The sequence below is a fragment of the Oncorhynchus keta genome, chromosome 23, assembly GCF_023373465.1.
Source record: "Oncorhynchus keta strain PuntledgeMale-10-30-2019 chromosome 23, Oket_V2, whole genome shotgun sequence".
Classification (NCBI taxonomy): Eukaryota; Metazoa; Chordata; class Actinopteri; order Salmoniformes; family Salmonidae; genus Oncorhynchus; species Oncorhynchus keta.
In genome coordinates, this window is record NC_068443.1 from 41,467,016 (window position 1) to 41,539,104 (window position 72,089).

The 72,089-nt window shown below is 42.1% G+C and overlaps 1 protein-coding gene and 1 long non-coding RNA gene across 6 annotated transcripts; one reads left to right on the forward strand and one right to left on the reverse strand.

Moving 5' to 3' along the window:
• The first annotated feature begins 1,045 nt into the window (after positions 1 to 1,045).
• On the forward strand, positions 1,046 to 47,597 carry LOC118402345 (F-box-like/WD repeat-containing protein TBL1XR1). Of its 5 annotated transcripts, XM_052477234.1 has the most exons (17): positions 1,345 to 1,558; positions 2,653 to 2,731; positions 2,812 to 2,873; positions 13,757 to 13,849; positions 14,252 to 14,440; positions 18,156 to 18,301; positions 30,019 to 30,253; positions 31,183 to 31,315; positions 32,733 to 32,874; positions 33,385 to 33,448; positions 33,782 to 33,879; positions 37,197 to 37,379; positions 37,799 to 37,873; positions 38,089 to 38,216; positions 38,643 to 38,808; positions 39,162 to 39,263; positions 43,435 to 47,597. In XM_052477234.1, exons 4-17 carry the CDS (start codon positions 13,792 to 13,794, stop codon positions 43,459 to 43,461), a joined length of 1,746 nt encoding a protein of 581 aa, XP_052333194.1. In that variant the 5' UTR covers positions 1,345 to 1,558; positions 2,653 to 2,731; positions 2,812 to 2,873; positions 13,757 to 13,791; the 3' UTR covers positions 43,462 to 47,597. The 5 variants fall into 5 exon arrangements, with proteins under 5 accessions (XP_052333195.1, XP_052333194.1, XP_052333192.1 ...); XM_052477235.1 differs by lacking the exons at positions 1,345 to 1,558; positions 2,653 to 2,731 and adding an exon at positions 1,046 to 1,064; XM_052477232.1 differs by lacking the exon at positions 2,653 to 2,731 and having other exon boundaries at positions 1,345 to 1,721.
• A 23,262-nt stretch (positions 47,598 to 70,859) lies between these two features.
• LOC118401719 (uncharacterized) lies at positions 70,860 to 72,066 on the reverse strand. The gene is made up of 5 exons (XR_004829339.2): positions 71,957 to 72,066; positions 71,706 to 71,818; positions 71,470 to 71,524; positions 71,219 to 71,269; positions 70,860 to 71,086 (listed from the first exon to the last, which is right to left on the reverse strand). It is a non-coding gene; the product is annotated as an uncharacterized LOC118401719 (long non-coding RNA).
• Between the last annotated feature and the right edge of the window lie 23 nt (positions 72,067 to 72,089).

The window sequence follows — 72,089 nt, forward strand, 5'->3', positions numbered from 1 at the left end:
CCGTTACCGTAAGCAGCTAGCAACCATTATCACCGGGAACTGAGAAGGCCCTGCGACTAGGTGGTGGGGAATAGTGAATCAAATCATTCTTTATGGACGCAGTGTAACATGCTGTCCATTCCACGAGACACAACATGGATCACATTTCCATCTATTTGAATTTGCATCATGTGTGTGCATGTGTAGGGGAGAGAGAGAGCGAGAGAGAGAGACCCGCTGAGACTCCCTGCTGAGCCTGTACTCCATAGTGGCGGGAAAAGGAAGAAAAACATGGAATGAAGGATGTGCTGTATATTGGCTACTCACTACCTATTCCTCTTGTTGTTATTATTGTGTGTTTCTGCTGGCCACGTTCACCATTTCATGATGTGTCATCATCTCGCACAGGGAAGTCTGGAGCGATGAAGCAGAATCTTCACTTGGGGATAGTTTGAGAAAAACAGTCATATGTTAGCACTTGAATCAGTACTATTCAGTCTAGTTTTTTAATTATGGCAGGAAAAGCTTGTGCTATCGTCATCCTATCTTTGATACAGCTATAGTAGATCTAAAATGTACTGAGGAATCATGGAATGATCCCATCTCAACGTCTCATCCCAGGGTGATATACAACTTCCGTGACACTTTTCACAGCCTTGTCAAGTGCTTCTCAGAAGATCTTACTCCCGTGTATCTTTTGATCAGCATGTCCAGCTAAAACAGTGCAATGCACATAGGAAAATGTATGCAAATAAAAAACAGTTATATATGTAGACATCAATAATGTCAGCTTGTTATTGACTTTCTCAATATGAATGACCAGCAAAGGATAGAGGGTGGGGAGTAATTTATCTATGGCTAGTGGTGCCCAGCCAGGCAAAAATTTGCAATAGTGGGGGATGGGGGAAACACTGTTTTGACTGGTGGCTGGCTGTTAGCTTGAAGCCTCTATACTTTTTCCTTTTCATCTGATTGGTGGAACCAAGTGAAGGCTCTTAAACCCAATTTGGGAGGAGGGGGAGGGATGGTTATTATGTGATGGAGCCATTGTGTGCTGGCTCTAAGTACTGTATATGATTGTGAAAGTGAGTTGCCTATTTCTTCATAATTCTATTCTGAGTAGTTGAACTCTCCCATTTCTTTATGGACAATATTAATACATTCAAAGAGACTGGTTGTATAAAATATACATTCACAGAACTGTATGGCATCTAATTATCTAAATTAATACAATATTGGTTTACCATACGTTTTAATCGTTTTGCAGGAAATAACATTTCCTGTACACTTTTTCTACATGTGACTATGCTTTCTGTGCCTCGCTTCAATGAGTGATGTTTGGAAATACTGTAGCAAGCTGCCTGGACTGCCCATTTTTGTAGGGAAAGTCGCGTCACTGTGTTGAGTGTCTGAAGCCGTTGGCTTCGAACCGCCTGGCTTTGTATCTTATCTATTAGCGTTAAAATGTTAATTAATTTCCTTGTTATATCAATTTTGTAATCTTTGGAAAGAGATAACATGGTTTAGCTTTAACACGTGGATTACAGCGGAAGCCATCTATCAAAAGATTTCAGACAAAGTAGGTAGCTAGCTACTGGATTATGGGGACACATTTTGAAAGAGCAGCTAGCTAGCCTTGCTAGTTAACCAGCACCGTTCATATAAAGAACGAATCTTGTTTTTTTTGGTTTTGTTGTTGGAACACAGGAATAAATGCAAAATATTGCCACCCCTTTCTAAAGGTATGCCCTATAATATGTTTTTTTTTTGACTAACTAGTTAGCTACCGCTAAATCCTTGTTTAGCAATGCCTCATGGTCGCGGGAGAGTGGCGACCGAAAAACCACGTCGCGGTGCCCAGGCTAGTTAGCTAATCACTACGTTAGCTTAGTCTCTTTGCGTACAACCGTGTGGGGGATGGGCTTTGTGCTCTTCGCGCTAGCTAGTTAGCAATGCGAGCTACGTTAGCTTAGGCTAGCCGGTGACATAACGCCAACTAACGGTAGCTAGCTAACGTTAGACGAAATCGTTTTTTAATATTACTGTTGCTAGCTAACGTTTATAAATGAGGTAAAACCTAAATTGCGCAGTTAGGTAGTTAACGTTAAGTTACGGATAGTAAATTGTGCCGACTGGTGTAGTGTGCCAATGTTATAACGTTGACTATGATAGCGTTTTCTATCACAGCTGTACACGAAGGTACTGTACATGTTAACATTACAGTAGTAACTAGGTAATTCTTCTTCCCCGTCTGCTTCTTGCGTACTCCTACCAGGGCACTTGTAGCACAAAGGTCCATTGCCTGTATGGATTCATCACTGACCCAGTCTGATAGTATAGCGACACACCCCTCTTGGCCAGTCAGTTTTTAACTCTTTCCTCAATCTGCCTGCGTAGGCACTGCAACATTTCCCTTACAATTTCCATACAATATTGGCAGGTAATATATCAATGTACTGGGATTGTTAAGTCCCAGTTGCCGTGCATAATTATTGAGCTCTGAAGTTGCTATGAAAGCATCATCCTCTTGCCATGATAGCTATATACTTCTAAACAGTATACTCAAGGTTTCACTCTTATGTACTTACTCAGAGAGTCAACATGAACAGTGTATAAACTGGAATTAAAAAGAAATGCCTTTCGTTAACTAACACTCACGCTTGACTTTTCCAGCACTGACGTTATTGAGGAAACTTACTATGACCGAGATGTGGTTGTCTCACCTAGCTATCTTGAGATGAATGCACTAACTGTAAGTCACTCTGGATAAGAGTGTCTGCTAAATGACTCAAGTGTAAATGTAATTATTCTGTTCACTGTCTTCGTTCCTAGATTGCTGAGTTCCTCCTCTGGACGGTGGAGCAATGAGCTTCTGAAAGACACTTGATCACATGGTGAGTAGTCTGGGGCTGACATAATCGTATGTAATCGCATGCATAGTGATAGCTGAGAAGTGTTTCCGAAGCAACACACAAGTTGTGCTTTTTGTCTTATATAGTATAATAGAAAGCACAGTGGTTATCACAGAATCACACAGACATGCCTGACGATTGCATTGTAAGGATGACTTTCTCCATACTTTGGTTCAAACCTGGACTACCAGAATGTGGAGTTGTTTTGGATATCCCACAGGAGCACATCTCCCATGATGTGTGTCACTTTTCATCAACATAGTCCTTTCTCATCCACTCTGTGCACTTTGGGTTTTCAAATCCCCAAACAGACCGTCAACTTTCGTGAAGGAGCAGGAGAGGAGTCTACAGATGCAGTCAAACCCTCGGCAAGGTGTCAGGACACTGGGGTTGAGGCCTGTACTTCAGTGCATGTCAGAGGGACAACTAATTCACACCGATGAGCCATATTCGCCCTCCTTGACCCGACTGAATTGTCATCACCCCAAAGAGGCGTGAGGGAAACTAGGGCTGGGCGATATATTGAATTAATTCAAAATAATGTTTTAGCGCAATGTTCAAAATGCCTGTATTGCAAAAGACAAGTATTATTTAATTGTTTTTGTTTCTTTGAGTGTTTTGTCTTTTTGGTCTCATCTCCTTCGCTCTTTCTGTACTGTGTACTTTCGCACACAGACACAAAGCCCCTCCCCCTGCCACTTCCTCTCTGACAACAAGCAGTTTCAACTCGCTATTTGCATTTGAGGTTTGGTCTAACATAATCGGTCATATGGACACCCAAACACATTGAGACATTATTGTAATGGAGGAGAACTTAACCTTCATAATGATACCCTTATGTCTCCACTCCCAAAATGTAGAGCAGACCATACTAAAATGGCAGTATCAATGAATGTGGAAAATTAATACTCAGTTTGTCGCAGGTGGCATTGCAGTACCATGTACCGTTAGCAGCTTTTTAGCCAGACGGTTATGCGCTAGCTGTCTAGTCTGTGTTTTGTAAATGTGCAAAGAGTATAAAAATACTAATTTATTTAAGGAATTGTCAACTCATTCTGAGAAATGAGCGTCTTCTTGTCCAGTTAGGCCTCTTGATTTCCACATCTAAAGACAGTGAACAGGCTATTTTGTTCAAACAGTTGGAGACAGACAGGAAGGTGTGTCCATTAGCAAACAAATACAGTGCATTTGGAAAGTGTTCAGACCACTTGACTTTTTCCATATTTTGTTACGTTACAGCCTTATTCCTAAATTGATTTTGGTTTAAAAAAAAAATCTCATCATTCTACACACACAATACCCCATAATGACAAAGCAAAAACAGTTTTTTAGAACATTTTGCACATGTATTAACTGAAATATCACATTTACATAAGTATTCAGACCCTTTACTTAGTACTTTGTTGAATCACCTTTGGCAGCGATTACATTCTCGAATCGTCTTGGGTATGAAGCTACAATCTCAAATCAAATTTTATTTGTCACATACACATGGTTAGCAGATGTTAATGCGAGTGTAGCGAAATGCTTGTGCTTCTAGTTCCGACAATGCAGTAATAACCAACAAGTAATCTAACTAACAATTCCAAAACTACTGTCTTATACACACAAGTGTAAGGGGATAAAGAATATGTACATATCGATATATGAATGAGTGATGGTACAGAGTGGCACAGCCAAGATACAGTAGATGGTATCGAGTACAGTATATACATATGAGATGAGTATGTAAACAAAGTGGCATAGTTAAAGTGGCTAGTGATACATGTATTACATAAAGATGCAGTAGATGATATAGATTACAGTATATACGTATACATATGAGACAAATAATGTAGGTTCTGTAAACATTATATTAGGTAGCATTGTTTAAAGTGGCTAGTGATATATTTTACATTTCCCATCAGTTCCCATTATTAAAGTGGCTGGAGTTGAGTCAGTGTGTTGGCAGCGGCCACTCAATGTTAGTGGTTGCTGTTTAACAGTCTGATGGCCTTGAGATTGAAAAACAGCTTCTGTCTCTCGGTCCCAGCTTTGATGCACCTGTACTGACCTCGCCTTCTGGATGATAGCGGGGTGAACAGGCAGTGGCTCGGGTGGTTGTTGTCCTTGATGATCTTTATGGCCTTCCTGTAACATCGGGTGGTGTAGGTGTCCTGGAGGGCAGGTAGTTTGCCCCCGGTGATGCGTTGTGCAGACCTCACTACCCTCTGGAGAGCCTTACGGTTGTGGGCGGAGTAGTTGCCGTACCAGGCGGTGATACAGCCCGCCAGGATGCTCTCGATTGTGCATCTGTAGAAGTTTGTGAGTGCTTTTGGTGACAAGCCAAATTTCTTCAGCCTCCTGAGGTTGAAGAGGCGCTACTGCGCCTTCTTCACGACGCTGTCTGTGTGAGTGGACCAATTCAGTTTGTCTGTGATGTGTATGCCGAGGAACTTAAAACTTACTACCCTCTCCACTACTGTTCCAGCGATATGGATAGGGGGGGGGGGGTGTTCCCTCTGCTGTTTCCTGAAGTCCACAATCATCTCCTTAGTTTTGTTGACATTGAGTATGAGGTTATTTTCCTGACACCACACTCCGAGGGCCCTCACCTCCTCCCTGTAGGCCGCCTCGTCGTTGTTGGTAATCAAGCCTACCACTGTTGTGTCGTCCGCAAACTTGATGATTGAGTTGGAGGCGTGCGTGGCCACGCAGTCGTGGGTGAACAGGGAGTACAGGAGAGGGCTCAGAGCGCACCCTTGTGGGGCCCCAGTGTTGAGGATCAGCGGGGTGGAGATGTTGTTGCCTACCCTCACCACCTGGGGGTGGCCCGTCAGCAAGTCCAGTACCCAATTGCACAGGGCGGGGTCGAGACCCAGGGTCTCGAGCTTGATGATGAGCTTGGAGGGTACTATGGTGTTAAATGCCGAGCTGTAGTCTATGAACAGCATTCTCACATAGGTATTCCTCTTGTCCAAATGGGTTAGGGCAGTGTGAAGTGTGGTTGAGATTGCATCGTCTGTGGACCTATTTGGGCGGTAAGCAAATTGGAGTGGGTCTAGGGTGTCAGGTTGGGTGGAGGTGATATGGTCCTTGACTAGTCTCTCAAAGCACTTCATGATGACGGAAGTGAGTGCTACGGGGCAGTAGTCGTTTAGACATTTACATTTAAGTCATTTAGCAGACGCTCTTATCCAGAGCGACTTACAAATTGGTGCATTCACCTTATGACATCCAGTAGAATAGTCACTTTACAATAGTGCATCTAAATCTTAAAGGGGGGGGGGGTGAGAAGGATTACTTATCCTAGGTATTCCTTAAAGAGGTGGGGTTTCAGGTGGGCTCAGTTACCTTAGCTTTCTTGGGAACAGGAACAATGGTGGCCCTCTTGAAGCATGTGGGAACAGCAGAATGGTATAGGGATTGATTTAATATGTCCGTAAACACACCAGCCAGCTGGTCTGCGCATGCTCTGAGGGCGCGGCTGGGGATGCCGTCTGGGCCTTGCAGCCTTGCGAGGGTTAACACGTTTAAATGTTTTACTCACCTCTGCTGCAGTGAAGGAGAGGCCGCATGTTTTCGTTGCAGGCCGTGTCAGTGGCACTGTATTGTCCTCAAAGCGGGCAAAAAAGTTATTTAGTCTGCCTGGGAGCAAGACATCCTGGTCCGTGACTGGGCTGGTTTTCTTCTTGTAGTCTGTAATTGACTGTAGACCCTGCCACATACCTCTTGTGTCTGAGCCGTTGAATTGAGATTCTACTTTGTCTCTATAATATAATAATAATAATATATGCCATTTAGCAGACGCTTTTATCCAAAGCGACTTTTATCCAAAGCGATGTGTGCATACACGTATCTACGTATGGGTGGTCCCGGGAATCGAACCCACTACCCTGGCGTTACAAGCGCCATGCTCTACCAACTGTGCCACAGAAGGACCACAGGTGCCTTTTACTGAGGAGTGGCTTCCGTCTGGCCATTCTACAATAAAGGCCTGATTTGGTGAAGTTCTACAGATATGGTTGTCCTTCTAGAAAGTTTTCCCATCTCCACTGAAGATCTCTAGAGCCATCGGGTTCTAGAGCCAAGGGTCTTCTTCCCTGATTTCTCAGTTTGCCCAGGCGGCCAGCTCTAGGAAGAGTCTTGATGGTTCCAAACTTGTTCTATTTACCCTTCTCCAGATCTGTGCCTCGACACAATCCTGTCTTGGAGCTCTAAGGACAAGTCCTTCGACCTCATGGCTTGGTTTTTACTCTGACATGCACTGTCAATTGTGGGACCTTTTTATATAGACAGTTGTGTGTCTTTCCAAATTATTCTTTAAAATGTTTTTTTTTTTTACTAGGCAATTCGGTTAAGAACAAATTCTTATTTACAATGACTGCCTAGGAACAGTGGGTTAACTGCCTTGTTCAGGGGCAGAATGACAGATTTTTACCTTGTCAGCTTGGGGACTCGATCTAGCACCCTTTCGGTTACTGGCCCAACTCTAACCACTAGGCTACCTGCCGCCCCAATCATGTCCAGTCAATTGAATTTACCAAGTTGTAGAAACATCTTAAGGATGATCAATGGAAACAGGATACACCTGAGGTCAATTTCAAGTCTCATTAAAAGGTCTGAATATTTATGTAAATTAGGTATGCCTGTTTTTTTTATATAATACATTTGCAAATATTTCTAAACCCCCTGTTTTCACCTTGTAATTATGGGGTATTGTGTGTAGAATGATGAGGATATATAAAAAGACATTTTTAGAATAGGGCTGTAACGTAACAAAATGTGTAAAAAGTCAAGGGGTCTGAATACTTTCCGAATGCACTGTAGATCCAAGTTTGCTAAACTTTAAATATAAAGATTAGCTGGCTACTCACTACCAGGTGGGCTTGTGCTTGAGAGATGGTTTGAAACCTGTGTTAATGTTCTATAATGCCTGGTAAGAAGTTGGCCATTATCAGTGGTTCTGGTTAAATTTGTAACAAAAAGGGAATTTTTTTAGACTTGAAAGTCAGATCAGTGATTATTGCAACAAAGCAGGTTATAGTATTTTCATTTGTAGTGGATCTTATATTTAGCCTAGGTATAATTTTACAAGGCCAGAATTCATTACATTATTCCTGACTGTTTGAAATAGTGTCTTGACCCTTAACATTTTTATATATATATATATTGTGAATCACTAAGTTTGAAAAGGCCATATCCCCCAGCCCTAGAAAAAAAATGTAAAAAAATACTTTCCGTCCCCCAAACGCTGTAAATATTTGCGTGGGGAAGTTGGAATACACAGCCAAGACCATTAATAAACGCCTCAACCCATTTTGGCTTGTCTTCTCGAGCTGTATCTGACATGCATTCCTGCACATAAACTCTCATACAAACTGTGCTGTTTTAATGCATTCATACTTATAGCCCTGGGCCTCGTGTTCAGAGAGAGAGTGCTGTCCTTGGGCAAAGTGCAAAGGGTGAGCTACAGTAGAAGCTACAGTATAGCCCACAGAGAGGCTTGTATACAAACAGACTACAATCCTTTCCACTGAAATGTGTGGAGGGAAAGAAATGGTCCAAAGCTATAATGGCTGGCATTTCATTGTTATTTTGTTGATGTTTTGAACAACAATGCCATAGTTAGCATCTCCGATATAAAGTCGAACTGGGGATCGATGGTTCCAGGGACATTCTCTTCATATCAGAGGTTTAATTAAGGCCCACTCTCTGTGTGTCTAACCCCAAGGAGATCTGGAAAAGGGTTAAAGGCCCGGAGAATAAACCCTCCTCACAGCTGCCCATGTCCCTTAAAGTTGATGATGTGGTTGTTACTGACAAGAAGCACATGGCTGAGCTCTTTAATCACCACTTCATTAAGTCAGGATTTCTATTGGACTCAGACATGCCTCCTTGCCCATCCAACATTTCCTCATCTCCCACCCCTTCTAATGTGACTATCACCAATGCTTCTCCCTCTGTTTCCCCTGCCCCGCTACAAAGTTTCTCCCTGCAAGCAGTCACAGTTCAGGTGCTAAAGGAGCCCCTGAAACTTGACCCCCAAAAACCATCTGGGTCCAATGGTTTAGACCCTTCTTTAAAGTTGCTGCCCCTATGATTGCCAAGCCTATCTCCGACCTTTTTAACCTGTCTCTCCTTTCTGGGGAGGTTCCCATTGCCTGGAAGGCAGCCACAGTTCGTCCTTTATTCAAAGGGGGAGATCAAGGTGATTCTAACTGTTATAGGCCTATTTCTATTTTGCCCTGTTAATAAAAAGTGTTGGAAAAACGTAATAATCAACTGGCTGGATTTCTTGATGTCCATAGTATTCTCTCTGGTATGCAATCTGGTTTCCGCTCAGGTTAAAGATGTGTCAGTGCAACCTTAACGGTCCTCAATGTTGTCACCATTGCAATTGATTCAAAGCAATGTTGTGCTGCTATTTTTATTGACTTGGCCAAAGCTTTTGATTTTGGTAGACCATTCCATTCTTGTGGGCCGGCTAAGGAGTATTTGGCCTGGTTTGCGAACTACCTCAAAGAGCGCAGTGTATAAAGTCAGAAAATCTGCTGTCTCAGCCACTGCCTGTCCCCAAGGGAGTACCCCAAGGCTCAAACCTAGGCCCCACACTCTTCTCAATTTACATCAACAACAACAGCTCAGGCAGTAGGCAGCTCTCTCATCCATTTATATGCAGATGATAGTCTTATACTCAGCTGGCCCCTTCCCAGATGTTGTGTTAAATGCTCAACAACGAAGCTTTCTTGGTGTCCAACAAGCTTTCTCTGACCTTAACCTTGTTCTGAACACCTTTTTAAATCAAAGGTCATGTGGTTTGGTAAGAATAATGCCTCTTTCACCACAGGTGTGACTACTACCTCTGAGGGTTTGATTCCTTGTGGAATCAAGGAAAGGGACCCTGCCTGTTATTGGTATGGGACACGAGAAGAGCAGTGTACTTGGCATATAACGTGTGTGTGTGTGTGTGTGAAAATAAAATAAACTTTTCAGATTTAATTCTCAGGATCTACAGTTTAAGTTCGGAAGTTTACGTACACTTAGGATGGAGTCATTAAAACTCGTTTTTCAACCACTCTACATTTCTTGTTAGCAAACTGTAGTTTTGACAAGTCGGTTAGGACATATACTTTGTGCATGACACAAGTAATCCAACAACTGTTTACAGACGGATTATTTCCTTTATAATTCACTTTATCACAATTTCAGTGGGTCAGAAGATGACTGCCTTTAAACAGCTTGTAAAATTCCAGAAAATTATGTCATGGCTTTAGAAACTTCTGATAGGCTAATTGACATAATTTGAGTCAGTTGGAGGTGTACCTGTGGATGTATTTCAAGGCCTACCTTCAATCTCAGTGCCTCTTTGCTTGACATCATTGGAAAATGTAAAAAAAATCAGACAAGGCTGCAGAAAAAAATTGTAGGCCTCCACAAGTCTGGTTCATCTTTGGGAGCAATTTCCAAACATCTGAAGGTACCACGTTCATCTGTACAAACAATAGTACGCGAGTATGAACACCATGGGACCACGCAGCTGTCATACCGATCAGGAAGGAGACTCGTTCTGTCTCCTACAGATGAATGTACTTTGTTGTGAAAAGTGCAAATCAATCCCAGAGCAACATCAAAGGACCTTGTGAAGATGCTGGAGGAAACTGGTACAAAAGTTTCAATATCCACAGTAAAAGGAGTCCTATATCGACATAACCTAAGAGGCCACTGCTCCAAAACCGCCATTAAAAAAAGCCAGACTACGGTTTGCAACTGCACAAGGGGACAAAGGTTGTACTTTTTGGAGAAATGTCCTCTGGTCTGATGAAACACAAATGGAACTGTTTGGCTGTAATGACCATCGTTATGTTTGGAGGAAAAGGGGGATGCTTGCAAGCCAAAGAACAACATCCCAACCGTGAAGCACGGGGGTGGCAGCATCATGTTGTGGGGGTGCTTTGCTGCAGGAGGGACTGGTGCACTTCACAAAATAGATGTCATCATGAGGTAGGAAAATGATGTGGATATATTAAAGCAACATATCAAGACATCTGTCAGGAAGTTAAAGCTTGGTCACAAATGGGTCTTCCAAATGGACAATGACCTCAACCGTACTTAAGTATTTGAGTGTCCATCACAAAGTCCTCACCTCAATCCTATAGAACATTTGTGGGCAGAACTGAAAAAGCATTTGTGAGCAAGGAGGCCTACAAACCTGACTCAGTTACACCAGCTCTGTCAGGAGGAATGGGCCAAAATTCACCCAACTCATTGTGGGAAGCTTGTGGAAGGCTACCCAAAACGTTTGACCCAAGATAAACAATTTAAGGCAATGCTACCAAATACTAATTGAGTGTATGTAAACTTCTGACCGACTGGGAATGTGATGAAAGAAATAAAAGCTGAAATAAAGCATTCTCGCTACTATTATTCTCACATTTCACATTCTTAAAATAAAGAGGTGATCCTAACTGACCTACGACAGGAAATTTTTACTAGGATTAAATGTCAGGAATTGTGAAACTGAGTTTAAATGTATGTAAACTTCTGACTACAACTGTATATCTTGAAATGTAGACCCACTGCTTGTCAGCAACCTCACCCCTCATAGTCAATGTGAATAGGACAAACTATGGGTGTCTCCTATGTGTTATCCTGAATGTACAACCAAACCCATCAGCTGTACCCGTGACTAACGCCACATATTGCAACACGATCCCATTCCTACCATTGTCATGATTCTGTCTGTGTCGTGAAGTGCATCGCATTCTCCAGAGGCCAAGGCTCTCTTGATTTGTTTACCATTAGCTATCATTTCTGGTCTCTGTGTGTACTTTTCAGTGGGCTAGCATGATGAAGTGCTATAAATTCCAATCCAGCCATCCTACACGTCCCTGTTTCTTTCCACGGTCCTGTTTAAACAGTGTGTGGCTCACTTGAATAAATACGCATCTCAGGAATACGAACTATGCGGGATGTTTTTCCTTTCCCCCAGTGGTTTTGTCCACATGAGTCAGCCTGCCCTCTTAAGGAGGGCTCAGTAATTATTTCCAGTTGTGGGGGTAATGAATGGAAACTGGTGCCTTGCCTAAGGGCAAGGATGGAATTTAACTCCATGATTGTACTGCCAATTGATAATGATAAGTTTGGCCGTAACCACAGAGTGTTATGAATTTTCCCCAAAGTAGGTCAGGCAAGGTAAGGGATCAAAAGGCTTGCCCATTTTGATATGATGTTACATAGTGGAGTTATGTCATCTTTTGGCAGGGCTACAGACTGAGACCATTTAGTCACATTTTGTGACCCTTTGACTTAGCTGTGCAAGTAAACATTTTTAAATTGGTCGCACTGGTGCAAGCTGCACATTCTACTTGGACACCTCAATCAAAAGGTTCAAATTTTGGGGCAGATAAAACCATTAATTTGTTAAACAGTAAAGTGTCTGCCCTGCTGCCTGTTTAGCTGGGGCTTGCTGTTGTAATGTGCAAGCCTCACACACTCTGCCCCCCCTCATGATTGTATAATAGTGATGGGGGACTATTTTTGGACACTATTATATTGGTACTTGGAGGAGTCAAAGTGTCTGTTTTTAGATATTAGCCAACTCTAGTCAGCTGTACTAGTGCCAAAATGCTGGTATTTTACACCCTATAGCGTGTTCACCGTCTTTTTAAATAGTGAGCCTAGTTTTCAGCACTTATTTCCATGACAGAAACTAATTTTCTCATGCTCTCTCGTCTGCAGCAGACATAATGAGCAGTATGTTTGGAGCATCAGATCGCAGTATTGAATCACAATACATATAGAATTGTGAGAATCGTAATACATATCGTATCGGCACCTAGGTATCGTGACAATATCTTCAGGTCAATGGCAATTCCCAGCCCTATTGTATAATATTTCAAAATACAATGGGGGAAAAGCACAACTTTGGATGCAACTAGTGTCGCTATTAAAGAGAGACTGCTCCTAAAAAGTTATTTCTCATTTTCAAAATGGCCTGTGTGTCCTCTAATATTCTCGAGTCAAACTTTGTTTCCAACTTTGTGGCAACAGTTTGCGGAAGGCCCTTTCCAGTTTCAGCATGACATTGCCCCGTGCGAAATGCGATTTCCATACAGAAATGGTTTGTCGAGATCGGTGTAGAAGAATTTGACTGGCCTGCACAGAGCCCTGACCTCAACCCCTTCGAACACTGTTGGGATGAATTGGAAGGCAGACTGCGAGCCAGGTCTAAGCAATCAACATCGGTGCCCAACCTCTCTAATGCTCTTGAGGCTGAATGGAAGCAAGTCCCTGCAGCAATGTTCCAACATCTAGTGGAAAGCCTTCCCAGAAGAGTGGAGGCTGTTATAGCAGCAAAGGGGAGACCAACTCCATATTGATGTCCCTGATTTTGGGATGAGATATTCGACAAGCAGGCATGTTTGACACTGCAAATATGTTTAGGGGGTGCCACCAGATCACGGGCTGGTGCCACTAACTGAAACAGGCACCAGTGCCAGCAGGGGAAAATGTTAGTGTGGAACTCTGCGTTGTGAGTTCGTGTCATTTTTACACCTTATTTTATTGACTCAGGGTATTTGCATGGATCTACTATCCATTGACTTTCAACATGTCGTCTAGACTGTAAATGTTGCCACTCTCCAAGACTCCCAAGTTCAAAAGCAAGCTCAGTTCCAACTAGATGCCTCGTCACTAATCAGTGTAGTGGTAAACTGAAGTCCATCGGCAAGTGTTCAAATGTTCAACCATGACGAAGGCACTGGGTTTGTTTGAAGTGTCTGTTTTAATCTGTTAATAAGTATCTGAGTATAACACAAGCTGTACAGCATTCATGTTTTGTCAGGCTGTGTTGTAACTGTGTGGGTGTGTCTCTCTCTTCCTAGGCTCCCATTCCCTTCGTTGACCACCAGGATTAAAAATGAGCATTAGCAGTGATGAGGTCAACTTCCTGGTGTACAGATACCTGCAAGAGTCAGGTAAGACCCACATCTGATCTACAGTGCCTTCGGAAAGTATTCAGACCCCTTGACTTTTTATAACATTTTGTTAAGTTATATAGCCTTATTCCAAAATGGATTAAAAAAAATCCTTATCAATTTACAAACTATCCCATAATGACAAAGCAAAAAACGTTTTTTGGAAATGTTTGCAAAAATAAAAATGGAAATATCACATTTACATAAGTATTCAGGCCCTTTACGCATTACTTTGTCGAAGCACCTTTGGCAGCAATTACAGCTTTGAGTCTTCTTTGGTATGACGCTACAAGCTTGGCACACTGGCCCAGCCAGAGTCCGGGCTCTGGCTGGGCCACTCAAGGACATTCAGAGACTCGTCCCAGCTGTTTGCTTATTAGTTCCTCCCATTCTTCTCTGCAGATCCTCTCAAGCTCTTTCAGGTTGGATCGGGAGCATCGCTGCACAGCTATTTTCAATTCTCTCCAGAGATGTTAGATTGGGTTCAAGTCCGGGCTCAGGCGGAACCACTCAAAGACATTCAGAGACATGTCCCGAAGCCACTCCTGCATTGGCTTGGCTGTGTGCTTAGGGTCGTTGTCCTGTTGAAAGGTGAACCTTGGCTCCAGTCTGAGGTCCTGAGCACTCTGGCACAGGTTTTTTTTCAAGGATCTTTCTGTACTTCGCTCTGTTCATGTTTCCCTCGATCCTGACTAGTCTCCCTGTCCCTGCTGCTGAAAATCATCCCCACGGCATGATGCTTCACAGTATGGATGGTGCCAGGTTTGCCTTTTACTGAGTAGCTTCCGTCTGGCCACTCTACCATAAAGGCCTGATTGGTGGAGGGCTGCAGAGATGGTTGTCCTTCTGGAAGGTTCTCCCATCTCCACAGAGTTGCTCTGTCAGGGAAGTTTGGTCAGGAAGATGACCAAAGCCATTCTCCCCCAATTGCTTAGTTTGGCTGGGCGGCCAGCAGTTCCTTCTTCCATTTAGGAATGATTTTGAGGCCAGCGTGTTCTTGGGGTTCTTCAATGCTGCAGAATCTTTTTGGTACCCTTCCCCAGATCTGTGCCTTGACACAATCCTGTTTTTGAGCTCTATGGACAATTCCTTTGGTTTTTGCTCTGACAGGTGTGTACTAGAGGTCGGCCGATTAATCGGAATGGCCGATTTAATGAGGGCCGATTTAAAGTTTTCATAACAATCAGAAATCGGTATTTTTGGGCACAGATTTCCAACGATTTTTTTTTATTTTTTAAATAAGTTTTATTTAACTAGGCAAGTCAGTTAAGAACACATTCTTATTTTCAATGACTGCCTAGGAACTGTGGGTTAACTGCCTTGTTCAGTGGAAAAACGACAGATTTTCACCTTGTCAGCTCAGGGGTTCCAATCTTGCAACCGCACAGTTAACTAGTCCAACGCTCTAACCATTGCACTCCACGGGTAGCCTGCCTGTTACACGAATGTAGTAGAAGCCAAGGTAAATTGCTAGCTAGCATTAAACTTATCTTAAAAAAAACAATCAATCATAATTACTAGTTATAACTACTGATCCAGTTTAGCAGGCAATATTAACCAGGTAAAATTGTAATTTCTCTTGCTGTCATTGCACGCAGAGTCAGGGTATATGCAACCGTTTGGGCTGCCTGGCTCATTGCGAACTAATTTGCCAGAATTTTACGTAATTATGACATACATTGAAGGTTGTGCAATGTAACAGGAATATTTAGACTTAGGGATGCCACCCGCTAGATAAAATACGGAACGGTTCCGTATTTCACTGAAAGAATAAATGTTTTGTTTTCGAAATGATAGTTTCCGGATTCGATCATATTAATGACCAAAGGCTCGTATTTCTGTGTGTTATTATGTTATAATTAAGTCTGATTTGATAGAGCAGTCTGACTGAGCAGCAGAAGGCCCATAATCATTCATTCAAACAGCACTTTCGTGCGTTTTGCCAGCAGCTCTTCGCAAGCACACCGCTGTTTATGACTTCAAGCCTATCAGCCTAATGGCTGGTGTAACCAATGTGAAATGGCTAGCTAGTTAGCTGGGTGTGCGCTAATACTGTTTCAAACGTCACTCGCTTTTAGATTTGGAGTAGTTATTCCCCTTGTGCTGCAAGGGCCGCGGCTTTTGTGGAGCGATGGGTAACGATGCTTCGAGTGTGGCTGTTGTCTGTGTTCCTGGTTCGAGCCCAGGTAGGGGCAAGGAGAGGTACGGAAGCTGGCAATACTATAGTGCCTATAAGAACATCCAATAGTCAAAGGTATATGAAATACAAATGGTATAGAGAAAAATAGTCCTATAAATACTATATTAACTACAACCTAAAACCTCTTACCTTGGAATATTGAAGTCTCATGTTAAAAGGAATCACCAACTTTCATATGTTCTCACTTTCTGAGCAAGGAACTGAAACGCTTTTTTACATGGCACATATTTTACATGGCACATATTTTTACATGGCACATATTTTTACATGGCACATATTACTTTCTTCTCCAAAACTTTGTTTTTGCATTATTTAAACCAAATTGAACGTTTCATTATTTATTTGAGGCTAAATAGATTTTTATTGATGTATTATATTAAGTTAAAATAAGTGTTAATTCAGTATTGTTGTAATTGTCATTATTACAAATAAAACAAATTGGCAGATTAGTCTGTATCGGCTTTTTTGGTCCTCCAATAATCGGTATCGCCGTTGAAAAATCATAATCGGTCGACATCTAGTGTGTACCTTTCCAAATCATGTCCAATCAATTGAATTTACCTTCTTGTAAAAAGAAGTGATAGTCAGTCTCTCCTCAACTCTTAGCCAAGAGACTGGCATGCATAGTATCTATATCAGCCCTCTGATTACAATTAAGAGCAAAATGTGCCGCTCTGTTCTGGGCCAGCTGCAGCATAACTAGGTCTTTCCTTGCACCACTGGACCACACGACTGGACAATAATCAAGATTAGACAAAACTAGAGCCTGCAGAACTTGCTTTTTGGAGTGTGGTGTCAAAAGCAGAGCATGTCTTTATTACTGCCAGACCTCTCCCCGTCTTTGCAACCATTGAATCTATATGTTTGACCATGACAGTTTACAATGTAAGGTAACGCCAAGTAAGTTAGTCTCCTCAACCACACCATTCATTACCAGATTCAGCTGTGGTATAGCACACAAGGAATGATTTGTACCAAATACAATGCTCTTAGTTTTAGAGATGTTCAGGACTAGTTTATTATTGACCCCCCCCATTCCAAAACAGACTGCCACTCTTTGTTAAGGGTTTCAGTGACTTCATTAGCTGTGGTTGCTGATGCATATATGGTTGAATCATCAGCATACATGGGCACACATGCTTAGTTTAATGCCAGTGACAGGCATTGGTAAAAATAGAATAGAGGGCCTAGAGAGCTGCCCTGCAGTACACAACACTTCACATTAAAGAAAACCCTTTGAGTTCTATTAGATTGCCAACTTGTGGAATCAGAACTGAGGTTGAAAAGCCACAACACACACCTTTTTTCAACAACAGGTTATGGTCAATATTATCAAAGGCTGCACTGAAATCTAACAGCACAGCTCCCACAATCTTTTTATTATCAATTTCTTTCAACCAATCATCAGTCATTTGTATCAGTGCAGTACATGTTGAGTGCCCTTCTCTGTAAGGATGCTGAAAGTCTTTCGTTAATTTGTTTACGGAGAAATAGTTTTATATTTGGTCAAACACAATTTTTTTCCCAACAGTTTGCTAAGAGCTGGCAGCAAGCTTGTAGGTCTGCTGTTAGAACCAGTAAAGGCCGCTTTACCACTCTTGGGTAGCGGAATTACTTTGGCTTCCCTCCAGGCCTTAGGACAAAGACTTTCCTATAGTCTCAGATAAATAAAAAAAAATATGACAGATAGGAGTGGTTATAGAGTCAGCTACCGATTACACTGTGCTGAGTCGGTTCCGGAAATAAGTGTCTCACCCTTTTGAAAATTACTATTTGCGAAAGCAATACATTTTTACATTATCAGATCTGCAAATGATCAAGCTTAAATCCAGGGAAATGCTTAATATCGCAAACATTTCAGCTACCATAATCCCCAAAATGAACCTTAACTGAGTGCTGCCCAGTGGGCAAAGCCAGTTGAAATGTTTATTACAACCAGACATTGGTTGAAATTACATTATTATGACATCATTTCAACCAGTTTTGCCCGCAGAGTGTAAACTCTGCAAGGTGAATGTACACATAGTGACACAGTGGTGTGGTGATTTGAAGGACAGTGGGTGTGCAACTCATTTTCCCCTTCCTCTCGCCCCATCCTTCTGCCAGGCTTCTCCCACTCGGCGTTCACCTTTGGCATAGAAAGCCACATCAGCCAGTCCAATATCAACGGAGCCCTGGTTCCCCCTGCTGCCCTCATCTCCATCATCCAGAAGGGCTTGCAGTACGTGGAGGCAGAGGTCAGCATCAATGAGGTCAGTACCCACAACGCTAACTTTCCTATTTACTGACTGTACCCCAAACTCACCGGGTGGTATACCACATTTTACTATATGCCAGGATTGATGCATGGACCGGTTTGGGGTTTCTATAACGGTATTTCAATGTTTGGTTAGTTAAATGTGATACGCAACTCAGGCAGGTATGTCTGTTTTTATAATTTACTCCGTTTGCTACTTGAGTCGTCTTTCTCCCTCCTGCTGCATGCCACTTCCAAACACAAAGCCCTGCCGCCTGTCACACAAGGAGAGAGTAGATGTTCGACCACGGAGTCACAAACACTTTCTTGCCGTTCACTCGGCAGTCTGCATGGTCAGATAGATGGAACAAGATGTTGGTGAAAACTCTGCTGCTTTCCATGTGTTCTATAATTACACAAACTAATAGTAGTTTTCAGACAGCAAGATACAAACTAGCAGATAGTGTATTTTCTTAGCCATTTGTGACTAAAATAAATATTTTTAGATGCTAATCGCTAGTTAGTTGGCTAGCTAGCTTGCTTGCTAAATATACTAAGAGTCAGAACAAATGTATAAAGCTAATACAGCCTGGTACCAGTGCTGGTGTAGGCCTAGATAAGCATATTGTTTGTGCAACAATTTCTTAAATCAGAGAAGAATAGGTTAAACATATGTTAGCTACATGGGTTAAGAACATCTCATTGTGGTCCCCTGGAAAAATTGACCAACACTTTGGTTCCTATCCTGTCAATAATTCATTCATTTTCATGTCAAACAACAATGCACAAAAAATATTATGGCTGAACCTAAACGTGCTGGTTGATAAAATACCTGTATTTATGGGAAAGATGTTTGAAAAGGGTATTTTGTTTTTAAATTATATTGTAAATTGGAATGGTAGAGTTATCAGAATTGTATGGGAAGGTCTGCTCAATCCAAGAGTACAACCAATTTATTACAGCGTTACCCCAAGCAGGTAGGATGTAGGGAACTGGTCTGTCTGCCCAATATAAAGGATCAAAACTGGCAGAGAAATAAAAATAGCATAAATAGGAAAGTAAATCAGTTTCATTAGAGGTCCCAGATGTGCTCAATGGGATTGAGATCCGGGCTCTTTGCTGGCCGTTGTTGTTGCCATCCTGTACCTGTCCCGCAGGTGTAATGTTTGGATGTACCGATCTTGTGCAGGTGTTGTTACACGTGGTCTGCCATTGCGAGGATGATCAGCTGTCCATTTTGCCTAAGAAAGCACTACAGGGAGACATCTCACAGTACGGTCATTGCAATTTTTTGCCCTGGCCATATCTACAGTCCTCATGCCTCCTTGCAGCATGCCTAAGGTACATTCATGCAGATGAGCAGGGACTCTGGGCTTCTTTCTTTTGGTGTTTTTCAGAGTCAGTAGAAAGGCCTCTTTACTATCCTAAGTTTTCATAACTGTGACCTTAATTTTCTACCGTTTGTAAAGCTGTTAGTATCTTATCGACCGTTCCACAGGTGCATGTTCATTAATTGTTTCAGCGTGGGAAAACAGTGTTTAACTTCTTGGCGCACCCTTCCCGTTAGCGGGATCATTTTTGTCAACATCCGCTGAATTGCAGAGTGCCAAATTCAAATTAAATTACAAAAAATATTTAATTTTCATGAAATCACAAATGCAAAACGCAGCTTAGCTTGTTGTTAATCCACCTCGCGTGTCAGATTTCAAAAAAGCTTTTACAGCTAAAGCAAACCAAGCGTTTATATATGGACATCTCTTTCAGCAGACAAAACATTACAAACAGCTAGCAGCAAAATAGATTGGTAAGCGATTAATTGTATTGCTTTTGACCTTTGATCTTCGGATGTTTGCACTCACGAGACTCTGTTACACAATAAATGTTCCTTTTGTTCCATAAAGATTATTTTTATATCCAAAATACCTCCATTTGGTTGCCGCGTTTTGTTCAGAAATCCACAGGCTCGAGCGGTCACGACGGGGCAGACAATGCAATGTCTTTTTTGTGAATGCAAAACTCTGCTGGCACCCAGCCATCCACTGACACGATGTGATCATTCTCGCTAATTTTTTCAGAATAAAAGCCTGCAACTATGTCTAAAGACTGTTCAACACCATGTGGAAGGAAAAACATCTGGTTGATATCCCTTTAAATGGAGGGAAGGCATGCAATGGAACAGGGAGTTTTCAAAATACTTCCTAGTTGGATTTTCCTCAGGTTTCCGCCAGCAATATCAGTTCTGTTATACTCACCGACAATATTTTGACAGTTTTGGAAACTTTAGAGTTTTCTATCCTAATATGACAATTATATGCATATTTTAGCTTCTGGGCCTGACAAATACGCAGTTTAATTTGGGTATATTTTTCATCCAAACATCAAAATACTGCCCCCTACACTCAACAGGTTAAACCCTTTACAATGAAGATCTGTGAAGTTATTTGGATTTTACCGAATGATCTTTGAAAGACAGTGTCCTGAAAAGGGGCCTTTTTTTTTTTTTTTTTTGCTGAGTTTATAAAACTACCCAAGATTCAAGACTTTGCTGTTCAGATAAAATTATTATATAGAATTCCAACCTAATAAGAATTTCAACATAATGTTGAATATTTGGGGCATTCAATCAAGCTCTGCAGATTTTGTCGTGAGGATACAGAATCAATAGACCATTTATTTTGGTATTGCCTTCAGGTAGCCTGTTTCTGGTCTCAGGTTCAGGAATGTCTGACAATGCAGAACATTGATCTAAAATTGTCCCTATAAATAGTGCTGTTGGGAGATCTGGAGAGACCGGGTTAGTCAATTAATAATATATTAATACTCTTAGCGAGTTGAAGATAGTATAAGTATTTATCTTATTTAGCCTTAGCCTGATTCCAAGATGGCATAGCAGTTCAGATATCTTTTGTCCTCGTCTTGTCGTGTCCCATGTAAATATATATAATTATAATTTTTTTCACATACATTTAAAAAAAAATGTCCATCAACTCATCTTCAAAACACTCTCCTGCAACCCGCCTCACCAATTTATATTTATAAAAAAGTATTATTTACCTCAAATCTGTAATCCTCCAATTTTTTATTTTTATATTTTATTTCACTTTTATTTAACCTGTTAGTCCACTAGGGGCATTTTCATTTTTGGATAAAAAGACGTGCCCGTTTTAAGCGCAATATTTTGTCACGAAAAGATGCTCGACTATGCTTGGAATTGATAGTTTTGGAAAGAAGACACTCTGACGTTTCCAGAACTGCAAAGATTTTCACTGTGAGTGCCGTTGAACAAAAGCGTCAGGCAAAACCAAGATGTTTGAGCGCCCAGGAAATGAACAGGATTTCTGAAGCTACGTTTTCCATGATCGCCTTATATGGCTGTGAATGCGACAGGAATGAACGGACACTTCCTATCGTTTCCCCAAGGTGTCTGCAGCATTGTGACGTATTTGTAGGCATATCATTGGAAGATTGACCATAAGAGACTACAATTGCCAAGTGTCCCGCACGGTGTCTGTGTGGAAATTGGTGCGCAAAAGTCAGCTACCAGTATTTTTCCATCCGAATCAGAGAAGAATGCAGGCTTCCAGGGACGGCATTTCAATGAAGAGATATATGACAAAACACCTTGAGGATTGATTCAAACAACGTTTTCCATGTTTCAGTCGATATTATGGAGTTAATTCGGAAAAAAGTTTGACGTGTAGGTGACTGAATTTTCGGTTAGTTTCGGTAGCCAAATGCATAGTAACAAAACGGAACAATGTGTCCTACACAAGAATCTTTCAGGAAAAACTGGACATCTGCTATGTAAGAGTCTCCTCATTGAAACATCTGAAGTTCTTCAAAGGTAAATTATTTTATTTGATCCCTTTGCTGGTTTTTGTGAATATGTTGCGTGCTAAATGCTAACGCTAAATGCTAAGCTAGCTATCACCACTCTTACACAAATTATTGATTTTCTCTGGTTCTAAAGCATATTTTGAAAATCTGAAACGACAGGATTGTTAAGAAAAGGATACGCTTGAGAGCAGGCATATTTATTTCATTTCATTTGCGATTTTTAGAAATCGCTAACGTTGCGTTATGGTAATGAGCTTGAGGCTGTAGTAACGCGACCGCATGCGGGATGGGGCGGACTATGAGGTTAACCAGGTAGGCTAGTTGAGAACAAGTTCTCATTTGCAACTGCGACCTGGCCAAGATAAAGCATAGCAGTGTGAACAGACAACACAGAGTTACACATGGAGTAAACAATTAACAAGTCAATAACACAGTAGGAAAAAAAAATCCTCCAAGAAGCTAGCCAGAAACTAGCCAGGAGCTAGCCAGGAGCTAGCCCAGAAGCTAGTTCAGAAGCTAGTTGGCTTCTTTACTGGCAAATCGTTAGTATTCAGCTAACCACGGTTTGTGGTCATCAGCTATCCTTTAGCTCGAAAATCTATCACCAGTTTTGTACGGCGCGGCTCGGAACGGAACATACCGGACCAATTTTTTTTTCTCCATGTCCCTGGATTTTAACCGCTAACTCTGGACATTCATACCTGGATGTCACAGCTAGCTAGCTGCTATCCGTGTGACTGTCGGCTTTCGTCGATTCCGGAGCAAACATCAATTATTCCGGCGCTAGCCAGCTCCGTCAATCACTCCTGAGTTATATCAATCACTCCTGGGCTGCAGTCACCTATCCGGACCCGTTTTACTGCCTACGCGGAGCCCCACCGGGCCTTCACAACTGGACTGCCAACGTTATCTACCCGAAGGAGTTATCCGGCTGGCTCCTCCGTCGCGACGTTACCTGAACGCCCATCTGCGGCCTGCTAACCGTTAGCTGTCTTATCGGCTGCTATCTGAATAGACAATCAGACAATTTATTTATTTATTTGTATTATTATTATTATGTTTTCTTCTTGGGCCTCTAACTATATCTATTGTTTTTATTTTTGTTGTGTGATTTGGATTAATCCCCTCTACCACACGGAACCCCACTAATCTACTGACGGAACGCAAGAGGTGGCTAATAACAGACCTCCATCCTATGTTAGCTAGCTACCGATGGCCGGGCTAGCTGTCTAAATCGCCGTGACCCCCAACCAACCTCTCCACTCACCGGACCCTTTTGATCACTCGACTAAGCATGCCTCTCCTTAATGTCAATATGCCTTGTCCATTGCTGTTCTGGTTAGTATTTATTGGCTTATTTCACTGTAGAGCCTCTAGTCCTGCTCACTATACCTTATCCAACCTATTAGTTCCACCACCCACACATGCAATGACATCTCCTGGTTTCAATGATGTTTCTAGAGACAATATCTCTCTCTTCATCACTCAATACCTAGGTTTACCTCCACTGTATTCACATCCTACCATACCCTTGTCTGTACATTATACCTTGATGCTATTTTATCGCCCCCAGAAACCTCCTTTTACTCTCTGTTCCAGACGTTCTAGACGACCAATTCTTGCTTTTAGCCGCACCCTTATTCTACACCTATGTTCCTCTGGCGATGTAGAGGTGAATCCAGGCCCTGCAGTGCCTAGCTCCACTCCTATTCCCCAGGCGCTCTCTTTTGATGACTTCTGTAACCGTAATAGCCTTGGTTTCATGCATGTTAACATTAGAAGCCTCCTCCCTAAGTTTGTTCTATTCACTGCTTTAGCACACTCTGCCAACCCGGATGTTCTAGCTGTGTCTGAATCCTGGCTTAGGAAGACCACCAAAAATTCTGAAATTTTAATTCCAAACTACATTTTCAGACAAGATAGAACTGCCAAAGGGGCGGTGTTGCAATCTACTGCAAAGATAGCCTGCAGAGTTCTGTCCTACTATTCAGGTCTGTACCCAAACAATTTGAACTTCAACTTTTAAAAATCCACCTCTCTAAAAACAAGTCTCTCACCGTTGCCGCCTGCTATAGACCACCCTCTGCCCCCTGGACACCATATGTGAACTGATTGCCCCCCATCTATCTTCAGAGATCATGCTGCCAGGCGACCTAAACTGGAACATGCTTAACACCCCAGCCATCCTACAATCTAACCTTGATGCCCTCAATCTCACACAAATTATCAATGAACCTACCAGGTACCTCCCCAAAGCCTTAAACACAGGCACCCTCATAGATATCATCCTAACCAACTTGCCCTCTAAATACACACCTCTGCTGTCTTCAACCAAGATCTCAGTGATCACTGCCTCATTGCCTGCATCCGTAATGGGTCAGCGGTCAAACGACCTCCACTCATCACTGTAAAACGCTCCCTGAAACACTCCAGCGAGCAGGCCTTTCTAATCGACCTGGCCGGGGTATCCTGGAAGGATATGGATCTCATCCCGTCAGTAGAGGATGCCTGGATATTCTTTAAAAATGCCTTCCTAACCATCTGAAATAAACATGCCCCATTCAAGAAATTTAGAACCAGGAACAGCCCTTGGTCCTCCCCAGACCTGACTGCCCTTAACCAACACAAAAACATCCTATGGCGTTCTGCATTAGCATCGAACAGCCCCCGTGATATGCAGCTGTTCAGGGAAGCTAGAAACCATTATACACAGGCGGTTAGAAAAGTCAAGGCTAGCTTTTTCAAGCAGAAATTTGCTTCCTGCAACACTAACTCAAAGTTCTGGGACACTGTAAAGTCCATAGAGAATAAGAACACCTCCTCCCAGCTGCCCACTGCACTGAAGATGGCAAACACTGTCACCACTGATAAATCCACCATAATTGAGAATTTCAATAAGCTTTTTTTTACGGCTGGCCATGCTTTCCACCTGGCTACTCCTAACCCGGTCAACAGCACTGCACCCCCAACGGCAACTCGCCCAAGCCTTCTATTCATGAAAATCGCAAATTAAATGAAATAAATATGCTAGCTCTCAAGCTTAGCCTTTTGTTAACAACACTGTCATCTCAGATTTTCAAAATATGATTTTCAACCATAGCAAAACAAGCATTTGTGTAACAGTATTGATAGCTAGCATAGCATTTAGTGTTAGCATTCAGCGGGCAACATTTTCACAAAAACAAGAAAAGCATTCAAATAATTTATCTTTGAAGAACTTCAGATGTTTTCAATGAGGAGACACTCAGTTAGATAGCAAATGTTCCGTTTTTCCTGAAAGATTCTTTGTGTAGGAGAAATCGCTCCGTTTTGTTCGTCACGTTTGGCTACCAAAAAAAACCCGAAGATTCAGTCATCAAAACGCCAAACTTTTTTCCAAATTAACTCCATAATATCGACTGAAACATGGTAAACGTTGTTTAGAATCGATCCTCAAGGTGTTTTTCACATATCTCTTCGATGATATATCGTTCGTGGAAGTCTCCTCTCTCCTCTGAATCACATGGATGAATGCGTGCAGCTTGGAGATTACGCACCAATTTCGACAAAGGACACCGGGCGGACACCTGGTAAATGTAGTCTCTTATGGCCAATCTTCCAATGATATGCCTACAAACACGTCACAATGCTGCAGACACCTTGGGGAAACGGCAGAATGTGTAGGCTCGTTCAGGGCGCATTCACAGCCATATAATGAGACAATGGAAAACAGCGCCTCAAATTTGGCTAATTTCCTGTTTGAAGTTTCATCTTGGTTTCGCCTGTAGCATCAGTTCTGTGGCACTCACAGATCATATCTTTGCAGTTTTGGAAACGTCAGTGTTTTCTTTCCAAAGCTGTCAATTATATGCATAGTCGAGCATCTTTTCGTGACAAAATATCTTGTTTAACCTGTTGATCCTACCCCCGACTTTTTCGAACATTCTGTTAAAAATCGCACAACATTTCAGCGCCCTGCTACTCATGCCAGGAATATAGTATATGCATATGATTAGTGTGTGTGGATAGAAAACACTCAGACGTTTCTAAAACTGGTTAAATCACGTCTGTGACTATAACAGAATGTGCGTTTCATCGAAATGCGCAGGAAAATCTGATCACTGAAAATTGGAAAATATATCAATGCGCCACTTGCATATATTGTTGAATGGAAACCACATTACCTGGAGCCGAGATTGCAATTCCTACAGCTTCCACACGATGTCACCAGTCTTGTCAATTGCCTAGGCTTTGTTTCTTGGTCAAACGAACAAGAGACAGCCCATTTCTTCCGGTCTCCGACCGGATGTTTTGGAGTAGAAATTTCTGAACATGATTTGAAGACGTGAAGCTATTGAATATACATCGCCCCGTGATCAATTTGATAGATTATTAACGTTTACTAATACCTAAAGTTGCATTACAAAAGTATTTCGAAGTGTTTTGTGAAAGTTTATCGTCAACTTTTTTAATTTTAAAAAATGACGTTGCGTTATAAAACGCAGTTTTTTTCCTTGCTCACACAGTCTTCATAGATCAATATCTAGGCTATATATGGACCGATTTAATCGAGAAAAAAAAAGACCCAATAGTGATGTTTATGGGACATCTAGGAGTGCCAACAAAGAAGATCGTCAAAGTTAATGAATGTTTTATATTTTATTTCTGCGTTTTGTGTAGCGCCGACTATGCTAATTATTTTGTTTACGTCCCCTGCGGGTCTTTTGGGGTGTTGCATGCTATCAGATAATAGCTTCTCGTGCTTTTGCCGAAAAGCATTTTAAAAATCTGACTTGTTGGCTGGATTCACAACGAGTGTAGCTTTAATTCAGTACCCTGCAAGTGTGTTTTAATGAACGTTTGAGTTTTAACGAGTGCTATTAGCATTTAGCGTAGCACATTTGCATTTCCAGATGTCTAGATGGGACGCCTGCGTGTCGGGTGGACGTTAGAGGTTAAAACGGGGACATTTTTTCATCCAAAAATGAAATACTGTCCCTAGTGTTCCAAGAGGTTAAGCACCAACTGTCAGAGCAGCTCACAGATTACTGCACCTGTACATAGCCCACCTATAATTTAGTCCAAACAACTACCTCTTTCCCTACTGTATTTAATTAATTTTTTTATTTTGCTCCTTTGCACCCCATTATTTTTATTTCTACTTTGCACATTCTTCCATTGCAAATCTACCATTCCAGTGTTTTACTTGCTATATTGTATTTACTTTGCCACCATGGCCTTTTTTGCCTTTACCTCCCTTCTCACCTCATTTGCTCACATTGTATATAGACTTGTTTATACTGTATTATTGACTGTATGTTTGTTTTACTCCATGTGTAACTCTGTCGTTGTATCTGTCGAACTGCTTTGCTTTATCTTGGCCAGGTCGCAATTGTAAATGAGAACTTGTTCTCAACTTGCCTACCTGGTTAATAAATAAAGGTGAAATATATATATATATATATATATTTTAAATCTTTGGATTCTATTCGATTATGACAAACATCACAGCATAGTTGAAAGATATATGGTATAGTGCCATACATGCACTCAAACATATTCAGTTGGCCTTGCTGTTATGATTTTTGTTGTCCTTGATATCTTTGTTTTTTTTGCATTGTTGTTTTCTGTTTTTTCTCTGTCTTTTGTTCATTTTGTTGGTGTATAGGGGGGTGGAGAAATTGGATATTTTTTTCTGGTTGGAGGGAGGGGTGTCTCGGATGGTTGAGGGGCAGCTCTTTGGGATCCGTGGGGGGAAGGGGTCTTGGAGGGCTGGCAGTTGGAAGCTTAGGCCGGTGGCTGATGGAGCACTGGTTCAGGTCCCCGTTTTTTGACCTCGTGGGAGATCTGCCGACGTGCCCTTGAACAGGGCGTTGACCCTGGTTGCTTGTGTGTGTCGCTCTGGATGGGAGTCTGTTAGATGACTAATGTGATGTAGTTGTTGAGTGGCTTTATGGCAAGTATGTTTTAATCATTCAATAATAAAGAAATAAATGCATTCGAGGAGCTCCCTGCCCACTATATTCCGCCTATAGTATTAGAATAATGATTATATGATTCAAACAGGTCAATTAACTAGACCTAGATGTGTGCCCATATCATGCAGCCCTGCATGGCACAGTGTGGAAATTATAACAAAAGTGCAAGAAATGGTTTAAAATGCTGAGTTTGGTTTGAAGTTGGATTGAACAGTAAAAAAAACAATCAGAATGAAGAAATCCCCATTGCAGTCACTCACAATTTGTGTTGCCACCCAAGGGTCATTTTTAGAACTTTTAGTAGTCAAAAACATAAAATGGCATCATACTGTCTAAAAAGTGATTTTTTTTGTGATATGATATTTAGGCTATATCGCCCAGCCCTATGTGAGACATATCTGTTGAAATATTAAAAGGTTAAGAACAAAACATCAAATTTGAACTTTTGTGTGGAATTCCCCTTTTTTAATGAAAATGTTTCTGAACCTGTATCACTGGTCAATGGCAACTGCTGTGTTGAAACCCTAACACAGGTCTCAGGTCGCGTCGCGTTGATGCAGGATGGTGTGTTTTTTACACAGAAAAAGGAACGTTAAAATGTAGACAAGTTCTTGCTTAATTTTGTAAACGGATATCTAAAGTGCTTCCTATTGAAAATTCAGTTGCACTTCTCCACTGGGATTAAATATATTTGCTCTTGTCATTGAACCACCAGACAGCGCTCTGACTGATGTGTAGGTTACTTTCCTCTGGTACTTTCGTCCGGTGTATTTTTTTATTTTTTATTATTATTATTATTCTTTTTTCCCAGTCGCAAATTTAAAATGCCAGATTAACTTCAAACAAAACATTAGGAAATGTAGCTGGCTACATTCTTTCTATTATAAACATATATGCATCGTTTTTGAAAAAAATACCTTGCTTTTTCTTTGTACGCTAATTTACTTGTGTGGCTGGTAGCAAAATAGATTAGCACTTCTGTTGTCATTGATGAAAACAGTTTTCTGCCTCATGTGTTGCACTAATGCATTTTGTGTGAAGAAAAACTAGAGTTGCATGCCCTGTATCACTCGATTGAAGCAACAACAAAAAAAACACTTGACTTTCAATGTGAAACTAGGAATGGGCTTAAGTACTCAAACTGATGTCACAACTCAATATTTAACCCGGAGATCATTTTATTTAATTTTTTCAAAATGGACTGGTTTAAGTAGGGAAATGTGTTCCCACAACAAGCTGCAGTTTTGGAATAACTGCGTAATTTTCCTCATAGGCTACTTTGTGGTTATCACTAGTTACCACATCCACAAAGTCAAGTTGGCTATTGTAAAAATTCATGACAACAACATTTTGCTGAATTTGTACTTTTCTGTGTGAAAAACGTATAATCCTGCGTGAACGCGAAATGTGTCTTAATTTCAACCCCTCTGAATCAAAGAGGCGTGGGGGGCTGCCATAATCGACATCCACGTCTTTGGCACCCAGGGAACACAGGGTTAAAACTGCCTTGCTCAGGAGCAGAACGACAGATTTTTACCTTGTCAGCTCGGGGATTCGATCCAGAAACCTTACGGTTACTGGCCCAACGCTCTAACCACTAGGCTAGCTGCCACCACTTTGAAGATTATGTTCCACAATATAATATAACCAGTTAGTTTCAATAAAATAATGTTAGATGGATATATGAGGCAATTTAGCAAAATGATTTGTTATCTGTAATGTTTTTTTGATAAATTAGGCATTGTTGCGCACTGTTGGCATATAGATAAATGTGCACATTGTTTTCCTTGTTCTAAAAATAGCTCATGCGAGTACAGTGAAAGGCCAAATGCCCATTCCTATATGAAATGCAGATTAAATCCCAGATTCTTTTGACAGGCATCATTTTGAAAATTCAGATTTCTCAAAGCTAATGCAACCCCTGTATCGTGTCACCCAGGATGGAACTCTGTTTGACGGGAGGCCCATCGAGTCGCTGTCTCTGATCGACGCTGTGATGCCCGATGTGGTGCAGACGCGGCAGCAGGCCTACCGGGAAAAGCTGGCCCATCAGCAGCAGGCAGCCGGGGCTGGCAGCGCCAGTGGCACCCAGGGCCCCCAGCTCGGCAGCACCAAGAATGGAGAGGGTGGAACCGCTGCCAACGGCGAGGAGAATGGCGCCCACGCCTTAGCAAGTGAGCAGATCCCTTCATTATGACACCTCCTTTTTATTTTTGTTGAATTTTAGACTTTTTTCCCCTTTTGTAATAGTTAACATGATATCATAACCAGGGCTCAAATCCAATTTTATTTGAAATTCCAATTCCATTTTTTATTAACTTGTGAAGGGATTTCTATTGAATTCAAGTTATGTAATTGTGTTGAATTGTAATTGTAAAAACATTTACGCAGTTAATGAAATTAATGCACTTAGTATCAAAAATTTACTGCAGGATTTGTTTGAAATAATTTAAACTGATTTTGTATATTTCTAGTTTAGGGAAGCAGTCTGAACATTGACATTATCGGCCTTAAGACCTGAGGGAATTGGAATTTGGGGAATTCTTGGGGATAATATTGAACTAGAAATTGAATTCACCTAACATTGGAATTGGGGGGATTGGAATTGAGGACTTGAATTGTCTCTGAATTCAAAGACTGACCTGGAATTTGAATTGAATTAAATGGAATTTATTGGAAGAGGGAGTTAAATTAAGATTGGACAGTACAAATGAAAAACAGTACGAATGATTTACAATACATAGACCTACATAATCACCTCCTTGTGTTTAAGCACAACTGATGATGGAGATTGTTTTACCTTTTCCTCTCCATCCTTCCTACTAACACTAGCATAGGTTTAGCTGCGACTCGACAAGCTTGACCAATGAAAGTCTTGACGTTTCTTCCGTCATGCATTTTAAGTGGTCGAAACTCCTTTCAGACAATGCTTACATCAATCCCACACTTTTAAAAGATGATCTGGGAATGTCCAAGTGCACATTTGGGAGATTTAGGGGGCAGCCCAAGATCTCAATGTGATGGTAAGCAAGATGTATATAATCCATTTGATACAAAGTTGAGTATCTAACTCTATGGTGTATTCCATCCTCTCCCCCTCCAGACCACCATGCAGACATGATGGAGGTGGACGGGCATGTTGACATTCCCCAGAACAAGGCCATGGTGCTGCGAGGCCACGAGTCCGAGGTGTTCATCTGTGCCTGGAACCCCGTCAATGACCTGCTCGCCTCAGGGTACAGAACCGACTCCTTTATCCTTCTCTTTCTCTCTCTTTTGGTTTCACTGTCTGTCTTCTCTCCTACTCCTCTCTCCTTTTCTCTCACCCACCTATCACTCACTGTCTCCCTCTCCTTCTACTCTCTCTCTCTTCTACTAAAGATAAATGCTTATTGTTCATAAAGTAAATTCCCCCTTCATATAGCATTGGCAGTTTTCATGATTAGTATGCGTTGACCTACATTTTGATGAGTAGAACTTAATCAAGGAAGTTTACAACAGAGTGTTGGTGGTAAACTTAAGATAAAGCATGTGTATATTTGGCAGGTTTATGTACTCTCGCATCTAATTTAATCCTGAGAAGTGTGTTTTATTAGCCCTTTACACACGTACCCTTATACAGTTTGAAAATTCAAGATTTGAGCACTAGTAAGTGCCTAAATTGGAACGTAGTGGCTGTACAGTAACCTGCTATACATGACGTCCGAGCTCTCTCCTCAAAGAGTGATTTATTTAAAACGAGGCTCAATTTGGTGAGCAGAAAGACAATGTTTTCAGGGATACACAGACAGATGTTCAATTTAGTTCAATTTAGTTTATTCCGCATGTTCTTTGGGATTTTCTAAACGGATTAACAATTCCACATTGAACGTTGCATGGTGATAAATTACGGACATGACATATGTTTGGTGAGTAGGCCTAGGCTTATTGATTCTGTTCCAAACCGAATGAGCCGATGTTGCTTTATTGTGTCGAAGACGTGCCGCAGCAAATGCACCTGAAATCCACTCATGACTCTTTTCTATGCGCACCAAAATTCCAACCTGTTTCTCTGAATCGCCTTGTGAAAGCCTAACACTGTAACATCGTATTTTATAACTCAACTAGTCATGTTGGCAATAGAGCAAGCTTTCAAATCATGCCCACCTGATCCAGATTGCTATTTAAAATGGACCGCTTTTGGATTGCGTAAACAACAGTAGTTGTGTGATGTTGGGGATGCAGGGTTGTATTCCAAACGAAACAACTACAAGTGTGCTTGCTCTAGTTCCTCAACGGCACAGCTAGGAGAGCTAAAAAAAAAAGTTACTTTTAGTTGAAGACTCTTCTTTTAGTCATAAAAGTGTATTGAAAATGCTTAAGAATTACGTACACTTTGGAGATGTGTGACCACTTGGAGACCCCAGTTAGTCCTCTCACTCAAACACTTGTTTTTTATTTATTTTTAAAAATCTTATGTGGCCTCCTACCCCACATCTTCTGGGAATTAGTCTTGTCATTTCACTGAATGTATCTTGAGTATTTTAAGATTCAATTTAGCCCTATCGCTATAGTCCAATTCCCACGAGTGTAAAGGGTTAATGTTGCTATGTTTTAGGCTGACAAGAAGAAGTTGCACATTAGACGACTGTGTGTGTGTGTGTGCGCGCGCAGGTCTGGGGATTCAACGGCGCGGATCTGGAACCTGAGTGAGAACGGCACAGGCAGCTTCACCCAGCTGGTGCTGAGACACTGCATACGGGAGGGGGGTCAGGACGTACCCAGCAACAAAGACGTCACCTCACTGGACTGGAATGTGGGTTAGAGAGAGAGAGTGTGTGAGTGTGTGTTTGAGAGGGGTGGGGGCAGACAGACTGTGTGTGTATACACTCTGGTGTGCGTGTGTGTCTCGGCTGCCAAAGGCATTCTCTGGCAGCGCTTCCCAACCGGATATATGGGACTGCTTCATTCCCTCCCATGGAAAATGCAGGACTTTCACTACCGCTACTCAGAATATAGACTTACAGTAGAACAGGCTGTCATTTCTCCCTGATCTACAAGTTGCTGGAGGATACTGAACCAGCATTTTTAAGTACTTTTGGCCAAATCACAACTCGAGATGTAGGAAAGGAAAAACTGACTTTCTCAAATGTTTGTCACCAGGAGATTTAAGCCAAGATTTGAGTAATTCACATAAATCTCAAGTTAGGATCAGTGCCATGTTTTGTCCTAATTTTGGGTGCAACAGAAACCCAGAACTACAGGTTATTGAAAAGGTTTGGTTTTGGTCCCAAAAATGACTAACTGAGGAATTTCTATCTTTCAGAGTGAGGGTACGCTGCTAGCCACAGGCTCGTACGATGGCTTTGCCAGAATATGGACTAAAGACGGTAAAGCAATTTAAAGATACACTATGGGCATGCTAATTGTTTACGTAAAATGTTGGCTTGAATCCTTAGTTTAGGGGAACAATATAAACTTTTGCTCACAGTCGAGGGGAGGAATGATGCTTTCTGTCCAATTAGGTCATTATGGACAATATTTCTGTCCATTTAGGGGACCCCTTTGTGTGGCTCAAGAGCAACCTCGAAGGCAAAAGTTCCGTATTGCCTCTTTTTTTTTTAATGTCAGAACTTTCACATCTCAACATTTCTAAACAGATTCACAGATGGTCTAAAGTACTGTTCTCTTGCTAACCAAGCACCATGACATGTTTTTTGCAGGTAACCTCGCCAGTACCTTGGGCCAGCACAAAGGTCCTATATTTGCCCTCAAATGGAATAAGAAAGGCAACTTTATCCTCAGTGCAGGAGTAGATAAGGTAAGATAATTGTTTGTGTGTTAAATGTCCAATGCAGATTTTTACCCTGAAAGGATTTTATATCAAGTGCCTTACTGTGATAGTTTCTTTTTTGGCAATTTTCATTGAAAATAAAAATAGCTTCTTAGCAAAGAGCAATTTCTCAATTAAGATTTTTGCTCGGACTGTCTGGTTGTTGTCTGAGTGGGGAGGGGAAAACTAGCTGTTATTGGCTGAGAGGTTTGGAACTCTCTTTCTTATTGGTCTATTTAACTAATTTACTGGCAGGCCAAAAATCCTTCCCACCAAAACAGGCAGGACTTTTAGGCGGTCGTTTCAAACAAATCTTACACTAAAAGGGCTTTATCATAATTGTAACAATTTCACAGTATTATTCCAAACTCAGTGAAAATACCATGAGTGTACAAAACATTAACAACAACCCCTCCCTCCTACTCATTCCGGTGTTTTTCTCTATCTTTACTATGTTCTACATTGATGAAGACATCAAAATAATGAAATAACGCATGGAATCATGTAGTAACTAAAAAAGTATAGTTGAGATTCTTCAAAGTAGCCACCCTTTGTGTTGGATGACAGCTTTGCATTTCTCAACCAGCTTCAACTGGAATGATTTTCCAACCGTCTTGAAGGAGTTCCCACATGCTGAGCACTTTTCCTTCACTCTGCGGTCCAACTCATCCCAAACCATCTCAATTGGGTTGAGGTCAGGTGATTGTGGAGGCCAGGTCATCGAATGCAGAACATCACTCTACTTCTTGGTCAAATAGCCCTTACACAGCCTGGAGGTGTGTTTTGGGTCATTAGCCATGCTGGTTAAGTGTGCCTTGAATTCTAAATAAATCACAGAGCGTGTCACCAGCAAAGCACCATCATACCACCTTCTCCATGCTTCACGGTGGGAACCACACATGCGTAGATCATCGGTTCACCTACTCAGCGTCTCACAAAGACAGGGCGGTTGGAACCAAAAATCTCAAATTTGGACTCATCAGACCAAAAGACAGCTTTCCACCAGTCTAATGTCCATTGCTCGTGTTTCTTGGCCCAAGCAAGTCTCTTTATTATTGGTGTCCTTTAGTAGTGGTTTCTTTGCAGCAGTTCGACCATGAAGGCCTGACCATGAAGGCCTGATGTGTCTGTTACTTGAACTATGAAGCATTTATTTGGGCTGCAATCTGAGGTGCAGTTAATTGCAGATTTCTGAGGCTGGTAACTAATGAAATGATCCTCTCAGCAGAGGTAACTCTGGGTCTTCCTTTTCTGTGGCGGTTCTCATGAGTGCCAGTTTCATCATAGTGCTTGATGGTTTTTGCGACTGCACTTGAAGATGCGCCCAACGTTCTTGAAATGTATGTCTTAAAGTAATGATGGACTGTCATTTCTCTTTGCTTATTTGAGCTGTTTTTGCCATAATATGGACTTAGCCCTATTTGGCAAAAGACCATTTTCTTCATACCACCTCTACTTTGTCACAACACAAGTGATTGGCTCAAACACATTAAGAAGGAAAGAAATTCCACAAATTAACTTTTAATTCGGCTGACTACCTGTTATGCGAGTGCAGCAAGGAGCCACGGTAAGGTGCTAAGCTAGCATTAAATGTATCTTATAAAAAACAATCAATCTTAACATAATCACTAGTTAACTACACATGGTTTATGATATTACTAGTTTATCTAGCTTGTCCAGCGTTGCATATAATCGATGCGGTGCCTGTTCAATTTATCATTGAATAACAGCCTACTTCGCCGAATGGGTGATTTAACAAGTGCATTCGCAAAAAAAGCACGGTCGTTGGACCAATGTGTACCTAACCATAAACATCAATGCCTTTTCTTAAAATCAATACAAGCATAGATTTTTAAACCTGCATATTTAGTTAATATCGCCTGCTAACATTCTTTTAACTAGGGAAATTGTCACTTCTCTTGCGTTCTGTGCAACAGAGTCAGGGTATATGCAGCAGTTTGGGCTGCTTGGCTGGTTGCAAACTGTGTGAAGACCATTTCTTCCTAACAAAGACAGCCAACTTCGCCAAGCGGGGGATGATTTAACAAAAGCACATTTGCGAAATAAGCACTGTCGTTGGACCAATGTGTACCTAACCATAACATCAATGCCTTTCTTAAAATCAGTACACAGAAGTATATATTTTTAAACCTGCATATTTAGTTAAAATAAATTCATGTTAGCAGGCAATATTAAACTAGGGAAATTGTCACTTCTCTTGCGTTCTCTTGCATTCATTGCATGCAACAGTTTGGGCCGCCTGGCTCGTTCCGAACTAATTTGCCAGAATTTTACGTAATTATGACTTAACATTGAAGGTTGTGCAATATAACAGCAATATTTAGACTTATGGATGCAACCCGTTAGATAAAATACAGAATGGTTCCATATTTCACTGAAACGTTTTGTTTTCGAAATTATAGTTTCTGGATTTGACCATATTAATGACCTAAGGCTCGTATTTCTGTGTGTTATTATAATTAAGTCTATGATTTGATAGAGCAGTCTGACTGAGCGATGGTAGGCAGCCGCAGGCTCGTAAGCATTCATTCAAACAGCACTTTACTGCGTTTGCCAGCAGCTCTTTGCAATGCTTCAAGCATTGTGCTATTTATGACTTCAAGGCTGTCAACTCCCGAGATTATGCTGGCAGTACTAAAGTACCTAATTAGAACATCCAATAGTCAAAGGTATATGAAATACAAATGGTATAGAGAGAAATAGTCCTATAATAACTACAACCTAAAACTCTTTACCTGGGACTATTGAAGACTCATGTTAAAAGGAACCACCAGCTTCATATCTTCTGAGCAAGGAACTTAAACAGTAGCTTTTTTTTTTACATGGCACATATTGCACTTTTACTTCCTTCTCTAACACTTTGGTTTTGCATTATTTATTTGAGACTAAATAGATTTTATTTATGTATTATATTAAGTTAAAATAAGTGTTCATTCAGTATGCTTGTAATTGTCATTATTACATATATATATTATAATAATAATCGCTGATTAATCGGTATCGGCCTTTTTGGTCCTCCAATAATCGGTGTCGGTGTTGAAAAATCATAATCGGTCGACCTCTTATTACATGATTCCATATGTGTCATTTCACAGTTTTGATGTCTTCACTATTCTACAATGTTGAAAAATAGTAATAAAAAAATAGAGTACCCTGGAATGAGTATGTGGAGAAAGCCATCTAAGAATAGAAGAAACCAGATGTTTTTTTCCATTGTCATGGTATTGTCATTTTGTCACGCACATGACGAAAAGACTCTGACAATGTATCCTTCTCTCGTTTAGACCACGATCATTTGGGATGCTCACACAGGGGAGGCCAAGCAGCAATTTCCCTTTCACTCAGCGCCGGCCCTGGACGTGGACTGGCAGAGCAACAACACGTTTGCCTCCTGCAGCACGGACATGTGCATCCATGTGTGTAAGCTGGGCCAGGACCGGCCAGTCAAGACCTTCCAGGGACACACGGTAATACGTGAGACTGGACTGGCTCTCTGGCCTGGGTGCATCTCAATAGTCTCTTCTCCCTGTCACGTTAACACTGGTTTTGTTAACATAGGCAGACCAATTCTGATCTTTTGTTCAGTTATTTGCAAAATATCTAATCTGATTGGTCAAACGATCTGAATTAGCCTGCCTGTGTAAACGCAGCCATTGTGACTGACATTGATTAATCTCAGTAGTCTAAAGTGGCACCCTCTGGTTCAAACGCATTGATCTGAATATAGAGGATAGGTGAAAGCTTTTGCCCATCCTGTTTCGTCACATCACTGCAGGAAGTGCCTTTGTACGTGCACCCTGTTTGTGCACGACCCATGTTATAAAGTTCACGCAATGTTTCCTTGTATCCTCCCCCCCCTCATAACCCCTTTGACTTTTCCCTCTAGAATGAAGTGAACGCAATCAAGTGGGATCCTACGGGGAGTCTGCTGGCCTCCTGCTCCGACGACATGACACTCAAGGTCAGGACACACAGCTCACACACAACTTCCTAACTACTGCCAAATATGTAATTTCATGGAGTAGGAACGGTACAAAATAAGTGTTATCGGGGTCCACTTTGGGCTGTAGTTTATAAGCCGTAACTAGAATCTCTTCTTCCCAAGTCGGTTCATATAATTGATTGGAGTCCTCACGTCTCTTTCTCTCTCTCTCCTCTCCCCTCCATCTCTACCAGATCTGGAGTATGAAGCAGGACTCGTGTGTCCACGACCTGCAGGCCCACAGTAAGGAGATCTACACCATCAAGTGGAGCCCCACGGGGCCTGGAACCAACAACCCCAATGCCAATCTGATGCTGGCCAGGTAATATAAGGCTAGGAACCACTCCAACTCCCAGCCTGCCTCTGGGGTTTGGGCTAAAAAGGGGTTTTGTGTCAAACAAATGCCTTTAGGATCTGTACGTGATGTAGTATGGAGTCATGTATGTTCATTCTATGCTTCTCAATCTGTTACGTTCTGTTTGCCCCAACTGAATAGATCCCAGGATAGTCACTGGAATCAAATGAAAGTGAATGGTTCTCTCTCTCTTTCCTCTCTCTTCCTTTCTCTCTTTCCTCTCCTCCTCTCCTTGTACTCTCCTAAATTGCTTCGGGGCACTGCACTGGGGCTGACCCTGTACTCCCTCCAGAGTGTGTCTGCTTTTCTGTGGCTTCTTGGAGGTTAGGAGCAGAGCAAAAGATGCATTTCCTTTCCAAGATGGACTAAAGTCTTATTCCATCTCCCTCCCAGTGCGTCGTTTGACTCGACTGTGCGCCTGTGGGACGTGGAGCGCGGCGTGTGCATCCACACGCTCACCCGCCACCAAGAGCCCGTCTACAGTGTGGCCTTCAGCCCCGACGGGCGCCACCTAGCCAGCGGCTCCTTCGACAAGTGTGTCCACATCTGGAACACACAGGTACAGGATGGACTGACACACACACACACACACACACACACACACACACACACACACTTCTCACTCATACGTCATTCACATCTCAAGACCAACTGTTTATTGCAGGGCTGGTCTGATGGTCGATGCATGGGTTTGAATATTTAGGTCCAAATCCTAACTTGAGATGTGAGCGCAAAACTCTGACTTTCACGTAAATCATGCGTTGATTTCAACCGGTGATTTGTTCGAACTATTCTCAAGTAAGGATTCAGGCCTAAGTGAGATGCGTGTAAAACATGATTGAAATGGACTTGTCCCCAGTTCTCCTGCTTATCATTGTTTTGCTGATCACATCCGTCTGTCTGTCCGTACAGACGGGTGCTTTAGTTCACAGCTACAGGGGAACGGGGGGCATCTTCGAGGTGTGCTGGAACGCCACGGGGGATAAAGTGGGAGCCAGCGCGTCAGACGGATCAGTAAGTCACCAGCCGCCTCTTCATGACCAGGAGTTAGTTTCCTGATTTCAGAAGGAACAAATATTAGACCACAGTTAAAAGCTGTATCTAGGGTCCCAAGTTTTTTTTCTGGCTTCATTTATGGTCACTGATCACCTATTAGTGACGCCTATATATGGATGATGGCACTGTGCTAATAGCAACTCGCATGCCCAGCCCACCTTAGAATCTGTCTTTTTTCAGCCATCTATGTCCTGTGTTTTTGAGGTGCCAAATCCAATTCTCACTTCAATCTCGCTGGATTTATTGCTTTCATTCTACTCATCATACTATTTCATACCTGTTGTCCCCCCGTTAACGTTACGACCGGGAAACCTGTCGAACACACCCCGGGAATGGCTGAAATGGGCTCAATGGAATTCATCGTCTTTCCAGTGAATCTATATGAACGCTAAAGCTTCGTCAGGGATTTAACACATCTCGGCACTTGCATTACACACAAAAGTTCTCATTTGATACAGTTGAAATGTTTGCAAATTAGATGAGCTGAAATGAAACAAATTTCCGAATGTGAACACTGATTATAGTGATATTTTATCTGATCTCTCAAACAATGTAAAGTGTGTATACTGTAGATGGGTGTAATCTAGAGCCGAGCGTGTTGATTTTTTTAATCAGAGCGTATCCTGCTATTGACATGCTTGTTGAATTATGCAACAGAACGTGACAACAGTTTTTAAAGAGGCAGTCTAGAAAAGACACGGAGGACGTTTTTGTGGTTGTAAGCCCTATTCCACCTAGGGTTGTGGCAGTCCTGAAATTGTCAGCCAGTGACCGTCAAGCAAATGACTGCCAGGCTCACAGTAATTGACCGTTAATTAGCATAACCAAGTTTAGCATCTCCTGGCTTCCACACACATCTTACAAGCCACTGACGCAAACCTTTGGAACGTGTACTTTTTAAAAAAGTCTTAAGAAATCTATTTACTTCTTAAGCGCACCCGACACGCAGACGTCCCATCTAGCCATCTGGAAATGCAAATGCGCTACGCTAAATGCTAATAGCACTCGTTAAAACTCAAACGTTCATTAAAACACACATGCAGGGTACTGAATTAAAGCTACACTCGTTGTGAATCCAGCCAACTAGTCAGATTTTTTAAATGCTTTTCGGCGAAAGCATGAGAAGCTATTATCTGATAGCATGCAACACCCCAAAATACCTGAAGGGGACGTAAACAAAATAATTAGCATAGCCGGCGCTACACAAAACGCAGAAATAAAATATAAAACATTCATTACCTTTGACGATCTTCTTTATTGGCACTCCTAGATGTCCCATAAACATCACTATTGGGTCTTTTTTTCCCGATTAAATCGGTCCATATATAGCCTAGATATCGATCTATGGAGTGTGTGATCTAGGAAAAAACAGCGTTTTAAAACGCAACGTCATTTTTTTTTATTAAAAAAGTTGACGATAAACTTTCACAAAACACTTCGAAATACTTTTGTAATCCAACTTTAGGTATTAGTAAACGTTAATAATATATCAAATTGATCACGGGGCGATGTGTATTCAATAGCTCCACGTCTTAAAATCATGGTCGGAAATTTCTCATCCAAAACATCCTGTCGGAGACAGGAAGGAATGGGCTCTCTCTCACTCGTTTGACCAAGAAACAAAGGCCAGGCAATTGACAAGACTGGCGACATCCTGTGGAAGCTGTAGGACTTGCAATCTTAGCCCCATGTAATTTAGTTTCCCATAAACAATACATACAAGTGGCGCATTGATATATTTTCCAGATTTTGGTGATCAGTTTTTCTTCCGCTTTTCGATGAAACACACGTTATGTTATAGTCACAGCCGTGATTTAACCAGTTTTAGAAACGTCAAGAGTGTTTTCTATCCACACATACTAATCATATGCATATACTTATATTCCTGGCATGAGTAGCAGGACGCTGAAATGTTGCGCGATTTTTAACAGAATGTTCGAAAAAGTAGGGGGTAGGCTTAACAGGTTTTAATATAGTCTACGCAATCACAATAAATTCATGATTTATTTTAGACCGGTCTAAAGAAACACGATATGAAGAAAATGTAGTCTATTTCAGAAGAACAGAATAGCATACTCTGAGTTGTCCTTATGTTAGGTCCTGATCTGGCTATGCCATATGGCTGTGGGCTACACTAGTTCATTTAGCAGATTTGCTTAGAATTCCATGGCTTTATTTTTTAAAATTATTTTATAGTATGAAGAATACAATTGAACATAGCTTAATAAAATAGAAACAACATTTTCTCAATGATTCCAGAGGAAGTGCGCACATGCGACTATTCTGTGTCGAGCGGTTAACAAAGAAATGGTATATGCTTAACTTTAAGTGTGATACAAAGGTTGGGCTATATGTTTTGATGTTTAAGACATTCTAAGCATGCTGCATGATGAGACTAATGATGATTTGGAAAAAAGTTGGAATCTGCACACCATCAGTCTCCCATTCACAATTTGACAAGCACTTGATAATATTCTCACCAGGCCTTGAATTTCCCGACGGAATCCCCCTTGTGTGGCCCTTTTAAAAAAATCTATGCCTCTTGCGGCCAAAGTGGCCATTGTGCCCTTGGCCTGAATATGATAGCCTAATTGTAATTCCCTTCTCATGGCTGCCATGCTCCGACGCACCTCTCAAGGGAAAACGGAGCGCTGAGTACCAGGCAGTAAGCAAGTTTGGTAGGTTGCTAATGACCATCCGCAACATCAGAGCTTGGAGAAGCCTAGTTGCCGTGACTGAACGGTCACGTTGAATTTGACTGCTGTCATGACTCGTGGTCCCATGTGGCTCAGTTGGTAGAGCATGCCCAGGGTTGTGGGTTCGATTCCCGCTGGGGACCAGTACTGAGAAAATGTATGCACTCACTACCACTGTAAGTCGCTCTGGATAAGTCTGCGAAATGACAAATGTAACAATGTGACACACAATATAAAATAAATACTTGAAAATAGACTTGAATATACATTCTCTTTCCATGACAGACTGACCAGGTGAATGCTATGATCCCTTATTGATGTCACCTGTTAAATCCACTTCAATCAGTTTAGATGGAGGGGAGGAGACATGTTAAAAAATGATTTTTAAGCCCTGAGACATGGTTTGTGTGCGCCAGGTGCCCCGGTTTGTGTCAAGAACTGAAATGCAGCTGTTTTTTTCACGCTCAACAGTTTCCCGTGTGTATCAAGAATGGTCCACCACTCAAAGGACTTCGAGCCAACTTTACACAACTGTTGAAAGCATCAAAATGGGCCAGCATCCCTGTGGAATGCTTTCGACACCTATGTCCTGACGCAATAAGGCTGTTCTGAGGGCAAAAGGGGAGGGGGTGCAACTCAATATTAGGAAAGTGTACCTAATGTTTGGTAAACTCAGTGTCTCATTGAAAACCTGAATTCCCACCAATATCCTTAAACTTGATTCATTATTTGTCCGTTCCAGTAAAATGTTTTATGTGCTATAATTCATTAAATACATGATGGATTTAAGACATTCAAACGGTTCCATTGTCCAACTGTTTCATAAAAAAATATGTATTGTTATTATTTATTTTTTATCGTGGCAAATGATCTCTAGATGTAGGTCCTCAGTTGGTAGAGCATGGCACTAGCAATGCATGGCACTAGCAATGCCAAGACCAACAGAAATATAACTACCCAACCAGTTTTCAGTATCTGCTTTATTCATCATGTGTCAGTATTACAGCTAGAGCAGTAAACAATGTTTATTTTTATGTCAATAGTTGCAGCTGTGGAGCAATTAATCAAACAGATAGTTTGTCAATAGGCTTGAGCATCTACGGATAATCTGTAAGGGATTGTCCTAGTGCAGTGAGACCCACCACCAATTATCTCCTTTCATAATGCAGTGTCTATTGACGGGGACGGTTAGGAAGTCGATAGCTATCGTTCTGACTGGACTTGAGAGGTTTTACACATTGGCACAGCTGAGTTTTAAAATTGAATAATGAAAGGAAGTGTTTTTCAGCAGTGGAAACAGCACTACTTAGACTAATAATGGATGTGTGTTTCTTATTGTTAAGGCCAGGGGTTTCTCTGGTCACATGGTCAGAAAAAAACAACCTTGCCCTGCTCATTGCATTTGACCTTTAACCTCTCCCTCTCCGTTCCAGGTTTGTGTACTAGACCTGAGGAAATGACGCTCGTTTGGGGAGCCATGGACCGACTACGAATGTGTACATAGCCAAAATGACTGTCCCAGCCTGTCGTCTACACTGCTGTAGTCCCATCAGAAGCCATGGCCCATCATCACAACCACCACCATTACCATCACAGCCAAACAGAGCACCCCAACACCCCCATAAACACACAGACTACCCCTCCAGAGAAGAGGTCAAACTAACCCCCAGCAAAGGGGATCTGGACTTCCCTCAAGTCCGACTCAGACCCACAGGAGAGAAAAATGACTATTATGGTCACGGAGACAAAAATCATATTGAAGAGAAGAGGACCCATTGCATACATACCAAAATATCTGCAATTTGTTTTATTTATTTATTTTTTATCCTTTATACCAGAAATGAGAAATGTTAAGCTTTTTTCCCCCCCACGTTGTTGGTGTGTGCATATTGTACATGTCCACATTTTTTGTTGTCCTGTGGCCATTTTGTTTTGCTGTAGGTTTGTGTTACATGTCGAGAGAGGTAAGGTCAGTAGGATTTTTTTTCTCTTAAATTTGGGTTTCAAACGGATATTGGGAGAAATCATTCATTTTGGCACTGTCCATGCATGTTTTTGTGGTTCACAAATACATTGAACAACAACATATATATTTATAAAGTTGAAATAGGTTCATTTGTTTTCAATTCAAAGCTTCAAACAATTAAATTCAAAGTTTTTTTTTTCAGTTTACCAAAATCCTTTTATTAAACATTTTTGGGAGAGCAGCTAGTGGGGATTAAAGGTGCCATGTGCATACTTGTACTTCTTATTACCTTTAAATGGCTTCAGGTGTGCAAAACTGTTAGCTTAGTAGATATCTGAGAATTCTAATAAACTCTTGGACTAAAGATCATCACTGCAACTACTAGAAAGCCCCATCCTCTTACATTCTAACTACATGTGATGTTAGATTTGAGTGTAATGGATTGGTTAGGGGAAGTTGCAGACACTGATATAAGGTCAGTTTGGGGTTTTCTCCCGTAATGGCTATGGCTAGGATTGGGGGATGGTAAGCTGATCCTCGATCTGTGCCTCCGGGGAGCTTTTAGCCAGAATATAGGGATGGCAGGGCTTTGGGTAGCTCATGAATGACAGGACAACCCACATTCAAAGCCACAATGTCCTACAGGCGGGTTGTGTTCAGTAGGACACTAAGTAGCAACAAGTTTTGCAATGGAAAAACACGTGTTTCACTTTGGACACGTTCAATTAGAACCTCCACGTTTCAGAACGATTTCTCCCTATTGAACACTCCCTGTATCCTGATTGGTTGATAGAGGATGTGACCATTAACATCTGAGCTGTGCTATTCACGATATTTTGTACCTCCACTGTCCATTGCGTGCTAAGCTAACAAATGCTAAATGATAATCAGACTAAGCCATCACTTAAGTTTAGTTTTTGCTTTGTTTTGTTGACCGGTCATGCTTGGTAATTAATCTGGACATACTGTAGCTGTCTTGATTTCAGCAGTAACACCTGCATAGAGTGGTGTGTACTGTACAGAGGACCTTCATAGCACCTACATAAGTATTACGCCGGCCCTTTCAAATGTCTGCAGTCAGTTTCAACCATGCTTCCTTCAATCGACAACCAACTCATCACATTTGATATGTTAATGCTGGGCAACCTTATTGCAATTTGTCATGTTGAACAAAATGTTTATGATTGTCATTGACTGTTGATGTCTGGGATCTAGTGATGTTTATGTTGATGTCTTCAGGTGTCATGTTTAGGTGGTTGACTCCGACGTCAAAGTTAGCCGGTAGTTTTCGGACCCGAAAGAGGTCTAAAGGCATCCGCATGCTTCAGTTTGCCTGGCGGCTAGCCAAAGTCGGCTAGGCGAACTGAACAAGTGTGCTCGTATACTTCCGTAAAAGACCTTCACTTTTAAAAAATTAAACAAGCGGCAATAGTACTGTTTGTCCATTTTGAGACACCGTAGCCAGTATACACTTTCTCAAAATAATCCAAATTAATCTAAGATCTAAATCCTGAGTTATTATTATTTATTTATTTTTTACCTTTGTTTAACTAGGCAAGTCAGTCAATTCTTATTTTCAATGACGGCCTAGGAACAGTGGGTTAACTGCCTAGTTCAGGGGCAGAACAGATTTTTACCTTGTCAGTTTGGGAATTCGATCTGGCAACCTTCCGGTTACTAGTCCAACACTAACCAATAGGTTAAATCTATCATTAATTTTTGCAGAGGAGATCTTAGATATAAAATTGTGCGACTAAGATATTTGGTGCAGTATTTCTCAATGAAAAAATGTGCATGAAAATGAGTTGTCTCGTTTAATGTCAACAGACGTCACTGAAGAATACTGTTCTTCAGGATGTTGACCAATCACTGACGAACAGGTGTAGACTTCAGCTACCAACCTCTGCTTTTCTCAAGAAAATATTGTGTGCCTGGAAAAACCCTTACTGAAGTCCAAAATGAACAAAAACATCACAAAATGTCATAATATATGCACAAATGCCTCCGAACTGTTTCGGCTGGGAAGCATGCGGACGCCTTTACACGAGATTAGTCTACGTTCCAAGACTACTTTTTCAGTTCTATAAACATCTGACAAAGTTAGATTTTTGGAGTGAACCATTGCTTTAAGTGTTCTGTTTTAGGACACAATGCTGTGTCTGCTCTTTGGTCGTGGTTTTAAAAGTGATTTTGTGCACAGCACCAACACAGGCTGTGTTGAGGCCTATGCATGGATAGACAGCGTTTTTGTTTTGTGGTGTTTCAGAAGGTGCAGGTTTTTTTATTTTTTTTAAGCCTTTTTTCCCCTTGTGTTTTATTATTTTTTGCAGGGAGATTAGTTGAGATGAGAAGTGGACTTTGGGACATATATGACTTCATGTAACTACATATAATATATCTGTGACATCACAGGCAATTCTTTTTATATGCCACTCAAGTGCAAGGGTGGTTTAAAAAAAAAAAAAATTAACTCTTGAAGACATGCTTGGAAAATGTGGTGGTACTTTACATCATGTGGGTCTTTTACCATGAGAAATGGTTCTTTATAAAATACCATTAAACGGTCATAGCTATAAAAGAGAAGAGCAGCCCTAAGACTGGGTTTATATGTTATTTTTTTCCTGCACTTAAGAATAATGCGTAACAGGGAGATGTTTAAACCAGGGTTGTCGTCAATTCTATTTTGATTCATTCTGTAAGTGAAATTTCAATTCAAGAATTGAAAAAAAAATTCCTCATTCTAAATGAATGCCACTTTTTTTTTTTTTCATTCTTGAATTGGAATTTCAGTTCATCCCATAAATGTAATTTTGAGTTGACTCCCAACCCTGGTTGGCACATCCAGACAATGCTCGTGGTTTTATTTCACTCTCAGCTGAACGTGTGCAGTAGTTCCGTTAAAAAGGAAGGGGAAATAGTAGTGTCTGAACTGTTGACTTATTGGTTACACATTGGATCCAGGCCAATTTCATGGCATTCCAAAATCCCATAACTTAGCCCTAGCTATCATCCTGTCGCTTTAAAACACCAATGTTGTTTTTTGTTGTCTTTTCAAAGGCCTCCTTTGCGATTTTCTTTCTCAGAATGTCACTTGTTTTACAAACAAATTTTGTACAGAAGCTAAGAGTATTTTGACGTTTTCTTTAATATAATCAACAGTGAGTGGATTGTACCATGATGACACGATTTATTATGAAGTCTATGACAGTGGAATGGTATTTTATAACCCTTTTGTTTTTAAAAAGAGATGCTTTTTACACTGCATTCAAGTGTTTGCTATTTTTTTTTTGTTCCTACCTAAAAGTACTAATTCTATCTTTGCTATGTCTAAAAAGCCCTTGAAGGTTTTGTACTCTTTGGAAACTTTTATAATTCAGATTTATTTGTAGCTATGTATGCAAAAATGAACAAAAACAATAAATCTCAACTTTAACAAGGACGTGTCATAACACCCTGGACCATGTAAATACCTGTTTGCAGATTTTTTTTTGTTCCATGTTGTCTTTGCCCTCACCCTTATGTTCTCTCTCTCATATGGTTGCTGAGACTCTCTCTGCAACCTACGCATTTGACTGTTGTAATATCACTCAGATCTTTGAAACGTCTAGAATAAAATCTATTTTGATAATAGCCAAGTGGTTTTTCTGTTGACTTGCTTTGTTCCTCATGACACCTAGAGGGCCTTCTGTTGTATTGCATTCTCCCTCAATGTACAGTTAGTGACAATCCGCAGTAGAAACAATAACTAAGTGGCCTCCCCACCCCGGTTCGGTAAAAAGATGAGGGGTTAGGCTGGAGAAATGTTATCTCAAATTGTAGACCAAGCTATGGATACAAGGATTGACCATCTATGGTAGCAACGTTTTAGTTTAAACTGTGTTTTGAGGCGGTTTGACATATAAAAAAAATCATTTACAAGCTTATATTTTGGGTTCTGATGGGGTACGACAGTCGAACTAAGCTCATGAGTCGTAAATATCAATTTATAAGTTTAAAAAATAATTGATCATGTTTATTGTAGCAACTGCTGGTTTCTCATTTAATGGTATCCATATCCCTTATAGCCATAGGTGCTGGTTGTGTATAGTACTCTACCCGTGGTCATGGTACATGGCACAATGTCTTGAGCACTTTCGGGTCTTGTGATGTTTGCATGCTCTAAATCCAGGCTACAAATTAAGGAAACATGCAGACCAGAAGACCGCATAGCCTGCATTTTTAAAAGGCCAGTGACTGCCATCTAGTGGTCAAAAGTTATGAAATTGGGAAGTTAAAGGTACTACACAATTTCTCCCCTATGTGGAAGCTAGGTGAATTCCAACAGCACTCAATTCTCCCTCCCCAGAATACAATTTCAGTAACATGGCAGAGACTCCCACTTGAGCCTTTCTGTTTTGGTCTTCCAGCTTCAAACAGCTGTAAAAACTATTTTTGTTATTAAAAATATATTTCACAGATGGTAAAATTATATCCTACACTATTCAGTGCTTGTTTTCTCACTTAAACTGAAATTGAGCGAACAGTGTAGAATTTTAGCAACCAGGAAAATTACAGCGGTTTCTACATTGGCTGCTTGCCCCGGTTTCCATTAAATAACACAGCCACAAAGTAAAAACCGTTTTCGCATTTTTCTGGTCCAGCGGGAGAAATGAATTAGCGAATGTCACAGCCAATTACAAAAATGACGAGTCGACTTTAAAGAGGCAATCTGGGATTGCGACATTTGAGGACATTTAATGAGCGACTGCCTTTCAAAAGCAACAAATCCCTTCGAAAATGGCCTATGTGGCATCGATTTGAGTCAGAAACAGTTATTTCGAGTGTCAAAATGGACTACAAACTGTAAACAGGATCATTTTGGTCATGAAGTCAGCCTTGCCTACTAAAACGGAGTTTGGAACATCACTGCGTCACAATGGGTAAATGGAGGTTGGGTTTTGATTTGACCATGTCCATTTGCCCACTAACATGGGGTGAACAGTTGCGGTGATTGCCCTCTATCCAATAGCATAGACAGTAAGACAGACCTGCCCAGCAGCTCTGACTTTGTTTACATATGACAACACGTTGCGCATTTTTTAAACTTCAGAAATACTGCACCAAACACCTCAGTTAAATGTCAAATTGAGCAATTAAAACATTATTGGCAAAAATGTCGACATTAATTGCAAAATACTTGAATTATTTTACATTCATTCTGGCGATTTTGAGGAAGTGAAATAGGCTTTTGCGTCTCATGTGGGACAAATATCATTAGCCAAACGTAGAATAGGTCAGGAAACACACCTCCAAGACTGAAATCACGCAACAGAAAGACACGCAATTGATTATTGAGGAATATAACTTAGACTAAATGCCTCATGAGCTTAGTTCTACTGTTTTACACCATCAGAACCCCAGAAGAAGCTTCCCACTGGTCAATCAACTTTGTTTCCACCCCATTTCATTGAAGTTATGTTGAACCCAAGTGGAATAGACATTGAATTGACATCTGTGCCCAGTGGGTTGTATCCTACTCCACTGTAAACAATGTAATTGTAAGCAAACATTGTTTCGCTTAAAACATGGTATAAACAATATTTTACGGAGGGTCAGTCATTGCATCCATAGTCCATGTCTATGAATTTGAGTGGTTACATTTCTCCAGTGCCATCCCTCAGCTGTTCACCTAAAAAGGTGTCTGAGTGTCCTCTTTGTTGTTTTTTGAAGTGCTCCTTTCCATTTAAGATCATTGGAAGAAAGAGGAATGTCTGGTTAAAAAAATGATCAGAATAAAAATTTGAGGTCAAGTCATTATTGACCTACATAGGCATACATACACAATCAAGTTTAAACAAGTTTGATATTCAAGAGATACCGTTTGGTCTTTGAAAACAGTTGCTTCTGAGTTAATTCACTCCCATTGTTTTTGTGGTGAAATATACCAATGAAAAATAAACTAGGGGGACAAAGTCAGAGAGCATTGGCTTTCTTTATTACAGATAAAGGCTTGTATTGACTGTGACATTGCAAATTCAATTGTAAATTGAAACCTGGGCCCTACTAAAGTGTGAACCTAATATGTCTTCTTTTTTCTGTTCTCAGACTGGTGTCAGGCTGGAGTTTGAGGGCCACGGCTGTGTGCAGAAACATCTATTCTTCTTTCTTGCAGCTCTCTCTGGCGCAGCTTGAAATCAAGTTCCAGTGGGATGTGTTCTGCACACCAAGGTTCCTCCTGGGCCCACCGGCTCTCAGTGTATCCCTGTACAAGGTGCTGCGTGCGACCCTGAGGGGAGCGAGCCACAAGGCCAACCGCAGGCTGGTGCTGCCCCAGTCCCAGTCGGTGCAGCTAGAACCAGAGCCCAGATCCCTCTCGCTGGACCTCACAGCCTTGGCTGAGAACTGGCTTAAAAACCCCTACAGTCAATTTCGAAGGCCCCGTGTGATTCGAATTAGCATAATTATTACTTCATCCAGAGCAACTGGCTGTCAACACTATGTTACTTCATCCAGAGCAACTGGCTGTCAACATTGTATGTTACTTCATCCAGAGCAACTAGCTGTCAACACTGTATGTTACTTCATCCAGAGAAACTGGCTGTCAACACTGTATGTTACAGCATCCAGAGCAACTGGCTGTCAACACTGTATGTTACTTCATCCAGAGAAACTGGCTGTCAACACTGTATGTTACAGCATCCAGAGCAACTGGCTGTCAACATTGTATGTTACTTCATCCAGAGCAACTAGCTGTCAACACTGTATGTTACTTCATCCAGAGAAACTGGCTGTCAACACTATGTTACAGCATCCAGAGCAACTGGCTGTCAACACTGTATGTTACTTCATCCAGAGCAACTGGCTGTCAACACTATGTTACAGCATTCAGAGCAACTGGCTGTCAACACTGCATGTTACTTCATCCAGAGCAACTGGCTGTCAACACTATGTTACTTCATTCAGAGCAACTGGCTGTCAACACTGTGTTACTTCATCCAGAGCAACTGGCTGTCAACACTATGTTACTTCATCCAGAGCAACTGGCTGTCAACACTGTACGTTACTTCATCCAGAGCTACTGGCTGTCAACACTGTGTTACTTCATCCAGAGCAACTGTCTGTCAACACTATGTTACTTCATCCAGAGCAACTGTCTGTCAACACTATGTTACTTCATCCAGAGCAACTGGCTGTCAACACTATGTTACTTCATCCAGAGCAACTGGCTATCAACACCATGTTACTTCATCCAGAGCAACTGGCTGTCAACACTGTATGTTACTTCATCCAGAGCAACTGGCTGTCAACACTGTATGTTACTTCATCCAGAGCAACTGGCTGTCGACACTGTATGTTACAGCATCCAGAGCAACTGGCTGTCAACACTGTATGTTACTTCATCCAGAGCAACTGGCTGTCAACACTATGTTACAGCATTCAGAGCAACTGGCTGTCAACACTGCATGTTACTTCATCCAGAGCAACTGGCTGTCAACACTATGTTACTTCATTCAGAGCAAGTGGCTGTCAACACTATGTTAATTCATCCAGAGCAACTGGCTGTCAACACTATGTTACTTCATCCAGAGCAACTGGCTGTCAACACTGTACGTTACTTCAGCCAGAGCTACTGGCTGTCAACACTGTGTTACTTCATCCAGAGCAACTGGCTGTCAACACTGTGTTACTTCATCCAGAGCAACTGGCTGTCAACACTATGTTACTTCATCCAGAGCAACTGGCTGTCAATACTGTATGCTACTTCATCCAGAGCAACTGGCTATCAACACCATGTTACTTCATCCAGAGCAACTGGCTGTCAACACTGTATGTTACTTCATCCAGAGCAACTGGCTGTCAACACTGTATGTTACTTCATCCAGAGCAACTGGCTGTCAACACTGTACGTTACTTCAGCCAGAGCTACTGGCTGTCAACACTGTGTTACTTCATCCAGAGCAACTGGCTGTCAACACTGTATGTTACGTCAGTCAGAGCAACTGGCTGTCAAGACTGTGCGTTACTTCATCCTGAGCAACTGGCTGTCAACACTGTATGTTACTTCATCCAGAGAAACTAGCTGTCAACACTGTATGTTACTTCATCCAGAGAAACTGGCTATCAACACTGTATGTTACAGCATCCAGAGCAACTGGCTGTCATCACTGTATGTTACTTCATCCAGAGCAACTGGCTGTCAACACTATGTTACAGCATTCAGAGCAACTGGCTGTCAACACTGCATGTTACTTCATCCAGAGCAACTGTCTGTCAACACTATGTTACTTCATTCAGAGCAAGTGGCTGTCAACACTGTATGTTACTTCATCCAGAGCAACTGGCAGTCAGCACTATGTTACTTCATCCAGAGCAACAGGCTGTCAACACTGTACGTTACTTCATCCAGAGCTACTGGCTGTCAACACTGTGTTACTTCATCCAGAGCAACTGGCTGTCAACACTATGTTACTTCATCCAGGGCAACTGTCTGTCAACACCATGTTACTTCATCCAGAGCAACTGGCTGTCAATACTGTATGCTACTTCATCCAGAGCAACTGGCTGTCAACACTATGTTACTTCATCCAGAGCAACTGGCTATCAACACCATGTTACTTCATCCAGAGCAACTGGCTGTCAGTACTGTATTCTACTTAATCCAGAGCAACTGGCTGTCAACACTGTATGTTACTTCATCCAGAGCAACTGGCTGTCAACACTGTACGTTACTTCATCCAGAGCTACTGGCTGTCAACACTGTGTTACTTCATCCAGAGAAACTGGCTGTCAACACTATGTTACTTCATCCAGAGCAACTGGCTGTCAACACTGTATGTTACTTCATCCAGGGCAACTGGCAGTCAGCACTATGTTACTTCATCCAGAGCAACTGTCTGTCAACACTATGTTACTTCATCCAGAGCAACTGGCTGTCAATACTGTATGCTACTTCATCCAGAGCAACTGGCTGTCAACACTATGTTACTTCATCCAGAGCAACTGGCTATCAACACGATGTTACTTCATCCAGAGCAACTGGCTGTCAACACTGTATGTTACTTCATCCAGAGCAACTGGCTGTCAACACTGTATGTTACTTCATCCAGAGCAACTGGCTGTCAACACTGTATGCTACTTCATCCAGAGCAACTGGCTGTCAACACTGTATGTTACTTCATCCAGAACAACTGGCTGTCAACACTGTATGTTACTTCATCCAGAGCAACTGGCAGTCAATACTATGTTACTTCATCCAGAGCAACTGACAGTCAACACTATGTTACTTCATCGAGAGCAACTGGCTGTCAACACTGTACGTTACTTCATCCAGAGCTACTGGCTGTCAACACTGTGTTACTTCATCCAGAGAAACTGGCTGTCAACACTGTATGTTACTTCATCCAGGGCAACTGGCAGTCAGCACTATGTTACTTCATCCAGAGCAACTGGCTGTCAACACTATGTTACTTCATCCAGAGCAACTGTCTGTCAACACTGTATGTTACTTCATCCAGAGCTACTGGCTGTCAACACTGTGTTACTTCATCCAGAGCAACTGGCTGTCAACACTATGTTACTTCATCCAGAGCAACTGGCTGTCAACACCATGTTACTTCATCCAGAGCAACTGGCTGTCAACACTGTATGTTACTTCATCCAGGGCAACTGGCAGTCAGCACTATGTTACTTCATCCAGAGCAACTGGCTGTCAACACTATGTTACTTCATCCAGAGCAACTGTCTGTCAACACTGTATGTTACTTCATCCAGAGCTACTGGCTGTCAACACTGTGTTACTTCATCCAGAGCAACTGGCTGTCAACACTATGTTACTTCATCCAGAGCAACTGGCTGTCAACACCATGTTACTTCATCCAGAGCAACTGGCTGTCAACACTGTATGTTACTTCATCCAGAGCAACTGGCTGTCAACACTGTATGTTACTTCATCCAGAGCAACTGGCAGTCAATACTATGTTACTTCATCCAGAGCAACTGACAGTCAACACTATGTTACTTCATCCAGAGCAACTGGCTGTCAACACTGTACGTTACTTCATCCAGAGCTACTGGCTGTCAACACTGTGTTACTTCATCCAGAGAAACTGGCTGTCAACACTGTATGTTACTTCATCCAGGGCAACTGGCAGTCAGCACTATGTTACTTCATCCAGAGCAACTGGCTGTCAACACTATGTTACTTCATCCAGAGCAACTGTCTGTCAACACTGTATGTTACTTCATCCAGAGCTACTGGCTGTCAACACTGTGTTACTTCATCCAGAGCAACTGGCTGTCAACACTATGTTACTTCATCCAGAGCAACTGGCTGTCAACACCATGTTACTTCATCCAGAGCAACTGGCTGTCAACACTGTATGTTACTTCATCCAGGGCAACTGGCAGTCAGCACTATGTTACTTCATCCAGAGCAACTGGCTGTCAACACTATGTTACTTCATCCAGAGCAACTGTCTGTCAACACTGTATGTTACTTCATCCAGAGCTACTGGCTGTCAACACTGTGTTACTTCATCCAGAGCAACTGGCTGTCAACACTATGTTACTTCATCCAGAGCAACTGGCTGTCAACACCATGTTACTTCATCCAGAGCAACTGGCTGTCAACACTGTATGTTACTTCATCCAGAGCAACTGGCTGTCAACACTGTATGTTACTTCATCCAGAGCAACTGGCTGTCAACACTGTATGTTACGTCATCCAGAGCAACTGGCTGTCAACACTGTATGTTACGTCAGTCAGAGCAACTGGCTGTCAACACTGTATGTTACTTCATCCAGAGCAACTAGTTGTCAACACTGTATATTACTTCATCCAGAGAAACTGGCTGTCAACACTGTACGTTACTTCATCCAGAGCAACTGGCTGTCAATACTGTATGCTACTTCATCCAGAGCAACTGGCTGTCAACACTATGTTACTTCATCCAGAGCAACTGGCTATCAACACCATGTTACTTCATCCAGAGCAACTGGCTATCAACACCATGTTAATTCATCCTGAGCAACTGGCTGTCAACACTGTATGTTACTTCATCCAGAGCAACTGGCTGTCAACACTGTATGGTACTTCATCCAGAGCAACTGGCTGTCAACACTGTATGCTACTTCATCCAGAACAACTGGCTTTCAGTACTGTATTCTACTTCATCCAGAGCAACTGGCTGTCAACACTGTATATTACTTCATCCAGAGCAACTGGCTGTCAACACTGTATGTTACTTCAACCAGAGCAACTGGCTGTCAACACTGTATGTTACTTCATCCAGAACAACTGGCTGTCAACACTGTATGTTACTTCATCCAGAGCAACTGGCTGTCAATACTGTATGCTACTTCATCCAGAGCAACTGGCTGTCAACACTGTATGTTACTTCATCCAGAACAACTGGCTGTCAACACTGTATGTTACTTCATCCAGAGCAACTGGCTGTCAATACTGTATGTTACTTCATCCAGAGCAACTGACTGTCAACACTGTATGTTACTTCATCCAGAACAACTGGCTGTCAACACTGTGTTACTTCATCCAGAGAAACTGGCTGTCAACACTATGTTACTTCATCCATAGCAACTGGCTGTCAATACTGTATGCTACTTCATCCAGAGCAACTGGCTGTCAATACTGTATGCTACTTCATCCAGAGCAACTGGCTGTCAACACTGTATGTTACTTCATCCAGAGCAACTGGCTGTCAACACTGTACGTTACTTCATCCAGAGCAACTGGCTGTCAACACTATATGTTACTTCATCCAGAGCAACTGACAGTCAACAAACACTATGTTACTTCATCCAGAGCAACTGGCTGTCAACACTGTACGTTACTTCATCCAGAGCTACTGGCTGTCAACACTGTGTTACTTCATCCAGAGAAACTGGCTGTCAACACTGTATGTTACTTCATCCAGAGCAACTGGCTGTCAACACTGTATGTTACTTCATCCAGAGCAACTGGCTGTCAATACTGTATGCTACTTCATCCAGAGCAACTGGCTGTCAACACTGTATGTTACTTCATCCAGAGCAACTGGCTGTCAACACTGTACGTTACTTCATCCAGAGCAACTGGCTGTCAATACTATATTACTTCATCCAGAGCAACTGGCTGGCAACACTATGTTACTTCATCCAGAGCAACTGGCTGTCAACACTGTATGTTACTTCATCCAGAGCAACTGGCTGTCAATACTATATTACTTCATCCAGAACAACTGGCTGTCAACACTGTATGTTACTTCATCCAGATTAACTGGCTCTCAACACTGTATGTTACTTCATCCAGAGCAACTGGCTGTCAACACTATGTTACAGCATTCAGAGCAACTGGCTGTCAACACTATGTTACTTCATCCAGAGCAACTGGCTATCAACGCCATGTTACTTCATCCAGAGCAACTGGCTGTCAACACTGTATGTTACTTCATCCAGAGCAACTGGCTGTCGACACTGTATGTTACAGCATCCAGAGCAACTGGCTGTCAACACTGTATGTTACTTCATCCAGAGCAACTGGCTGTCAACACTATGTTACAGCATTCAGAGCAACTGGCTGTCAACACTGCATGTTACTTCATCCAGAGCAACTGGCTGTCAACACTATGTTACTTCATTCAGAGCAAGTGGCTGTCAACACTGTATGTTAATTCATCCAGAGCAACTGGCTGTCAACACTGTATGTTACAGCATCCAGAGCAACTGGCTGTCAACACTGTATGTTACTTCATCCAGAGCAACTGGCTGTCAACACTATGTTACAGCATTCAGAGCAACTGGCTGTCAACACTGCATGTTACTTCATCCAGAGCAACTGGCTGTCAACACTATGTTACTTCATTCAGAGCAAGTGGCTGTCAACACTATGTTAATTCATCCAGAGCAACTGGCTGTCAACACTATGTTACTTCATCCAGAGCAACTGGCTGTCAACACTGTACGTTACTTCAGCCAGAGCTACTGGCTGTCAACACTGTGTTACTTCATCCAGAGCAACTGGCTGTCAACACTGTGTTACTTCATCCAGAGCAACTGGCTGTCAACACTATGTTACTTCATCCAGAGCAACTGGCTGTCAATACTGTATGCTACTTCATCCAGAGCAACTGGCTATCAACACCATGTTACTTCATCCAGAGCAACTGGCTGTCAACACTGTATGTTACTTCATCCAGAGCAACTGGCTGTCAACACTGTATGTTACTTCATCCAGAGCAACTGGCTGTCAACACTGTACGTTACTTCAGCCAGAGCTACTGGCTGTCAACACTGTGTTACTTCATCCAGAGCAACTGGCTGTCAACACTGTATGTTACGTCAGTCAGAGCAACTGGCTGTCAAGACTGTGCGTTACTTCATCCTGAGCAACTGGCTGTCAACACTGTATGTTACTTCATCCAGAGAAACTAGCTGTCAACACTGTATGTTACTTCATCCAGAGAAACTGGCTATCAACACTGTATGTTACAGCATCCAGAGCAACTGGCTGTCATCACTGTATGTTACTTCATCCAGAGCAACTGGCTGTCAACACTATGTTACAGCATTCAGAGCAACTGGCTGTCAACACTGCATGTTACTTCATCCAGAGCAACTGTCTGTCAACACTATGTTACTTCATTCAGAGCAAGTGGCTGTCAACACTGTATGTTACTTCATCCAGAGCAACTGGCAGTCAGCACTATGTTACTTCATCCAGAGCAACAGGCTGTCAACACTGTACGTTACTTCATCCAGAGCTACTGGCTGTCAACACTGTGTTACTTCATCCAGAGCAACTGGCTGTCAACACTATGTTACTTCATCCAGGGCAACTGTCTGTCAACACCATGTTACTTCATCCAGAGCAACTGGCTGTCAATACTGTATGCTACTTCATCCAGAGCAACTGGCTGTCAACACTATGTTACTTCATCCAGAGCAACTGGCTATCAACACCATGTTACTTCATCCAGAGCAACTGGCTGTCAGTACTGTATTCTACTTAATCCAGAGCAACTGGCTGTCAACACTGTATGTTACTTCATCCAGAGCAACTGGCTGTCAACACTGTACGTTACTTCATCCAGAGCTACTGGCTGTCAACACTGTGTTACTTCATCCAGAGAAACTGGCTGTCAACACTATGTTACTTCATCCAGAGCAACTGGCTGTCAACACTGTATGTTACTTCATCCAGGGCAACTGGCAGTCAGCACTATGTTACTTCATCCAGAGCAACTGTCTGTCAACACTATGTTACTTCATCCAGAGCAACTGGCTGTCAATACTGTATGCTACTTCATCCAGAGCAACTGGCTGTCAACACTATGTTACTTCATCCAGAGCAACTGGCTATCAACACCATGTTACTTCATCCAGAGCAACTGGCTGTCAACACTGTATGTTACTTCATCCAGAGCAACTGGCTGTCAACACTGTATGTTACTTCATCCAGAGCAACTGGCTGTCAACACTGTATGCTACTTCATCCAGAGCAACTGGCTGTCAACACTGTATGTTACTTCATCCAGAACAACTGGCTGTCAACACTGTATGTTACTTCATCCAGAGCAACTGGCAGTCAATACTATGTTACTTCATCCAGAGCAACTGACAGTCAACACTATGTTACTTCATCCAGAGCAACTGGCTGTCAACACTGTACGTTACTTCATCCAGAGCTACTGGCTGTCAACACTGTGTTACTTCATCCAGAGAAACTGGCTGTCAACACTGTATGTTACTTCATCCAGGGCAACTGGCAGTCAGCACTATGTTACTTCATCCAGAGCAACTGGCTGTCAACACTATGTTACTTCATCCAGAGCAACTGTCTGTCAACACTGTATGTTACTTCATCCAGAGCTACTGGCTGTCAACACTGTGTTACTTCATCCAGAGCAACTGGCTGTCAACACTATGTTACTTCATCCAGAGCAACTGGCTGTCAACACCATGTTACTTCATCCAGAGCAACTGGCTGTCAACACTGTATGTTACTTCATCCAGGGCAACTGGCAGTCAGCACTATGTTACTTCATCCAGAGCAACTGGCTGTCAACACTATGTTACTTCATCCAGAGCAACTGTCTGTCAACACTGTATGTTACTTCATCCAGAGCTACTGGCTGTCAACACTGTGTTACTTCATCCAGAGCAACTGGCTGTCAACACTATGTTACTTCATCCAGAGCAACTGGCTGTCAACACCATGTTACTTCATCCAGAGCAACTGGCTGTCAACACTGTATGTTACTTCATCCAGAGCAACTGGCTGTCAACACTGTATGTTACTTCATCCAGAGCAACTGGCAGTCAATACTATGTTACTTCATCCAGAGCAACTGACAGTCAACACTATGTTACTTCATCCAGAGCAACTGGCTGTCAACACTGTACGTTACTTCATCCAGAGCTACTGGCTGTCAACACTGTGTTACTTCATCCAGAGAAACTGGCTGTCAACACTGTATGTTACTTCATCCAGGGCAACTGGCAGTCAGCACTATGTTACTTCATCCAGAGCAACTGGCTGTCAACACTATGTTACTTCATCCAGAGCAACTGTCTGTCAACACTGTATGTTACTTCATCCAGAGCTACTGGCTGTCAACACTGTGTTACTTCATCCAGAGCAACTGGCTGTCAACACTATGTTACTTCATCCAGAGCAACTGGCTGTCAACACCATGTTACTTCATCCAGAGCAACTGGCTGTCAACACTGTATGTTACTTCATCCAGGGCAACTGGCAGTCAGCACTATGTTACTTCATCCAGAGCAACTGGCTGTCAACACTATGTTACTTCATCCAGAGCAACTGTCTGTCAACACTGTATGTTACTTCATCCAGAGCTACTGGCTGTCAACACTGTGTTACTTCATCCAGAGCAACTGGCTGTCAACACTATGTTACTTCATCCAGAGCAACTGGCTGTCAACACCATGTTACTTCATCCAGAGCAACTGGCTGTCAACACTGTATGTTACTTCATCCAGAGCAACTGGCTGTCAACACTGTATGTTACTTCATCCAGAGCAACTGGCTGTCAACACTGTATGTTACGTCATCCAGAGCAACTGGCTGTCAACACTGTATGTTACGTCAGTCAGAGCAACTGGCTGTCAACACTGTATGTTACTTCATCCAGAGCAACTAGTTGTCAACACTGTATATTACTTCATCCAGAGAAACTGGCTGTCAACACTGTACGTTACTTCATCCAGAGCAACTGGCTGTCAATACTGTATGCTACTTCATCCAGAGCAACTGGCTGTCAACACTATGTTACTTCATCCAGAGCAACTGGCTATCAACACCATGTTACTTCATCCAGAGCAACTGGCTATCAACACCATGTTAATTCATCCTGAGCAACTGGCTGTCAACACTGTATGTTACTTCATCCAGAGCAACTGGCTGTCAACACTGTATGGTACTTCATCCAGAGCAACTGGCTGTCAACACTGTATGCTACTTCATCCAGAACAACTGGCTGTCAGTACTGTATTCTACTTCATCCAGAGCAACTGGCTGTCAACACTGTATATTACTTCATCCAGAGCAACTGGCTGTCAACACTGTATGTTACTTCATCCAGAGCAACTGGCTGTCAACACTGTATGGTACTTCATCCAGAGCAACTGGCTGTCAACACTGTATGCTACTTCATCCAGAACAACTGGCTGTCAGTACTGTATTCTACTTCATCCAGAGCAACTGGCAGTCAATACTATGTTACTTCATCCAGAGCAACTGACAGTCAACACTATGTTACTTCATCCAGAGCAACTGGCTGTCAACACTGTACGTTACTTCATCCAGAGCTACTGGCTGTCAACACTGTGTTACTTCATCCAGAGAAACTGGCTGTCAACACTGTATGTTACTTCATCCAGGGCAACTGGCAGTCAGCACTATGTTACTTCATCCAGAGCAACTGGCTGTCAACACTATGTTACTTCATCCAGAGCAACTGTCTGTCAACACTGTATGTTACTTCATCCAGAGCTACTGGCTGTCAACACTGTGTTACTTCATCCAGAGCAACTGGCTGTCAACACTATGTTACTTCATCCAGAGCAACTGGCTGTCAACACCATGTTACTTCATCCAGAGCAACTGGCTGTCAACACTGTATGTTACTTCATCCAGGGCAACTGGCAGTCAGCACTATGTTACTTCATCCAGAGCAACTGGCTGTCAACACTATGTTACTTCATCCAGAGCAACTGTCTGTCAACACTGTATGTTACTTCATCCAGAGCTACTGGCTGTCAACACTGTGTTACTTCATCCAGAGCAACTGGCTGTCAACACTATGTTACTTCATCCAGAGCAACTGGCTGTCAACACCATGTTACTTCATCCAGAGCAACTGGCTGTCAACACTGTATGTTACTTCATCCAGAGCAACTGGCTGTCAACACTGTATGTTACTTCATCCAGAGCAACTGGCTGTCAACACTGTATGTTACGTCATCCAGAGCAACTGGCTGTCAACACTGTATGTTACGTCAGTCAGAGCAACTGGCTGTCAACACTGTATGTTACTTCATCCAGAGCAACTAGTTGTCAACACTGTATATTACTTCATCCAGAGAAACTGGCTGTCAACACTGTACGTTACTTCATCCAGAGCAACTGGCTGTCAATACTGTATGCTACTTCATCCAGAGCAACTGGCTGTCAACACTATGTTACTTCATCCAGAGCAACTGGCTATCAACACCATGTTACTTCATCCAGAGCAACTGGCTATCAACACCATGTTAATTCATCCTGAGCAACTGGCTGTCAACACTGTATGTTACTTCATCCAGAGCAACTGGCTGTCAACACTGTATGGTACTTCATCCAGAGCAACTGGCTGTCAACACTGTATGCTACTTCATCCAGAACAACTGGCTGTCAGTACTGTATTCTACTTCATCCAGAGCAACTGGCTGTCAACACTGTATATTACTTCATCCAGAGCAACTGGCTGTCAACACTGTATGTTACTTCAACCAGAGCAACTGGCTGTCAACACTGTATGTTACTTCATCCAGAACAACTGGCTGTCAACACTGTATGTTACTTCATCCAGAGCAACTGGCTGTCAATACTGTATGCTACTTCATCCAGAGCAACTGGCTGTCAACACTGTATGTTACTTCATCCAGAACAACTGGCTGTCAACACTGTATGTTACTTCATCCAGAGCAACTGGCTGTCAATACTGTATGTTACTTCATCCAGAGCAACTGACTGTCAACACTGTATGTTACTTCATCCAGAACAACTGGCTGTCAACACTGTGTTACTTCATCCAGAGAAACTGGCTGTCAACACTATGTTACTTCATCCATAGCAACTGGCTGTCAATACTGTATGCTACTTCATCCAGAGCAACTGGCTGTCAATACTGTATGCTACTTCATCCAGAGCAACTGGCTGTCAACACTGTATGTTACTTCATCCAGAGCAACTGGCTGTCAACACTGTACGTTACTTCATCCAGAGCAACTGGCTGTCAACACTATATGTTACTTCATCCAGAGCAACTGACAGTCAACAAACACTATGTTACTTCATCCAGAGCAACTGGCTGTCAACACTGTACGTTACTTCATCCAGAGCTACTGGCTGTCAACACTGTGTTACTTCATCCAGAGAAACTGGCTGTCAACACTGTATGTTACTTCATCCAGAGCAACTGGCTGTCAACACTGTATGTTACTTCATCCAGAGCAACTGGCTGTCAATACTGTATGCTACTTCATCCAGAGCAACTGGCTGTCAACACTGTATGTTACTTCATCCAGAGCAACTGGCTGTCAACACTGTACGTTACTTCATCCAGAGCAACTGGCTGTCAATACTATATTACTTCATCCAGAGCAACTGGCTGGCAACACTATGTTACTTCATCCAGAGCAACTGGCTGTCAACACTGTATGTTACTTCATCCAGAGCAACTGGCTGTCAATACTATATTACTTCATCCAGAACAACTGGCTGTCAACACTGTATGTTACTTCATCCAGATTAACTGGCTCTCAACACTGTATGTTACTTCATCCAGAGCAACTGGCTGTCAACACTATGTTACAGCATTCAGAGCAACTGGCTGTCAACACTATGTTACTTCATCCAGAGCAACTGGCTATCAACGCCATGTTACTTCATCCAGAGCAACTGGCTGTCAACACTGTATGTTACTTCATCCAGATTAACTGGCTCTCAACACTGTATGTTACTTCATCCAGAGCAACTGGCTGTCAACACTATGTTACAGCATTCAGAGCAACTGGCTGTCAACACTATGTTACTTCATCCAGAGCAACTGGCTATCAACGCCATGTTACTTCATCCAGAGCAACTGGCTGTCAACACTGTATGCTACTTCATCCAGAGCAACTGGCTGTCAACACTGTATGTTACTTCATCCAGAGCAACTGGCTGTCAACACTGTATGTTACTTCATCCAGAGCAACTGACTGTCAACACTGTATGTTACTTCATCCAGAACAACTGGCTGTCAACACTGTGTTACTTCATCCAGAGAAACTGGCTGTCAACACTATGTTACTTCATCCAGAGCAACTGGCTGTCAACACTATGTTACTTCATCCATAGCAACTGGCTGTCAACACCATGTTACTTCATCCAGAGCAACTGGCTGTCAATACTGTATGCTACTTCATCCAGAGCAACTGGCTGTCAACACTGTATGTTACTTCATCCAGAGCAACTGGCTGTCAACACTGTACGTTACTTCATCCAGAGCAACTGGCTGTCAACACTATATGTTACTTCATCCAGAGCAACTGACAGTCAACAAACACTATGTTACTTCATCCAGAGCAACTGGCTGTCAACACTGTACGTTACTTCATCCAGAGCTACTGGCTGTCAACACTGTGTTACTTCATCCAGAGAAACTGGCTGTCAACACTGTATGTTACTTCATCCAGAGCAACTGGCTGTCAACACTGTATGTTACTTCATCCAGAGCAACTGGCTGTCAATACTGTATGCTACTTCATCCAGAGCAACTGGCTGTCAACACTGTATGTTACTTCATCCAGAGCAACTGGCTGTCAACACTGTACGTTACTTCATCCAGAGCAACTGGCTGTCAATACTATATTACTTCATCCAGAGCAACTGGCTGTCAACACTGTATGTAACTTCATCCAGATTAACTGGCTGTCAACACTGTATGTTACTTCATCCAGAGCAACTGGCTGTCAACACTGTGTTACTTCATCCAGAGAAACTGGCTGTCAACACTATGTTACAGCATTCAGAGCAACTGGCTGTCAACACTATGTTACTTCATCCAGAGCAACTGGCTATCAACACCATGTTACTTCATCCAGAGCAACTGGCTGTCAACACTGTATGCTACTTCATCCAGAGCAACTGGCTGTCAACACTGTATGTTACTTCATCCAGAGCAACTGGCTGTCAACACTGTATGTTACTTCATCCAGAGCAACTGACTGTCAACACTGTATGTTATTTCATCCAGAACAACTGGCTGTCAACACTGTGTTACTTCATCCAGAGCAACTGGCTGTCAACACTATGTTACTTCATCCAGAGCAACTGGCTGTCAACACTACGTTACTTCATCCAGAGCAACTGGCTGTCAACACTATGTTACAGCATTCAGAGCAACTGGCTGTCAACACCATGTTACTTCATCCAGAGCAACTGGCTGTCAATACTGTATGCTACTTCATCCAGAGCAACTGGCTGTCAACACTGTATGTTACTTCATCCAGAACAACTGGCTGTCAACACTATATGTTACTTCATCCAGAGCAACTGGCTATCAACACTGTACGTTACTTCATCCAGAGCAACTGGCTGTCAACACTATATGTTACTTCATCCAGAGCAACTGGCTGTCAAAACTATGTTACTTCATCCAGAGCAACTGGCTGTCAACACTGTATGTTACTTCATCCAGAGCAACTGGCTGTCAATACTATGTTACTTCATCCAGAGCAACTGGCTGTCAACACTGTACGTTACTTCATCCAGAGCTACTGGCTGTCAACACTGTGTTACTTCATCCAGAGCAACTGGCTGTCAACACTGTATGTTACTTCATCCAGATTAACTGGCTGTCAACACTGTATGTTACTTCATCCAGAGCAACTGGCTGTCAACACTGTTACTTCATCCAGAGAAACTGGCTGTCAACACTATGTTACAGCATTCAGAGCAACTGGCTGTCAACACTATGTTACTTCATCCAGAGCAACTGGCTATCAACACCATGTTACTTCATCCAGAGCAACTGGCTGTCAACACTGTATGCTACTTCATCCAGAGCAACTGGCTGTCAACACTATGTTACTTCATCCAGAGCAACTGGCTGTCAACACTGTATGTTACTTCATCCAGAGCAACTGACTGTCAACACTGTATGTTATTTCATCCAGAACAACTGGCTGTCAACACTGTGTTACTTCATCCAGAGCAACTGGCTGTCAACACTATGTTACTTCATCCAGAGCAACTGGCTGTCAACACTACGTTACTTCATCCAGAGCAACTGGCTGTCAACACTATGTTACTTCATCCAGAGCAACTGGCTGTCAACACTGTACGTTACTTCATCCAGAGCAACTGGCTGTCAACACTATATGTTACTTCATCCAGAGCAACTGGCTGTCAACACTGTATGTTACTTCATCCAGAGCAACTGGCTTTCAACACTATATGTTACTTCATCCAGAGCAACTGGCTGTCAACACTGTACGTTACTTCATCCAGAGCATCTGGCTGTCAACACTATATGTTACTTCATCCAGAGCAACTGGCTGTCAACACTATGTTACTTCATCCAGAGCAACTGGCTGTCAACACTGTATGTTACTTCATCCAGAGCAACTGGCTGTCAATACTATATTACTTCATCCAGAGCAACTGGCTGTCAACACTGTATGTTACTTCATCCAGATTAACTGGCTGTCAACACTGTATGTTACTTCATCCAGAGCAACTGGCTGTCAACACTGTATGTTACTTCATCCAGAGCAACTGGCTGTCAACACTGTATGTTACTTCATCCAGAGCAACTGACTGTCAACACTGTATGTTATTTCATCCAGAACAACTGGCTGTCAACACTGTGTTACTTCATCCAGAGCAACTGGCTGTCAACACTATGTTACTTCATCCAGAGCAACTGGCTGTCAACACTACGTTACTTCATCCAGAGCAACTGGCTGTCAACACTATGTTACTTCATCCAGAGCAACTGGCTGTCAACACTGTACGTTACTTCATCCAGAGCAACTGGCTGTCAACACTATATGTTACTTCATCCAGAGCAACTGGCTGTCAACACTGTATGTTACTTCATCCAGAGCAACTGGCTTTCAACACTATATGTTACTTCATCCAGAGCAACTGGCTGTCAACACTGTACGTTACTTCATCCAGAGCAACTGGCTGTCAACACTATATGTTACTTCATCCAGAGCAACTGGCTGTCAACACTGTATGTTACTTCATCCAGAGCAACTGGCTGTCAACACTATATTATTTCATCCAGAGCAACTGGCTGTCAACACTGTATGTTACTTCATCCAGATTAACTGGCTGTCAACACTGTATGTTACTTCATCCAGAGCAACTGGCTGTCAACACTATGTTACAGCATTCAGAGCAACTGGCTGTCAACACCATGTTACTTCATCCAGAGCAACTGGCTGTCAATACTGTATGCTACTTCATCCAGAGCAACTGGCTGTCAACACTGTATGTTACTTCATCCAGAACAACTGGCTGTCAACACTATATGTTACTTCATCCAGAGCAACTGGCTGTCAACACTGTACGTTACTTCATCCAGAGCAACTGGCTGTCAACACTATATGTTACTTCATCCAGAGCAACTGGCTGTCAAAACTATGTTACTTCATCCAGAGCAACTGGCTGTCAACACTGTATGTTACTTCATCCAGAGCAACTGGCTGTCAATACTATGTTACTTCATCCAGAGCAACTGGCTGTCAACACTGTACGTTACTTCATCCAGAGCTACTGGCTGTCAACACTGTGTTACTTCATCCAGAGCAACTGGCTGTCAACACTGTATGTTACTTCATCCAGATTAACTGGCTGTCAACACTGTATGTTACTTCATCCAGAGCAACTGGCTGTCAACACTGTGTTACTTCATCCAGAGAAACTGGCTGTCAACACTATGTTACAGCATTCAGAGCAACTGGCTGTCAACACTATGTTACTTCATCCAGAGCAACTGGCTATCAACACCATGTTACTTCATCCAGAGCAACTGGCTGTCAACACTGTATGCTACTTCATCCAGAGCAACTGGCTGTCAACACTGTATGTTACTTCATCCAGAGCAACTGGCTGTCAACGCTGTATGTTACTTCATCCAGAGCAACTGACTGTCAACACTGTATGTTATTTCATCCAGAACAACTGGCTGTCAACACTGTGTTACTTCATCCAGAGCAACTGGCTGTCAACACTATGTTACTTCATCCAGAGCAACTGGCTGTCAACACTACGTAACTTCATCCAGAGCAACTGGCTGTCAACACTATGTTACTTCATCCAGAGCAACTGGCTGTCAACACTGTACGTTACTTCATCCAGAGCAACTGGCTGTCAACACTATATGTTACTTCATCCAGAGCAACTGGCTGTCAACACTGTATGTTACTTCATCCAGAGCAACTGGCTTTCAACACTATATGTTACTTCATCCAGAGCAACTGGCTGTCAACACTGTACGTTACTTCATCCAGAGCAACTGGCTGTCAACACTATATGTTACTTCATCCAGAGCAACTGGCTGTCAACACTATGTTACTTCATCCAGAGCAACTGGCTGTCAACACTGTATGTTACTTCATCCAGAGCAACTGGCTGTCAACACTGTATGTTACTTCATCCAGAGCAACTGGCTGTCAACACTATGTTACAGCATTCAGAGCAACTGGCTGTCAACACCATGTTACTTCATCCAGAGCAACTGGCTGTCAATACTGTATGCTACTTCATCCAGAGCAACTGGCTGTCAACACTGTATGTTACTTCATCCAGAACAACTGGCTGTCAACACTATATGTTACTTCATCCAGAGCAACTGGCTGTCAACACTGTACGTTACTTCATCCAGAGCAACTGGCTGTCAACACTATATGTTACTTCATCCAGAGCAACTGGCTGTCAAAACTATGTTACTTCATCCAGAGCAACTGGCTGTCAACACTGTATGTTACTTCATCCAGAGCAACTGGCTGTCAATACTATATTACTTCATCCAGAGCAACTGGCTGTCAACACTGTATGTTACTTCATCCAGATTAACTGGCTGTCAACACTGTATGTTACTTCATCCAGAGCAACTGGCTGTCAACACTATGTTACAGCATTCAGAGCAACTGGCTGTCAACACTATGTTACTTCATCCAGAGCAACTGGCTATCAACACCATGTTACTTCATCCAGAGCAACTGGCTGTCAACACTGTATGCTACTTCATCCAGAACAACTGGCTGTCAGTACTGTATTCTACTTCATCCAGAGCAACTGGCTGTCAACACTGTATGTTACTTCATCCAGAGCAACTGGCTGTCAACACTGTATGTTACTTCATCCAGAGCAACTGACTGTCAACACTGTATGTTACTTCATCCAGAACAACTGGCTGTCAACACTGTGTTACTTCATCCAGAGAAACTGGCTGTCAACACTATGTTACTTCATCCAGAGCAACTGGCTGTCAACACTATGTTACTTCATCCAGAGCAACTGGCTGTCAACACTATGTTACTTCATCCAGAGCAACTGGCTGTCAACACCATGTTACTTCATCCAGAGCAACTGGCTGTCAATACTGTATGCTACTTCATCCAGAGCAACTGGCTGTCAACACTGTATGTTACTTCATCCAGAGCAACTGGCTGTCAACACTGTACGTTACTTCATCCAGAGCAACTGGCTGTCAACACTATATGTTACTTCATCCAGAGCAACTGACAGTCAACAAACACTATGTTACTTCATCCAGAGCAACTGGCTGTCAACACTGTACGTTACTTCATCCAGAGCTACTGGCTGTCAACACTGTGTTACTTCATCCAGAGAAACTGGCTGTCAACACTGTATGTTACTTCATCCAGAGCAACTGGCTGTCAACACTGTATGTTACTTCATCCAGAGCAACTGGCTGTCAATACTGTATGCTACTTCATCCAGAGCAACTGGCTGTCAACACTGTATGTTACTTCATCCAGAGCAACTGGCTGTCAACACTGTACGTTACTTCATCCAGAGCAACTGGCTGTCAATACTATATTACTTCATCCAGAGCAACTGGCTGTCAACACTGTATGTTACTTCATCCAGATTAACTGGCTGTCAACACTGTATGTTACTTCATCCAGAGCAACTGGCTGTCAACACTGTGTTACTTCATCCAGAGAAACTGGCTGTCAACACTATGTTACAGCATTCAGAGCAACTGGCTGTCAACCCTATGTTACTTCATCCAGAGCAACTGGCTATCAACACCATGTTACTTCATCCAGAGCAACTGGCTATCAACGCCATGTTACTTCATCCAGAGCAACTGGCTGTCAACACTGTATGCTACTTCATCCAGAACAACTGGCTATCAACGCCATGTTACTTCATCCAGAGCAACTGGCTGTCAACACTGTATGCTACTTCATCCAGAACAACTGGCTGTCAACACTGTATTCTACTTCATCCAGAGCAACTGGCTGTCAACACTGTATTCTACTTCATCCAGAGCAACTGGCTGTCAATAATATGTTACTTCATCCAGAACAACTGGCTGTCAACACCATGTTACTTCATCCAGAGCAACTGGCTGTCAATAATATGTTACTTCATCCAGAGCTACTGGCTGTCAACACTGTGTTACTTCATCCAAAGCAACTGGCTGTCAACACTATATGTTACTTCATCCAGAGCAACTGGCTGTCAACACTGTATGTTACTTCATCCAGAGCAACTGGCTGTCAATAATATGTTACTTCATCCAGAACATCTGGCTGTCAGTACTGTATGTTACTTCATCCAGAGCAACTGGCTGTCAACACTGTACGTTACTTCATCCAGAGCAACTGGCTGTCAACACTGTATGTTACTTCATCCAAAGCAACTGACTGTCAACACTGTATGTTACTTCATCCAGAGCAACTGACTGTCAACACTGTATGTTACTTCATCCAGAGCAACTGGCTGTCAATAATATGTTACTTCATCCAGAACATCTGGCTGTCAGTACTGTATGTTACTTCATCCAGAGCAACTGGCTGTCAACACTGTACGTTACTTCATCCAGAGCAACTGGCTGTCAACACTGTATGTTACTTCATCCAAAGCAACTGACTGTCAACACTGTATGCACATGACATTTACTTATACCGCTTGTAGTGTTGTGTTTGAACCAGCGCCAGGTGAACCTCCAACATATGGGGGCGGCTTCCAGGACAGAGAATAAGCTTAGTCCTGGATCAGCATCCCAAATTATTTGTCGTCTAGGACGAAGCTTAATATGAGTCTGTGGTAACTGTCCCATGGTGTGTGTGTTAAATGACCTGTTGTGTCTGCGATGAGTGTTTCAGTTCCTCAGCCCACTGCAGTATAAAGTCTTGACGCTCCTCTTGACAAGATCCATCCTCATTCACTCTGGTCAGAAGGGAGGTGTTGCTGATCTGTGAGGACTGGTACAGGACCAACTGATTATGACTCATGGCCATGTAAGAGAACATATGATCACATACCTTATTTTCTGTATACAGAGGGACGTACCTGAACGACCTTGCTCAGTTCAGCAGCAAGCTCTCTGATGATACAGTGCCTTGCGAAAGTATTCGGCCCCCTTGAACTTTGCGACCTTTTGCCACATTTCAGGCTTCAAACATAAAGATATAAAACTGTATGTTTTTTGTGAAGAATCAACAACAAGTGGGACACAATCATGAAGTGGAACGACATTTATTGGATATTTCAAACTTTTTTAACAAATCAAAAACTGAAAAATTGGGCGTGCTTTCGCAAGGCACTGTACATTTAGACTTTAGACTCATCAAAGGTGCAATCTTCTTTCTCTTTGTAACTTTCCCTTTGGAAAGAGGGACAATGAATTGAGTGCTGAAAGGATTCCGCTGCTGTCTACCCCACATCATTGTGATACTGCTGTGGCATGTCTGCTTTGTCTACGCAGTAGACATACTATGTATTTCATTCACCTTACCTTTATTTGTGCCAACAACTTAAGTACTTTATGCTTGAGGCTTTTCTTCCTCTGTTGGATAGAACACAGTATGGACATTACAATGACTGTTGCTGGTTTGAGTGTGAAAGTGAAGCCAAAATAATTTCAAAGGACATTTCATACTACAGACTGCTGGCATTGAAAAGACTGGTTTGATCACAGTACATTCCTGTGGAGAATAGATGTCACGGTTGATCATCTGTATCTTGCCTTGCCTATAACCTGTTTACCTTCTTATGATTGTTTCAGAAAATAATTGTTGGACTGTGGAATGCTGTCCAGATCCTAACGAATAGAAAAAAAAAGAATATTTTGCATAGTGGAGCTCCTTCACAATATATTAAGGTTCATTTAATCCAGTGTTGGGGTTCCTGTTTTGTCAGATGAGACATTCATGACTGAAACATTGGTTTAAGTGAACCGTGTTAAGAAAGGTGGAACATGTATTTGTCTGAAACTTCCTTACCCGTTTCTGGTAAGAGTTGTTTGCCAGGAACTACACAGCACATAATGACAGGGTGAGAACTTGTCGAAGCATCTAAAGCACATCAAATCTTGGCGGTAGCACTACACCCTGTGCTGAGAAGGAATGCACATTGTTCCACAGAGATATGCAGTGCATGCATTGGCAGCAAAAAAAAAAAAAAAAAAAAAACTCACTTCAAGGGGAATTTCGACAAAAGAATTATATTCTCTAAACAAATTTGACTATCTTACCTTGTGCAAGCACATTAACGGTTCGTTGAAAGGTTGTGACGAACAGGTTCTGTGATTGTTCTCTTTATTGCAAATTCTTCCAATGCTGCCACAACTGCCACCAACTCTCAGTATCGCTGCAACAATGAATAAC

Coding starts and splice junctions, on each gene's coding strand:
- LOC118402345 (XM_052477235.1), top strand. CDS start 13,792: ATGAGCATTAGCAGTGATGAGGTCAACTTCCTGGTGTACAGATACCTG. Junction 13,850..14,251: donor CAGATACCTGCAAGAGTCAG/GTAAGACCCACA, acceptor TCTTCTCTGCAG/ATCCTCTCAAGCTCTTTCAG. Junction 37,380..37,798: donor AGACCTTCCAGGGACACACG/GTAATACGTGAG, acceptor TTTTCCCTCTAG/AATGAAGTGAACGCAATCAA.